The sequence below is a fragment of the Garra rufa genome, chromosome 1 (assembly GCF_049309525.1).
Source record: "Garra rufa chromosome 1, GarRuf1.0, whole genome shotgun sequence".
Taxonomy (NCBI): Eukaryota; Metazoa; Chordata; class Actinopteri; order Cypriniformes; family Cyprinidae; genus Garra; species Garra rufa.
Window position 1 is genome coordinate 42,813,145 of NC_133361.1, and position 64,990 is coordinate 42,878,134.

Here is a 64,990-nt window from a genome sequence, read left to right on the forward strand (position 1 = left end):
CAAAAATATCTTAAGTTGTGTTCTAAAGACGAACAAAGGTCTTACGGGTTTGGAACGACATGAGGGTTTGTAATTAATGACAGAATTTTCATTTTTGGGTAAACTATCCTTTTAATTCTAAATTTCCTATGGTACAAAAGTCCAGAGAGGCAGAGAAAGTGAGCGAAATCACTAGAAATGGTATGAGTATGTGACAGTTAATCATAGCATTTCCATTCAATGTGATCACGTCATTCTACAGAGAACAAAAAATCACTTACCAACAAGAGTTATATTGTTGCTTCCTGTAGTACAACGTTGAGCACATGGGTTCGATTCCCAAGGAAAACATCCTGGCAAACTGTGTACATTAAATCCCAGGTAAAAAAAAAGTGCACTAAAATGCACTTTATTTAAGTATACTTAGTACACTTTTCAGTAATGTACTAAAAGTGCTCTATTTTCGCACACTAATTTTGTACTTATTGTACTAAAAAATAGTATTAAGTATATGTTAAGATAAACTTAATACCATCTAAGTGTACTCAACTGTGCTATTTTGAGACACCATGAAATTGAACTAAAATGTGCTTTTAACATACTATATCTGTATTTAAAAATATATATTTAGTTACAACTAGAAATACACTTGAACCCTACTTTTAAACATTTATAAATATATTTATGACTAATTTAAAGTATAATAGTAATATATTAAAAGAATATTCAAAATGTGAAAAAAGTGTGCTAAAATACAATTTAAGTACACTTAGTGCACTTCCCTTAATGTACTTAAAGTGCTCTTTTTTCGGGCACTGATTTTGTACTTAATATACTAAAAGTTATTCTTAAGTACTCCTTAAGATAAACTTAAGATCATCTAAGTGTACTCAACTGTGCTATTTTGAGACACCATGAAGATGAACTAAAACGTGCTTTTAACATACTATCTCAGCATTTCCAAAAATGTATTTTGTTACCACTTATAATACATTTGAAACATATTTCATAAACCTTTAAATATACTTATTATACATAAAAAATAAACTTACTGATTATTTAAAATACAATAATAATATATAACAAATGTATACAAGGCGTATTTATAATGTATTGCCCACATGTTTTTTATTAATAAAAATACACTTATTAATTATTTAAAATACATGAATAATATATAAAAAATGTATACAAAGCGTATTTATAATGTATTGGCCACATATATTCATTAATAAAAAATACATTTGTTGATTATTTAAAATACATGAATAATATATGACAAATGTATACAAAGCGTATTTATAATGTATTGCCCAAATATTTTTATCAATAAAAAATACACTTGATGATTATTTAAAATACATGAATAATATATGACAAATTTATACAAAGCGTATTTATAATGTATTGCCCAAATATTTTTATTAATAAAAAATACACTTGATGATTATTTAAAATACATGAATAATATATGACAAATTTATACAAAGCGTATTTATAATGTATTGCCCAAATATTTTTATTAATAAAAAATACACTTGATGATTATTTAAAATACATGAATAATATATGACAAATTTATACAAAGCGTATTTATAATGTATTGCCCAAATATTTTTATTAATAAAAAATACACTTGATGATTATTTAAAATACATGAATAATATATAATAAATGTATACATAGCGTATTTATAATGTATTTTTTATTAATAAAAATATGTGGGCAAGACATTATAATTACGCTTTGAATAAATTTATTATATATAATTGATATATTTTAATTAATTAATAAGTGTATTATAATGAATAAAAATATATGGGCAATACATTATAAATACGTTGTCACGAAACGTGTAGGAAAGCAAAAAATAACGTCTTCAATAAAAAGTCTTCAATAAATCCTCAGGCAGAGTAACAATAGACAGGAATGGCGGGAGAAGACGCGCACACAACGAAGGAACATAGGTGTAACGCTTGTAGCCGGACAAAGAAACAAGGAAATCAAACAAACTTATAAAGGGGAGATAATTACAACAACAGGTGGAGGGGATCACACTAATGAGCAGGAAGACCAAAAAAGGGCATGGGAGAAACCAAACAGACAGTCCAATGGGGGAAACACTGGGAAAAACCAAGACAAACAGTCCAAGGGCGTGACATACACTTTGTATACATTTATCATATATTATTCATGTATTTTAAATAATTAAGAAGTGTATTTTTTATTATTAAACATATGTGGGCAATACATTATAAATATGCTTTGTATACATTTATTATATATTATTCATGTATTTTAAATAATCAACAAGTGTATTTTTTTTGTAATAAAAATATGTGGGAAATACATTATAAATACGCCTTGCATACATTTGTTATATATATATTTATGTATTTTAAATAATCAACAAGTGTATTTTTTATTGATAAAAATATCTGGGCAATACATTATAAATACGCTTTGTATACATTTGTTATATATTATTCATGTATTTTAAATAATCAGTAAGTTTATTTTTTATGTATAATTAGTATATTTAAAGGTTTATGAAATATGTTTCAATCCTATTAGAAGTGGTAACAAAATACATTTTTTGGAAATGCTGAGATAGTATGTAAAAAGCACATTTTAGTTCATCTTCATGGTGTCTCAAAATAGCACAGTTGAGTACACTTAGATGATCTTAAGTTTATCTTAACATATACTTAAGAATAACTTTTAGTATATAGAGTACAAAATTAGTGTGCGAAAATAGAGCACTGTAAGTACATTAGGGAAGTGCACTAAGTGTACTTAAATTGTATTTTAGCACACTTTTTTCACACTTTGTATATTCTTTTAATATATTATTGCTATACTTTAAATTAGTCATAAATATATTTATAAATGTTCAAAAATAGGGTTCAAGTGTATTTCTAGTTGTAACTAAATATATTTTTTTAAATACAGATATAGTATGTTAAAAGCACATTTTAGTTCAATTTCATGGTGTCTCAAAATAGCACAGTTGAGTACACTTAGATGGTATTAAGTTTATCTTAACATATACTTAATACTATTTTTTAGTACAATAAGTACAAAATTAGTGTGCGAAAATAGAGTACTTTTAGTACATTACTGAAAAGTGTACTAAGTATACTTAAATAAAGTGTATTTTAGTGCACTTTTTTTAACCTGGGAGAATTACCACACTCAAAATCAGTTTAAGTGTTAGTGCTAATAATGCATTCATATTAAGTGTACTTAAGTACAACTTTTGGGAAAATGTACTTCTACTACTATACATTACTAATAGATTTTTAATAAAATAAATTTAATGTAAACTTAAAATTACCACACTCAAAATCAATTTAAGTGTTAGTGATAATAATGCATTCATATTAAGTGTACTTAAGTACAACTTTTGGGAAAATGTACTTCTACTACTATACATTACTAATAGATTTTTAATAAAATAAATTTAATGTAAACTTAAAATTACCACACTCAAAATCAATTTAAGTGTTAGTGATAATAATGCATTCATATTAAGTGTACTTAAGTACAACTTTTGAGAAAATGTACTTCTACTACAGTACATTACTAATAGATTTTTAATAAAATCAATTTAATGTAAACTTAAAATTACCACACTCAAAATCAATTTAAGTGTTAGTGATAATAATGCATTCACATTAAGTGTACTTAAGTACAACTTTTGGGAAAATGTACTTCTACTACAGTACATTACTAATAGATTTTTAATAAAATCAATTTAATGTAAACTTAAAATTACCACACTCAAAATCAATTTAAGTGTTAGTGATTATAATGCATTCACATTAGGTGTACTTAAGTACAACTTTTGGGAAAATGTACTTCTACTACAGTACATTACTAATAGATTTTTAATAAAATCAATTTAATGTAAACTTAAAATTACCACACTCAAAATCAATTTAAGTGTTAGTGATTATAATGCATTCACATTAAGTGTACTTAAGTACAACTTTTGAGAAAATGTACTTCTACTACAATACATTACTAATAGATTTTTTATATATTAACTTATTTTAAACTCAAGATTAGTATGTAAACAGTGTACTAAAAATCAACTAATGTTTAAAGCATTTAAAGCACACTTTAGAAAAACACACTAATAAAACTCTTTTGGATGTTTTTTCTGTAGTGTACTTTATTGTAGTACACTAAAAAATATTTAAGTATTACTGGTATTTAGTATACTTTTGTCAAGTGTACTAAAGTCCTACTGAAGTATAAACATACTTTTAATTAGTAAATTTATAGTGTATAACCATCAAACTTTTATTTAACACAAAAAAAACCCAATGTACTAAAAATGTATTTGCGGGTATTTAAGTGTATTTTAATTGCATTTAAGTATATTTTTTTTTCACCTGGGATGCACCATGTCATTTTGGATAAAACAACCTACTAGATGCAATAATGTAAATGTATACTTAACTTGTAGGGCATACTTCATCTCTCATACCTGTCAAAAGGTAGCTGATACTGAGGCTGTTTATGCTCTGTTGAGGAATATGTGGAACGGAAAAAGAACTGTTCTGTCATGGTTCATCAGCCCTAAAAACGAAAACAGTTTAGTGATATAAACTGTAAGCTGTGTCTGAACAAAACAAAGCACTAGAACATAACACCTGAAGCCCAAATATGTTAAATATTTGGTATATAGAAATATTACAAAATATCTTGTGCTACATTAACATTCAGACAGTTAGAATATGCAGTAATTAAACTATTATCCACCTTTTTTGTGTAAGAGTGGGCACGGCCATTTATAAATTTTATAGGTCTGGCTTCTGGTCTCATCCGCATCCAGCTATAACATTTTAGCTGTACAAAACAGCTCATTTTGCTTCTTAATATTCCAAATTGGTGTGTCTTACCATGTTATTTTAATGTATTATATTAATTATGAGCACGCTGGTTTGTAGTGCAAACTGTTTTACTATTTACTGCACGTTGTTATTCTTCCCATTATTTCCCTGTAAGTTAGCGGATAATGAACCAGAAATCTCACCCATAGGCTTACCTCCGTGTTGGAAAAAAGAAAGTGGATATATCATCTGCATTTTAAATACTGAATTTAAATACAAAGAACAGGATGTAACCATAGTAGAAACTTCATTCTCAAAGTTAATTAATGTGTTTGTGTTTGTTATCTGTTCCCCAATGTCAACATAATTGAATGGCTTTTCTACCAAAACAGTATATTTATAGATTTAAACATTCAATTAAGTTATTTAAATTAGACTAAGCTAATATTAGCTAGAACTATTACCACTTAGTGCTTAAATTTTGCACAGGAGTCTTCGGTTCTTTTCCTTTTCGGTGCCACTGACTGAACACATCTAACGTTAATTATCTAATTATCTTATTCATAGTTCCTCTTTTAGTTTCTCCTTTGTAAAGTTCATGTTATAAGGGTTTTTAAACTCTGACAAGTGACATATAATGGACAGTTAACATATGAAAATACAAACTGAATGACTGCTGCCCTTAAAACTTTAACAATTAACGTTTGTACGCGACGCGTTAATAATAACTTGTAACTTACCGTTAATATTTGAATTGTACGAAGGCGCGGGCATTTCTGTGGATGTCAAGGTGTCAGGCTTGCGCGGAGGATTATGGGACAAACAGCAGGACAAGTTTTAAAAAATCGGAGAATAATTCAACTTTTAACATAACGCAATGAAAGAGGTTGGGAAATCACGAAAAACAACAGCGAGACGTCTGTCGATAGTGCTGAAGAAAAGTTTGGACACTGAAAAAATAAAGTGTATTGTTGTAATAGTGCATATTTTGACTTTATTGATCGTGAATAACTATGCCACTGTATGGAGTGAAAGAGAGAATAATGCTTTACTGCAGTGTAAAGATTAAAAAATAATCATTTGAATTTCAATGTTATAAGCATGATTCACTTTCATACCAGCTAAAACTTCAAAGGTTAAAATCAAGGCACTGAACAGTTTACCCAATGGCAAGACTGAATTTGAGCCATATAGCATGTCCAGTTTACATAAGAGATTCTGTGCAGTTATGCTGGCTATTCATCTCCCAAACCTACAAAGCCAAGAGGTTTTCAGATCTGAAGTGTACTTTAGTGTGTATCTTAAAAGATTTCTTTAGCAGTACAGGAAATATGTGGGGCACTGACTTCTTCCTTTTGAAGAAAGATGAGGCGGTGTAGAATTCCATTGACATTGGATGGATCAGTGATGTGGTCTTGAGAATGTTCTCACAAGCGCAGGATACTTTGTGTGCCACCTGTCAGAACCTCACATCAACAGTCTGCAACAGTCCAGGGTTTCTTTACTTTCTCAAGCCAGGACTTAAAGACATTTTATATATGTATCAGTTCATTTCTTTGCTCTTTATGATGGAAAAAAATTGCAACATAGACAGGATCTTATGAAAAATCTCTGATATTCTTTCACAGATGAAAAGGAAAACATTTGAACTTGAATAAAGAACATAGCCTATAAAAAGTTGATGATACCATGATACTTATTTCATATTTTATTTTACAATATGATCATACTGTCAGTGTAGCAGTAGTACATTTTCAACAAATTGCTACTACCAAAGTGATGCAGTTGAGGTCAAAAGTTTACATACACCTTAAAGTTAAACTGCCCACTGTTCTTCAGAAAAAATCCTTCAGGTCCCACAAATTCTTTGGTTTTTCAGCATTTTTGTGTATTTGAACCCTGTGACTGTATGATTTTGAGATCCACCTTTTCACAACTGAGGGACTCATTCAACTATTACGGAAGATTTAAACGCTCACTGATGCTCCAGAAGAAAAAAACAATGCATTAAGAGCCAGGGGTGTAAACTTTTGAACAGAATGAAGATGTGTAAATTCTTCTTATTTTGCCGAAATATCATATTTTTTCATTTAGTACTGCCATTCAGAAGCTAAAGGAGATACTTAAATGTTTTCCAGAAGACAAAATAAGTTCAATTAATTTACCCTGATCTTCAAATTCAAAAAGTTTTCACCCCCCAGCTGTTAATACATGGTGTTTCCTTCTGAAGCATCAGTGAGCGTTTGAGCCTTTTGTAATAGTTGCATATGAGTCCCTCGGTTGTCCTCAGTGTGAAAAGATGGACCTCAAAACCATACAGTCATTGTTGGAAAGGGTTCAAATACACAAAAAATGCTGAAAAACTAAGGAATTTGTGGCACCTGAAGGATTTTTTTCAAAGAACAGCAGGCAGTTTAACTGTTCAGGACAAACGGGACTCATGATTATAAATTCAACTATTATTTTCTCTTGTGGGCTATATGTAAACATATTTTATGTGAAATATCTTATTCAGGTCAGTACTAAATAAAAAATAAATAAAATGTGTATATAATCCCTCTTATTTTTGTAATATAATTAACATTTTGCAGATTCAGCAAGGTGTATGTAAACTTTTGACCTCAACTGTATATCTTTTTAAATTATGCTTTATATAAATGTATGCCAGTTTTAGTTGCCCATAATATTTCAAAACAAAGAAATGCTTTTCACATTAGCTGTGATGTAATGTGAGTATCATGACTACATTTAAGACTTGTTTTCCTAATGTAATAATTCATGAATGTTTCATTTGTTTCAAACTACAGAATAAAAATGCCTATATCAATAACTTCGAATTGTGCTGTCTAGTTTCTCACCAAATATTTTATTCATGTCATGAATGACCTATTTTAAACTGGCAGTGGGACTTCACATTTTTGACGTGTCTGTATGATGAACACCTGATGGAATTGATGCTTTCGTTTCATTCTGCATGTTCTCCATCTGTTTTCTCATAATGAATCATAACTAAATCTACACAAAAGATGCTTCTGTCAAAACTTGTAACGGTCAGGGTGTCTGTCCCTTTAAGGCTCGGGTTTCAGGGAATTTCCCTTGCACGGCACTCAAATGTATATGTGGGAGGAATCCTCCTCCTAATCGTTCTTTTGTTGTTTCTTCCTTTTTAATAATAACCCTTTTTGTTAATGGTGACCGGCTTCGTGTGGTTTTTAACGCACAGTAGGTTACAAGCTACAAAAGAGACTTATTTTATTAGTGAAAACAGGTTTTATTTTATATGCCAACAGCTATAGCTTGTCAATTCGCTTTAAGTACAAACCAGATTTAAGAACATGATGTTTTTAATATAGAAAGGCAGTAGAAAAAATAAACTAGTTGGAAACCTAACGGTTTGCATGTACCGCTAAAGCTCATGGCAATTTATTGTAGTTGCGCTCCCTCTAGTGGTTTAGATAGGTTTGGCATACAAATGAGAAGAGTGTAATTGAGATACTTCATACTGAGTAAGAATTACAAAGCTGGATAAGTGACCAAAATGTGGCAGAGAATCATTCAGCATTTAGGATACAACAATAGCCATATTAAAGTGATTAGTCTACTTGATTTCAATCCCTTGGATCCTGACCTCGCCTTCAAAGTGCATATATTTGTACTTCTCAGCGCCTTGACGGTTAGGAAAGTGAATCTCAGAACCATCAGGAAGAGTCACCAGGAATTCCTCATTGGTGAAAGTGATTTTTAGCTGAAGTAAGAAAAAAAGATAGCATGCTAATTAAAATCATGATATAAGAGGCCATTAAATTTCAACCACAGCTCATTTATTATCATCATCTTTAAGTTTATGCTTAAACAGCAGTTCATTAAGATATATGAGTCTTGCCTGGAACTCCTCGTTCTGATTAAACGGAAAGCTGCCTTCTCTGTGTTCCTCACACCAGCTGCCACCCTGGAATGAATTGCACACTACAGCACGCTGGTCACCATGGGCATCAAAACGAGGGTTCATGTGAAGAGCGATGTCCTCAGCGCTGCTACCAATGTTAATAGCAAAACTGCAAAAAAAAACAAAAAAAAATGGGAGATGTGAATCTAGGTACTTTTGAAGTCCTAAATTCGAGAAGTTGCGTTGCAGAGACTTACTTTGTGGAATCAGCACTGGGGACTCCTGTTAAAGTCAGAGTCTGTCCTGCCTTGAAGGACATGTTCTGCACAAGCACACCCTGTTAGAAACAGAAAGAGCTCAGGTTACTCTTTACGTAATTTGATTTTCTTTTTGTATATCTCACACATTACTGGTTTGAATAGCCAAACATGTGTATCCACTTAAATTTGACTTGTACAGCTGGGCACTGTGCCTGGATTTCCCTATAAGTCTAAATAGAGACTGTAGCTGTAATGATGGAGTGAACAGAATCAGCCTCACAAAAGCAATGTCGTCAAATTTTCCTATGCGTTGAAAGGAAAATCCTCGAGTCTGATGGTGAACGGCAGGGAGCCAGACTTGAACTTATAAAAAACTGCAGATGTGGCACAGTTGCTCTATTGGAAAACCTCTGCATAGGTTCTATGCAAAAACCCTGTGACTAGGGCGGTACCCTTGTAAAAACATAGTAGTATGTGACCCTGGACCACAAAATCAGTCTTAAGTAGTACAGGTATATTTGTAGCAATTGGCAAAAATACACTGTATGGGTTAAAATAATAGATTTTCCTTTTATGCCAAAAATCATTAGGATTTTAAGTTATTAAAGATCATAAAATATATATTTTGTAAATTTTCTACCGTAGATATATCAAAACTTAATTTTTGATTAGTAATATGCATTGCTAAGAACTTCACTTGGACAACTTTAAAGGTGATTTCTCAATATTTAGATTTTTTTGCACCCTCAGATTCCAGATTTTTCAAATAGTTAAATAGTCAAATATTGTCCTATCTTTATGACTGATTGTGTAGTCCAGTGTCACATATGTAATACTTAAAAAGTACTAATATGGGTAAATTTAGCCACAGTGACAGCTTTAGAGCCTTTTTTGAGAAGATGGATACAAGAAAAGCTATCTTTTAATCATTCAATCTTTAAAAACTATTGGCCATGCCATCTCTGAGAGATCTGATGTACATTTAGATGCCAAGTTGGGTCAGCAGCTGCAAAATCACGAGATTAATTACACAAGGCCTCTTTATGTGATTCACAGCTGCCGAGGAAAGTAGATTTTTATAGTTGTTGTAATCGTGGCAGACGAGATAGGCTACAGCTGGCTGAATAGTGGAGAGAAAGGAGGATCACAAAATTAGGAGGAACAGAAAGGAAAAAGGCGCTTAGACTGAGAATGTGATAGAACAGATGTTTAACAGAGGTGAATTCTTTCCACATTAGGTGGTGCGAGTAACAGTAAACCACTTCTCAGACAGAAGCTGCTGCAGAACGGCACTCTCAGAGTAGTGCGACATACCTCATTCTTTCTTTCTAAACTGCTATTTTAACTGCAGAAGGGAAGCTGGCCAGTGATGCTCAGTCTTTCGGTTTAGCATAGTGAAGAATGACTGAGTCATGCTGCTTTCGCTGCAGCTTTTGAGAGAACGTAAGCTAAAGGTCTGCTTTTCAATGCCCCTGGGTGCTGTATGGTTACAGACCATAGTTAGGCTTGAAATGGCCATTTTTGCTTCATCTGTAGAAATGGCAGAGGATTAAACATGTTAAGATACAGTAAGATGAATTATACTAAAATGTTGTAGGGTTACAGACTATGTGTATTGCAAACACAGTAACCAAGGCTACAAAGCTAACCTCCTGTCCTTATTCACTTTCTATGATTTGATTATGGCTGATTTGCCCCATGAAAAGGCTTATATATAAAACTAAACTTAATAAACAATCAGCATCATTACGTCAGTCTTAAGTGTCACATGATCCACCAGAAATAATTCTAATAAGCTGATTTGGTGGTCAAGAAACAGTATTTGTATGATCACAGTTGAAAATGTTTGTGCTACTTAATATTTTTGTGGAAATTCAGAATTATCTGAAGTTCAGAACAAGAACATTTATAGTTTATATCTTTATTGTATCTTTTGGTCAATTTAATGCAGTGTTGCTGAATAAAAGTATTAATTTACTTAATAAAAACATATGAACTATATACATGTCTGTCATAAGGATCTGCAGTCCTGGATTTCTTGTTACTTGATGTGGTTATGCCACACTAGAACTGGTTTGGTTTTTTAAAGTTTTTTCAAATATTAATACCTATACAAATTTGTCACACTGCTTACTTTTCAAGGAAATTATTAAAACAGATTGTTCCAGACTACTTCCAGCAAATTTTAGTCTTTTAGTGAGACTTTTGTTTCTGTCTGAAATGCAATCATTTTGTATGAATTGATGAAAACAACTATATTGTAATTGACAAGTACAACATTATGATAGAAATATATGACCCTGGATCACAAAATCACTCATAAGTAACACAGGTTTATTTGTAGCAATAACCAAAAATACACTGTATGGGTCAAAATGATACATTTTTCACTAATGCCAAAAATCTTTAGGATATTAAGTAAAGATCATGTTCCATTAAGACATTTTGCACATTTCCTACAGTAAATATATCAAAACTTAATACTTGATTAGTAATATGCAATGCTAAGATCTTCATTTGGACAACTTTAAAGGCAATTTTCTCAATATTTGGATTTTTGCACCATCACATTCTAGATTTTCAAATAATTGTATCTCTGCCAAATATTGTCCTAACAATCCATACATCATTGGAAAGCTTATTTATTCAGCTTTCAGATGATGTTTAAATCTCAATTCAAAAAACTGACCCCTATGACTGGGTTTGTGGTTCAGGGTCACATATAGCAGCATTAAAGTGAGTGCACTGAAGATATGAGGAGGACACACCCATGTACAATGCACGTGGGGGCGCTTCAGCAGATCTTCAATTCTACAGTATCTGTGCAATGCACTAAATAGCCAACATACTGTGCAGTATCAGTAGCCTTAAACACCAAATGTCAGCTGCTGCGTGCACATACTCTATTATTTATGCTAACTTAGACTTTAAAATAGAGAAGACATTCTAACATATGTTATCTTTACTATAAACAATTCTTACACACATCATTTGACATAAAACTAAAGAATAATGTGTCGACGATGTGTTTTAAAAATTACTTACGCTCATTTTGACTTCCTTTGAGACCCACTGAAGTGAAATGAAGTGAACGAAGTGTCTGGGAAAAAGTTGCGTTGTGTGGTGGGCTTCTTATGTCCACTGCGGACTAGGAGTGTTCAGATCTTCAGATGACAGATGCTTGTTTCAGCCAATTGGGTTTCTTTGCTTACTCTATCTCGACCAATCGCAAAAATGCATGTGGAGTTACAGTATGCAGTCTATTTCTAGACATATCCTTGTAATACGCTATAAATACATGTAAATTATTAAAACAAACGACCATAACCAGAATGAATGTTTGTGTACGTTGCGAACACAACATAATTAATGTAATTATACGCTTGTTGCCCATCACTGATCTACTTATTGAAGCTTTATTAAAATAATTGGCTTCAGTTTCAGCAAAGATAGCCTAATTAAAGGCGTAATACAATTGGCATGCTTATGAATTGACTGAAAAATGTCACACGTTGTAAAATATATTGATCATGTAACAATAATAAGTCATGATGAGTTGGTATCAGAGGTGATGTATTTGTGGTCTGTGTGCTGGAATACTCAGCATTTTGGAGCTGGTGACATGAGGGTGTGGTACTGCCAATTTGCGCTGCTTTGTGAAACTGACGAGCATTTTAACACGACAGTGTCCTTTGCTTAATCTCTAAACTGCAAACAAGCATTTCAGCACTTCGACAAAGGGTTAATTTTTTTTTCTACGTAAACTACGTCGTAGTCTAGCAACAAAATATTTGTATAAAGCTCAAGGCTCAGTCATAAGATACTAACCACAAACTCAGGAAATCCTTTAGAGAAGTGAGAAGGGGGGCCCCCAAAGGGCTATGCAATATGAAAGAAAAAAAATGTCAGCTTAATGCAAAGTAGATTTTACAGATACTAGATTAAACTGAAAGTAGCTTGTATACAAAATGCATTTTTTTTTTCACACACAGCAAAATTAGCCAATTAACTGGTTCTACACAAGACTTTATAGGATCTTGGTTTTGTCATCTGCTGGTCAGTCAGAGAAAATTAGGTAATTATACAGTTACGCACAGGCAGTTAAATGTTTTGGCAGCAGCAACCTCAAATTAGTAGCTGCATGTCCATCTTCATTATCATCATCATCATCATCATCAAGATGCTCAGCCAGGAGGAGAGTGGTCTCTCTGCATCCTGCAATCTTCCAAACTACGCCTACGTCAAGCCCCACCCAGGAGGCGCCGCCAAGGTTTCTGGGGCCCTGGACTCGGCCCAGTTTTTGACTCGGCCCTGTGTTAAATGCATACTTAAAATGACTAGGGCCAGTTGTATAAACTTAGCCTAATGAGCAGTTCACCAAATGATAATCAGTCTTGCTTTTCGGATTCAAATTATATCAATCTACCCAGCCGGCACATGACCGACCTTCAACGTTGAAATTTGGTTGAAATAAGGTCAGTTGTTGTTTCAACAGTGAAACAACGTTGATGTAACGTTGAATGCTCAATGGTTGAAGATCAGTCAACACATGACCGAAATTCAACGTTGGAATTTGTTTGAAATTAGGTCGGTTGTTGTTTCATTTACAACAACCGACCTAATAATAATAATAATTAACACGGTTAACAACATAAGATCGTGTCTTCAGCATACAAAGAAATGTTTGCCTTTTAAATGATTATGGACATTATGTTTTATTTTAAGATGACCTGTCTTGCAGAAAAACAAAACTAACTCAAGACTAGTTTAAGCTTCATGCAACCAGCCACAGATTTTAAAACGTTTTCTAATATTTAGATATAATGGAAGTCTTTTTCTTTAAATTAAATATGTTAAATTATAAAGTAAGTTACACTACCAGTCTTGTTTTGAACAGTAAGATTTTTAATGTTTTTAATGAAGTATTGTCAGGATTATGGACCTTATTTGTTTGTTTTTCCTAGTGTTCTTCCCCCGCTGTTATTTGTGCTTTGGTTTCTCCCAGTGTCTCCCCTGTTGTTCTGTTTGTATTGGTTTTTCCTTTTTCCCATATGTGGGCTTCCCCCTCTTCATGATTGGTATCACCTGTCTTAGTCATTACCCTCTCCTTTATAAGTTGGTTTGTTTTGCCCATTTCTTTGTCTGGCGTTGATGTTATTTCATGTATTTCATGTATTTATTCCCACCTCCCTATGTTCCTTTGTTTTCCCTGAGTTACTTTTCTTTTTTTTACAGTCTTCTTTGTTTTAAATGAAAACAATTCTACAGGATCATGTGACAGAAGACTGGAGAAATGATGCTGAAAATTGTGACAGAAGACTGGAGAAATGATGCTGAAAATTTAGCTTGATCACATAAACTACATTATAAAATATATTCAAATACAAAACAGTTATTTTAAATAGTAAAAAATATTTCAAAATTGCAGTTTTTTTTTCTGTAGGCTACTTTGGATAAATAAATGCAAATAAATGCAGGCTTGGTGAGCAGAAGAGTTTCTTTAAAAACATTACAAATCTGTTCAAGAAGTTTTGTCTGGTAGTGTACTTTTCGAATACAATAGAACATCTATTTGCTGAGATTCATGTGGGCGGGTCTTGTAGTCTTGTAGTAAGACAGTAAAGCCGCAGTCATATGATTTGACGCTGATACACAACCAACCCAGCAGGTGGCGCTACAACCACAACCTAAGCAGACTGAAACACACGAAGAAATTCACTATGGAATTCACACATGCATCTTCCTTTGTCTCTCCTCTTGGTTGTCTCTAGTAATAACAGCAGCAAGTAAGCAGACTTGTATGATATTAAAAGATGAATTGTACACATCCAATGACAGTTAAAGAAGGGGAAGGAATGGGCCATAAAACAAGAAAGGACGTCATACACAACTTTCAAGTGAAGTTCTTCGCTATGAGTCTTTTGAATACATTTCCATGGGATGTAAGTAAAACATTGCAACATATTCTTAATGCATTAATAAATGACTTAACCCATAAGAACCCGGACCAATTTCTTCTTATAGGAAAATTATGAGGCATATAATACAGACCAAATGGACCACTTATAACATGTTTCTGCCGTTGTTTTTGAAATGCAACCCTTCTTTGTGAAAGATCTGTAATGTTACATATACGTCACATTGGGCATTTATTTCAGAATTTAAAAAAGTACATTTTGTCAGTTTTATTTGCTACATAACATTTTTTTTCTTTTTATTTGCCTTTCCATAACATATTTCATAGCCACATAACTGTGACCATTACATTTTACAACAACTCTCTCGAAACATCAAAATTCTACCTTTTTTGGTATATGGTTGTTCATGTTTTTTTTTTTTTTCATAACTTGAACTAAATAAAAATAAATAACTACCTCACACTGGAGGTCAACATGTTAAACATGCACATAACATTGCAATAATTTGTATATTACGCAATAAAACTGTAACTATAAAAATAGTTTCAAAATACATTTCATTAACAATTTATTTAATGTGACATTATTTTAAATTTTCTTTTTGTTAATATATTCTTTGAAATGAGCAGTAGAAAATATATAACACTAAAAAAATGTTATCAGCTAAATTAATTGAGCAGTTCATTAGCATTTTTCTTAATGTGACAAATATGTCACATCAAAATTCCACCTATTGTTTTAAGGCTAACAGCCTGATGTGACATATGTCACCACAATATCTTCGTAACTTGTTTTATATCAGTTTGTTCAAGAAATGTATTAAAATCAGGGTAAGTGTAATCTAGGGTGTGTTATTAAAACATTAGAATAGTTGAATGGGTTGAAACATACCTTTAGTAACAAAAACAAGCATCTTTAAAAATTGCTGACACTGCAACATGTGCTCACCATACAGTCCACCATTTTGGAAATGTTGCCATGACAACAAAAAATGCACACATTTTCATGTGACTGAACCTGGATGTTACTTATGTGTCACTTTGGGATTTCCTGAGTTGAAAATGAGGGATAATGCTTTAAAAAGACCTTTCCAGATTATCACAATCGTTTGTGACACCCGCGTCACAGTGGGTCCTTATGGGTTAAGATGATTTGTACAGCTATTTACATACAGTTGAAGTCAAAAGTTTACATACACCTTGCGGAATCTACTAAATGTTAATTGTTTTACCAAATTAAGAGGGGTCATACAAATTGCATAATGCATTTTTTATTTAGTAATTACATGAATAAGATACTTAACATAAAATACGTTTATATATAGTCCACAAGAGCAAATAATAGTTTTTCGAATTTATAAAAAGTACTTTGTTCAAATGTTTACATACACTTCTTTCTTAATATTGTGTTGTTCCCTGAATGATTCACAGCTGTTTTTTTTTTTTGTTTTTTTTTAGAGATAGTTGTTCATGAGTCCCTTGTTTGTCCTGAACAGTTAAACTGCAGAAAAAATCCTTCAGGTACCACAGATTCTTTTGGTTTTCCAGCATTTTTGTGTATTTGAACCCTTTCCAACAATGACTGTATGATTTTGAGATCCATTTTTTCACACTGAGGACAACTGAGGGACTCATATGCAACTATTACAGAAGATTCAAATGCTTACTGATGCTGAGAAGAACAATGCATTTAGATCTAGGGGTGCAAACTTTTGAACAGAATGAAGATGTGTACATTTTATTATTTCATCTAAATATCTTTTTTTTTTTCATTGAGAACTGCCCTTCAGAAGCTACAGAAGACACTTACATGTTCTCCAGAAGACAAAATAAGTTAAATTTACCCTGATCTTCAAATTCAAAAGTTTTTCACCCCCCAGCTGTTAATGCATGGCGTTTCCTTCTGGAGCATCAGTGAGTGTTTGAACCTCTGTAATAGTTGCATATGAGTCCCTCAGTTGTCCTCAGTGTGAAAAGAGGGATCTCAACATCATACAGTCATTGTTGGAAAGGGTTCAAATACACAAAAATGCTGAAAAAACTAAGAATTTGTGGGACCTGAAGGATTTTTCTGAAGAACAGCAGGCTGTGAGATGCATTGTTTTTCTTCTTCTTTCCACTTTCTTTATTTAGTTTTGGTTTTTTAGGAAAGTAAAATGACAGTTGCAATGTTATGTGTACATGTTTTCTCTGTATCATAATTGAAAAATAAATAACGCAGTATGTTTTTTGCAGTCTTTAGACAGAGAAATTATGACTACAACAGCTTCAGACATCATAGTGGACATTCTTCAGAAGGTAAACAAGCTATTATAAAAAGTGAATTAATTATTTACTGGATAAAATGTAAGTAATTTTTCCAGAAATGTTTTTCTTCCTGTTTTGGCAGACATGTTTACATCCTATTTGTCTCAAGAATCCCCCCTCTTTGAAATACAGAAGGCGTTTCCTAACTGAATTGATAAAAAGGGTTAGTTAAGTTCAATCATACAGCATGTTTCACATTTTTTCCCCATATTTTGTAATACAGCTTAGTTTCATGAAAACTCATTTTTGTAGCATGAGAAGTTTGCAGCTGAACCTCTGGATGAACTGTATGAAGCACTTGGTGAGGTTGTGTGTGCACAGGAGGAGGACATGTGCTACAAAACCTACTTACTGGTGAGTCTAATCACATTAGCACTAGACTTTAATGATATTTATACCTTATATTAAAATACAATATTGGAAAGTATGAAATCTCAGCCAACAGGAGATGCTGTCAGTCTAGCAGAGAATGTGACCCTCATCTCTCAAGGCACCACAGGTCTGGTTACCTGGGATGCTGCCCTGTACCTGTCTGAATGGGCTTTGGAAAATACACACATCTTCAAAAACAAGTAAATATAACACCTCACAACTCTATACCATTTTACTTGTGATTATTGTTTGTGTGCATAAACCTATTTAGAAATATTTTACGATGCACTATTTCTCTGTCATCAAATAATTTGGACAAAATACAAAAATTCCAATAAATTATTGTGAATTCACTTGAATGATTTTTATAGTACTGTATTTTAATATATTTAATAGAATGCATTTAATAATTTAATGTATTTATTTGATTGAATCAATTGTATTTAATCAGTTATACATTGTATATAGAGGGTTTGCACTTATGTCACATGTTTTGCCATATTGGAAATATTCGAATGTAAACAATAGCATGGACTGCACAGTTTATGTACTACTGAATACATTGTTCTGATAATTTATGCTGTCTAAACCACAGGATAAACACATGTGGAAGCTCCTAAATCATATTGAGAAGGACTTAGCAAGTAGGAAAGGGTGCAATATTTTAACAAACTAAAGTTAATAGGTGGTAAAGACACTTATGAGTAGTATTACTTAAAGGTGCAGTGTGTAATATTTAAGATTATCTCTAGACAGAAATGCAATATCATATACATAACTATGTTTTCAGGGGTGAATAAAGACCTTACTTAATTAACCATTATGTTTTTATTACCTTACAATTACCAGTTTATATCTACATACACCGCGGGTCCCCCCACATGGAAGCCGCTGTTATGTTTCTACAGTAGCCCTGAACGGACAAACTACTCTACAGATCGTGTTTCATCACTGCTGTTCTTGGGAAAAAACACTGACACAATGATGAACAAGTAACTGCAATATTCACAATAACATCGTTTTATTGAATTATCAAGTAAATATAATTCTCTTATTTACGTTTTAAAAGAAACTTCATTATTCTTTGCTGTCTGAAACGACGACATCTTAATCGCGTGTCGGTTGCCATAGTTTCTGTAAAGGGAGGGGTGAGCGGTGGACGGAGCCGTTGGTTGCAATCAGGTTGCAATTCAAAACTTAACCGCTAGATGCCGCAAAAATCTACACACTGCACCTTTAAGACAATGACCAGAAAGGATACGAACATACTTGAATGTTGTCAGGATTCTTGCCATGGAAATCCTGGTTCAGTTTGGCCAACCACAAACGCCTTGTTTTCCTCAAGACAATTTTTTGCACTCTTCTACTTAATTTGTTTTTGGCAGTCTATAGTACTCCAAATGTTTTTCCTAGATGATTAGTACAGCCCAAAACATGACGACAATTGACCGTTTTCAGCAGCAATAATCAGCAAAATATGCAAGTTTAGTTCGGTTCAGTGGCATTGTTTACTTTCAGTGCTGACAATATTGCCAATTGACGACACATTGTAAAAACACACTAAAGAATAGTATGAGAAAAAATAATGCCTTCAGCTACTCACGAATAACTAATTGAAATTTTTGAATTATTACTAGCATGCAACTGTAAGTGCATCCTGTTGATTATGCAGGACAGTGCTAGAGCTGGGTAGCGGAGTTGGACTTACTGGCATTGTAGTGTGTCGATCAACCAGCCTAACCAAATACATCTTCAGCGACTGCCATCAAACTGTGCTTCAGAGGCTGAAGGAAAATATCACAAACTGCTTAACTAACTGTGACAGCAACAGTGCGTCAGTGTGCGTGGAGGAACTGGATTGGGAAAATGCATCTGATGAGCAGCTGCAAAGAATACAGGCCAATACCATCATTGCCGCAGGTGACAAAAAACCCAGGGATATTTGCAGGAATACACACACAGTATAATTTCATATGCAATTTATTTTCATTCAGTGATTCAACAGTCTCTGAACCATGTCTAATCAAATAAAAGTATGATGTTTGAGAAGTTTTGAGTAACGTTACGATGTTTGTTTAAAACAGATGTTGTGTATGATCCTGATATAATCGCTTGTTTGGTGAGACTGCTGAGCAGGCTTCTGAACTGCAAAGTTGAAGAAAAACATCCTGATGTTTACATTGCATCTACTGTACGTAACCCACAGACGTATAACTGCTTCAAGAAAGAATTAGGTAGGTTTCATATTGCTAATATTCTATTCTATCCACCTTTTTCTTTAACACAGAGGTAAGCATATGAGTGAGATTTGAGGTTCGTTAGCCGCTACAGGGAAATGATGAGAAGAATAACAACATGCAGTCAAAAGTAAAACTGTTTGCACTACAAACCAGTGTTCATAATTAAGATAATACATTAAAATAATATAGTAAGAATGGCTGTGCCCACTCTAACAGGAAGAAAAAGGTGGATTACACTGTTAAATGTAAAATGTTTTCATAATTCCTGATTCTCCATAATGACTAAAATGACTTTTATTTACAGAAATGGCTGGACTGAGACATATCGTCATGAAAGATTCTGTCACTCAAGTATTTCCCTACAACCGAGCCTCCACTATAGAAATGATCAAAATATATGTATGACAAAAACGATCTCTTTGTAATAAAGTATTTATTTACAGATTATTTACAAGGATAGTGTGCTTTTTATTCTCATATTCAAGTCTTACCCAATGGCATCGCTGGAATGCTGATTGTCCCGTTGTGGGGACAGTTAGCTTAAAAATATGTACCCTGTGCAAATACCTGACAGTAACTTTCCACTGAATGGGAGTCAAAGGATTTGAGAGAACGCTGCGTAAACCCATCACCTAGACAGTCAGTCGCAGTGCTCTTTAATAAGTGGCAGGACATTACGGTCCCAGTTCTCATCCCAGCGCTGCTGCCCGCTTTCCTTTAGATTCTTCCTGAAGATGCCTAGTTTCCCCTGATCACTAGGAAAGTCTGAAAACAGAAGCTACAGAGATAAAAGAATTAGTTGTATACCTTTAGCACATTTATATTAGCAAGATCTTTAAAGAATTGGTTCACTTCCAGAATTAAAATCACTTCCTGATTATCTACTCACCCCCATGCCATGCAAGAAGTTCATGTCTCTTTCTTTAGCTGAAAAGAAATGAAGGTTTTTGAGGAAAACATTCCAGGATTTTTCAGTGGGGATCAGTGGGTTCCAAATTGCAGTTTCAATGCAGCTTCAAAGGGCTCTACACGATCCCAGCCAAGGAATAAGGGTCTTATCTAGCGAAACGATCTGTCATTTTGTTTCAAAGAAGAGAAAAAACTATACTATTTAACCACAAATGCTTATCTTACACTAGCTCTGCAATGTGTGACTTTACGCATTAAGCAATCATGTTGGAAAGGTCACACAGTTCTTCATCTGTGCACTTCGTTTCAAAGTGGGAAGGCTATGGAGGAAAAACTCCATCTCATTTCCTCCTCCTACTTTTTTTTTGCACGTACGTTTTGTAAACGTCAAGCTGGTGCAAGACGAGCATTTGTTAACATGTATATCAAGTTTTTTTTTTTGAAAATGATGATCGTTTCACTAGATAAGCCTTTTATTCCTTGGATGGGATAGTGTACAGCCCTTTGAAGCTGCATTGAAACTGCAGTTTGGACCTTCAACCAGTTGATCTCTATTAAAGGGATAGTTCACCCAAAAATTAAAATTTGATGTTTATCTGCTTACCCCCAATGCATCCAAGATGTAGGTGACTTTGTTTCCTCAGAAAAACACAAATGAAGATTTTTAATGAAAACTGGTGCAGTCTGCCAGCCTTATCATGGACGTGGATGGGCACCAAACCTTTAAAAGTAAACAAAAACATGCACAGACAAATCCAAATTACACCCTGCGGCTCGTGATGATACATTGATGTCCTAAGACACGAAACGATCGGTTTTTGTGAGAAACTGAACAGTATTTATATCATTTTTTACCTTTGATACACAGCCACGTCCATCTCTCCTGAGCACGAGTTTGGCATCAGTCACGTCACATGTGCACGCGCTCTGTCGTAGAATACGCAAACGCCGGAAGCAATCTGTCACATGTATATGACACTCATTGTTTACACAGTGCACAGAGATTGTGGGTATAGCGGCTATTCAAAATGGTAATTACTTGTGCGTATCCTGATTGTTTAAACCGATGTAAAGCTAAAAGATTACGTTTGCTTGCACAAACTCATCCGGGACTTTTCACTGATTTCCCCTTCCGGCGTTTGCGTATTCTACGCCAGAAGCGCGTGCACATGTGACGTGACTGATGCCAAACTCGTGCTCATGACAGATGGACGTGGCTGTGTATCAAAGGTAAAAAAATGATATAAATACTGTTCAGTTTCTCGCAAAAACCGATCGTTTCGTGTCTTAGGACATCAATGTATCGTCACGAGCCGCAGGGTGTAATTTGGATTTGTCTGTGCATGTTTTTGTTTACTTTTAAAGGTTTGGTGCCCATCCACTGCCATGATAAGGCTGGCAGACTGCACCGGTTTTCATTAAAAATCTTTGTTTGTGTTTTTCTGAGGAAACAATGTCACCTACATCTTGGATGCATTGGGGGTAAGCAGATAAACATCAAATTTTCATTTTTGGGTGAACTATCCCTTTAAAAGTCCAATATATGGAGAAAAATCCTGGAATGTTTTCCTCAAAAAACTGAAGAAAGAAAGACATGAACATGTCAGATGAGCATGGGGGTGAGTAAATGATCAGGATTTTTTATTCTGGAAGTGAATATTGACAGCTAAAGGTTGAAATGGGTACCGCAGTCTAAATTCATGTTCACCGGTTGCCAGATTGAGGACACATAACAGGAACGAGCACAAGTGACAATGGAAGGCAACAAACATTACACTATAACTTGATGAGTTGATTTATATATATAGATATATAATAGCGATTTTTAGATGGATGCTGAGGATTTTTAGGTCTAACCCAGTTTGTTTGCTCACTTCCCTGGCTGCAATATGCTGTGTTTTCCACCAACTTGCCACCCGGGGTGTTGAAATACTATTGGTTAAACTGGCAGCGGGTAAAATCACACACACATTTCAAAAGCGAACAACTGGCTGTTATTTTTGAAGAAACAATTATGTGAACCTAGGATTTTTCCTAAATATCTGCAAACATATAATGGTATTTTTATGTTTTAGCACAGTTACAAAAGTTACAAACTTGCTTTTGAATCTTGAAAGAGTCACATAGAGCAGTTTTTCTATTAAAAGATGTCTTACCTTTAATTGTTGAGACAGCTCCTTGGAGTCTTTGAAAATGAGCCCGTTTTCCTCATGTTTCACCAGCTCACGCAAGCTAACAAGATACACATAATGAGCAGATGACACTTAACATAACCTACATCTACTAAGAAAGACCAGGCTCACAATCTTACCACTGAAAGTGTATGGCGCAGACTGGAAGACAACATCCAAACATGTCAACCACTTTCATTGGAAGGTCAAGACCACTGGAGGATTTGTGCAAGCAGACCCCGAGATCAGCAGAACCTGTGCCAAAAACATCACACTCATGTAAATGGGTGCATTTTAAGCCAAGACACTGAGCAATTCCTGGCTTATGAAGTTCACAATGCTGTTAAAGAAATTCTCTCACCAAGTAAAACTGGATAATCCTCTGCTTCCAGCCATGGAGTGCAAATCTTGATATGTTGATACTCTTTAGAGTCAATCAGCTTCTTGTAATACTCCTTCTGAGGACCTTTTCCTGGATTTGATAAATCACAGTGTTTGAAACAGGCATGGTCCACAGCTGATTTTATGGACATACATATTAGACATTGTGATGTGTACCTGTGATCACACAGACCAACAATGGAAGCTTGTGCCCTGTCTCAACAAACTTCTCATACTCTATTAGAGACAGAAGGAGAGAAATCAAATGTTAGAGATTACATAGTTGAATAGGTTTTAATACATAAATATGCAACCGTAAATTATAGAAACAGCTGTGAAACACTACATTTCAAACATTTGAGGTCAGTACGATTTTTTAAAAATGCTTTTATTAGTAAGAACAGCAATTGTTGTAATATAGTTGTAATATATTTTTAAAATGTAATTTATTCCTATGATGGCAAAGCTGAACTTTCAGCATCATTACTCTCGTCTTCAATGTCACATGATCCTTCAGAAATCATTCTAATATGCTGATTTACTGTTTAAGAACTGTTAAGAGTGTTAATTTCTCAAAAAAAAAAAAAAATAAATAGTACCGACCTCAATACAGTAGTGTATATAATGAGATAGAATAATAATAATAACCTTCAAGAGCTTGTAAAAGAATTGAGAAGTCTTCATCCTCTGAACATAAAAACAAAAGTAATGAAGAGTTATGACATTTCAGTTAAAGGAATGACAGATAATCTCGCTATAGCTCAGTGTAGACAGCACTGACCAGTCCAGCTGGTGCTGCTGATAAGCAGAGCAGGTCGTCCAGCAGAGCGTGCCACAGCACCTGTCTGAGTATTGCGCTCTGTGAAGGCTGTCAGCTCCATGTACTCCTTGGTGACATCAGGACTAAGAAATCACAAAGAGGAATGTGTGAAACATTTATTAAATGCCAAAGACTAAATGGCTGGAGGTTATTACTGCTATTCAAAAAACTTTTATACTTCAACACTACCAGTCAAAAGTTTTTGAACAGTAAGATTTTTTAAATGTTTTTTTTTTTTTTTTTAAAGAAGTCTCTTTTGATTACTAAGCCTGCGTTTATTTGATCCCAAGTGCAGCAAAAAGTAAAATTCTGATATATTTGTACTATTTAAAACAACTGTTTTCTATTTGAATGTATTTTAAAATGTAATTTATTTATTATTTCAAAGCTGGATTTTTAGCATCATTACTCCAGTCACACGATCCTTCAGATCATTCTATTATTCTGATTTGTTGCTCAAAAAACATTTATCATTATTATGTTGAAAACAGTGGAGTAGATTTTTGTCAGGTTTCTTTGATAAATAGAAAGTTCAGAAGTACAGCATTTATCTGGAGTAAATATTTATCATCACTTTTGATCAATTTAAAGCATCTTTGCTAAATAAAATAATCATTTCTATCATTTCTTTCTATTTCAGATAAACGCTGATCTTTGGTTCTTTATATTCATCAAATAATCCAGAAAAAAAATGACTCAACTGTTTTAAGTATTGATAAAATTTAATTAAAAAAAATCTTGAACAGCAAATCAGCATATTAGAATAATTTCTGAAGGATCATATGACACTGAAGACTAAAGTAACGATGCTGAAAATTTAGCTTTGAACACAAAAATAAATTACATTTTAAAATATATTCAAATAGAAAGCAGTTATTTTAAATAGTAAATATATTTTACAATATTACTGATTTTGCTGTATTTTGGATCAAATAAACTTGAGCTTTAAAAAAAAAAAGCATAAAAAAAATCTTACTCTTCAAAAACTTTTGACTGCTAGTGTATATAACTGCAAGGAATGGGAGAAAATGATTTTAAAGGAAAATACTTACCTAGGCCTAAATGGTAAATAAGTACTGCCCATTCTGACAAACAGCTCATGTTGAAGTTTTAGAGGCGTTTCTCGAAATATCGAGGGCGGCTTGTCATATAATGTGGTTGCCCTACAATTGCAAAATTGATTAACTTGCTTGTCTTAAAATAAATGGTTTCACTATTATCATTTAAATGTTTATCTAATGATTCAAAATGAACACTAAACATACTCAATATTCCAGTTTTTATGAAGATCTTCTCTCATTGCGTTGGTGACGCATAAGTTATGATCCGAGAGACATCCAAAGAGCTTCTCGTACCTGCCAACAACACAATGCACAGTTCAGACAATTCCCAAATATGGCTCCAGGATATTTTTCAAAAGCATTACCTACCATTTTGCCACCTTAACAATGAAATGATTCTCTCCATGAGTAAGAGCCATTATAGTGTATCCATAGTTGTGCCAGTCTATGATGAACTGGTTTCCTCTTAAGCGACTTGCCAGCCATGTCACTGCTATCGCTGGCAATCCAGGAGGATTCTACAAAACGCACACTTGACTTAGAATTTCACTTTAATACATCACTATATATATATATAGAAATTACTTCAATAATTTGCTTACTGCGAGAGAGAGATACCTGCATAAGGATATAACCCTGGTCCTCAATCTTCATCAACACATAGAACAGCTGGAAACACTGGAATATCACCTTTGAAGCATACCTGAAAATTCTGGGGCCAACTGAAAGGCAAAATACAGTTCACATTCTTTATATCTAAATTACTGCGCATGGTCGTTTATACTTGTAAGTTTTCTTTCTATATACACGTTAAGTTTGTATTACCTGTGAGACCCTTCAGTTCTGAAATGGCAAGTATGTCTATCCTGTCATCCTCAAGTATGTCCTGATGAGGTTTAGTACCTATGTGAGCAACATGCCAGTGTTAGTGACTTGTATATGTAATGCATATCAAAGTGATCCAGTTTATTAGCATGCCTTCCATTCAAACAAGGGGGAGAAATCGACATCATGCATACAAGCAAATAGTGATGCAGTGTGAAGTGCATGCGTTAAAATGTATATACCAAGGAAGCCAATTATGGTGACATTGTATCCATGTCTGCTGAGAGAGAGCGCATGATACTGCATGCGAGGACTGCGCCCTATGTCTCCCAGCACCAAGACGCAAACGTTCAAATGTGCAAGTTCATCTCGTCCCTTTAGTCCACTGGCTAGTACAAAAATAAGCACCACTACAGCGACAGGCAGAAGAGCCCACGATACACTTAACCCCGATAAAAGTCCTAAAAGAACCAATGAAACTGTCACTACAGCTACTGCCGCATTGGCATCCGCCATTGTGTTTTGCTGATTATGACGTGGCTAAATGTAGGGCAGGAAATTTAAAGAGACACGAACCACTTGCGAATACAGAATATTGTCAGTTCGTACATTTTAAAAATAATTTTGATGTAAATAATGTCGTATTTCTAATTACAACAGATATTTTGATTGTCAATAGAGAACTCTATTAGCAGCCAGACGACCCTTCTGAAATACAAACAAAACAACAGAAAACATCTCAGAATTTGTAATGTTTAACTAGTTATGATAGGAATTGTATTTGTTTTAATGTAAACTGTAATGGTCCCTGTGAGTCTCTACTGGTGCTCTTTTGGTGGCTTGGTAAAACCACTAAATCCTAATTGAAGATGTCCCAAAACACAACACAAGAAATCATTTTTAATAGTTTTAATGGTTAATAGTTGATGGTTTCTAATGTGTGTAATGCTATTACATGTAGAAACCATTAGAACTGCTGTGTTTCCATTGTTTTTTTCAGCGGAGGATGTAGTTACAATACCAGAGAAGATTTCAGAGAACTTTTTAGAACGGAAGAAAGTGTTACAAAGAACGTGAGTAGTAAAGTAACTAGTAAAGTAACACATTACTTTTTAATTTAGCCTACAAGACAATATCTGAGTTACTTTTTGAAATACTAACTAATGACAGGTTAGTGTTTTACCACTGACTGAGAGCTAGGAGTAAGTGTAAAGGCGATCAAATACACCACAAACCTGCAATAATTAAATATGTTAGATAACACATGTATCCTTTATGTATTTAATGCCATTATTAACTAGGCTAATGTTTTTGCTGCTGAACTTCAATGATCCAATTCAACCATACTAATAAGCAAAAAATATTTTAGACTAAACTAACATTTTACACTGTCATTTTAAACTAACATTTGTGCTTCATTTTTTTTTTTGGTATTGAACTGTTGAACTTTCTTTTGCCAAAAACATAGCTTTTTATATTAAAAACAAATAAGAAAGAAGCAAGCCCAGGCAGCCCAGATTTCAAAAGTAACGTCCCAGCTAACAATTTTTGGTTACCAGAACGTTCTGAGAACGTTAGCTTTTGGTTCCCAGAACGTTCCCTATTGGTTAGCCAGGAAAGTTTTCTTAACGTAAATAGAACGCATTAATTTACATAAAAATTCACCAAGTAGCGTAATTATTTTTTAAAGGAGTAACGCAATTTGGTAATGCATTACTTTTAAAAGTAGCCTAACTTTCCCCAACATTGCCTGGAAACTGTTAAACTGTCCAGCAAGGAGGAATGAGGAGAAGTCCCACTCAAAACGGAATATTTTACAGCAAAAGCAAAAATATTCGAACTATGTGGTACCCCAGGGTTTACTAGCCTTACATCTCAGCGGACCTGAGCCACGTGATGGCTTTGCTATGACAAACAGCTTCGCCTTCAAAATAAGGGAAAAAAGCTACTGGATAGACCACTCGTCCATTAACCATTTCGCCTGTTTATTTAGTATTCTCAAAGCTCTTAAAATGTGGTATCCTTTTCTTATGCTTCTTGTTCTCTCGTCTACAGCTGATTTATCAAACCAGGATGTAATTGATAACATACTTTTGAGTTTATCCAAGGGAATCACATACTTTGACATGCAGGGCAGAAACATCAACCTGGACGGTGTCGTTGGATACCTAATACTTCAAGGTAAGCCATTTTACAGACTAAATATTTAAAAATATCCTGAATTATGAACACTGGTTTAACTTTATACCGATCATATATTACCAGTGTGTGATATTTATTTCTGTTATTTAACTTTTCAAAAGACCTTTCATTTCAATGGACCAACATTGGACTTAGTTGTAAAATCAACATACGCATTATGGCTTTTAAATAGAATTTCCGACCGTATTTTTCGTTGCGCAGTTTGTTGAGGTTCTTTTGGCGGCTCTTGCACTGTTAGCTAACCATCATTTACCTTAAAGACAATTGTTTTTGTGATTACATTTGTGATATGCAAATTCAATAAAAGAAATAACGACATTTTTGTCGTTTTACCGTCCGATAATGAACTGCAAGCGCTCAAGCGGCGCACTGTTCTAGTTATTTCACCATTTATAAAATGATTCTGTTAATAAAGTTGTTTAAAGATAAGTTTAAACAAACAAAAGTATCAAAACGAACACATTTTTGGACCACAGCGCTTCATAATGACTTCCTTTCGGAGGGTTAAATACTTCATTTAGGGGCTCAAACCCCCAAAAAATCCACTGAGCTGAATGAACATCTGAAGTGAACAGTCCATCAATGGTTCACCATTAGGCATCTTTCTGCTTATATAATTCAGCGCAGCTGCAGGAGGCAACACGAACTTGGCCGCATTCAGATTTTCTGAGTCTCTCTCAGCGCAGTGCTGCCGTTTCTATGTTGAAGAGACTGAACAAGAGCCTTTCTACCGCCGTCAGCGCTCTTCAGGAGACAGACCCCAAGTACTTCAAAGGTATGCTCTTCGGCGGAAACAAGCTATTCTAAACAATCTAATAGCACGGAAAACACAAACTGTTTCTCCTACAGAGTTTGAGCCTATTTTGGACAGCTCCTTCTGGTCCCTGCCTGCAGAATGGAGCTCCACCGATCCCTCACTCGTTTATACCTCAGTTCGGTCTATGGAGTGCTATGATGAGCAGTTGAGTGATAAGTGCATGACTCTCCTTCTAGGAACATGGTAAGAAGATTGTAACATGAAACAGAACGGCATCAAAAAGTTGTAAAAAATCACTATCAGTACTGCAACTGTTATTTTATTGCAAGGAAAGACAATGGAACCCCATGTATTGTGACTAAGTCTTGTAGAGACACGATGACACAGTTTGGATGTCCACACTATTCCCTGTCCCACCAGCTACTGTACTTCATGATAGGAACGATGGTAACGCTTCTATTAATCTTCACTGTAGTGTTAGCCAATGATTGTTTACCTGCTTCTGATGTCAATCTGTGTGCTTTCAGTCTGTGGTTTAAGTCTGACACTTGTGTCCTCAGAAAGGGTGCTCCAGAATGCTCAAGGGGGACCTGAGATTGTCTCGCATCAACATAACTGTGGAACATTACAAGAGAATCTTCTGCTCCAACATGATGAAAAGCAACCAGGATATTTTCAAGAAACCTATTACTGGCCAAATGCAGGACATCTTTATAGAAAACAGTTAGTATATGCTATAAGGTTATGAACAAATGATTGGAGAAACATTTGTGACCACAAAACCAGTTTTAAGTAGCACACATTTTTTATGCCAAAAATCATTAGAATATTAAGATCATGTTCTATTAAGATATTTTGTAAATGTCCTATTGTAAATATACCAAAGCTTAATTTGATTAGTAATGTGCATTGCTAAGAACTTCATTTGGACAACTTTAAAGGCGATTTTCTCAACATTTTGATTCATTTTAGATTCCAGATTTTCAAATAGTTGTATCTCGGCCAAACATTATCCTCTCTTAACCAACCATGCATCAATGCAAAGCTTATTTATTCTATAGCTATATTTATTAATCAAACATTGACCCTTATGACTGGTTTTGTGGTCCAGGGTCACATTTATCACATCTTATAAAATAACATCCATCTCCACTGTATCTTTTTTTGATTCAATTATTTATTTTGCAGTTCTTTTATGTGGTTTAGTGGGATTCTCAGACTTCTATAAATTGGACTGGTTGCAGTCTATTCTAACATGGCAAGATCATGAAGCAGGGTGTTTTGGAAAAGAAGGTGAGTTAAATGCATTTTAAATATGTACAGTTATATCCTAATGTTTAACAACTGTATATTAAATAAAATCCTTAAGACATACAGGTGTAAATCACATTTTAAACTGTATGTTGCATATTGTTTTTCCTCCTCAGAGGACATCTCCCAGATCTTTGAGGAATTCTTGGACGCACCCCACAAACGAGTGAAAAGAAGAGAAAAAACACTGACAGGTGTTTGTTTGCTCTTAAAGCAAATGTCACTCACCCTCAAGCCATCCATGAGTTTGTTTCTTCAGAAATACAGCATCACTTGTTCACCAATGGACTGCAGTGAATGGGTGCCGTAAGAATGAGAGCTGATAAAAACATCATAATAATCAAAGTAATTTACACAACTTAAGTCAAAATGGCTACAGGTTTAATATGTATGTGTAACAAACAAATTCATCAAGAATAACTTTAACTTAAAAGAACTCATATAATTCAAATCAGGAGAGAAATATGCACAGATCAAGCACTGTTTACAATCGAAAACTGTCCAATATAATCCCTGTGATGTTTTTATCAGCTGTTTGGACTCTCATTCTGACGGCACCCATTCACTGCAGAGGATCCATTGGTGGTCAAATAAAGTAATGCTCAATATCGCCACTGTTTTTTCGATGAAGAAACTCATTTACATTTTGGATTGTCTGAGGCTAAGTAAATTTTAAGCAAATGTTTATTTTTGGGTTAACTATTCCTTTAATGTTGCAGTTGCTGAAAGACAAAATTATTATTTAGTTAATGTCACATGATTATAGTGTTTCAAACTAACACATGTTTTTTTTTTCATAGATGGCTGCTCAAGTCATATGACAGGAGTTGCAGTGAGTGCATTAGGAGGTTTTCTCAACCATTACCTTTCAGAGCAGGACATCACGAAGAGACCCTTCATTTAAGGGCCATGCTTCATGAAATAATGCTTACAGAACTCATTTTCCTTTTTTATCAGGATTTATAGATACATTTGTGACCCTGGACCACAAAACCAGTCATAAGGGTCAATTTTTTTTAAATTGAGTTTTATACATCAGCTTTCTATTGATGTATGGTGTGTTAGGATAGGACAATTTTTGGCTGAGATACAACTATTTGAGAATCTGAAATCAGAGGGTTTCTTAAATATTAAGAAAATCACCTTTAAAGTTGTTACAAATAAAGTTCTTAGCAATGCATATTGGTAATCAAAAATTAAGTTTTGATATATTTATGGCAGGCGATTTACATAATATCTTCATGGAACATGATCTTTACCTAATATCCTAATGATTTTTGGCATAAAAGAAAAATAGATCATTTTGACCCATACAATGTATTTTTGGCTATTGCTACAAATATACCCACTTAAGACTGGTTTTGTGGTCCAGGGTCACATTTGGTATTTATTATTTCCTCTATGGTCAGTTTTCTGTAAATGTGTGGTAGATGATTCAAAGAAAGGCAAACAGAAAGGCATCTTTTCTTGGAAAACCAAGAAAATGTATACTTTATATCAAATAAAGAAAATGAAAAGAAAATGAACAGTATTATGATACTTATTCTGAAGAAAAATAACCAAACTATACACTGTCAATGCCTTCCATCATAATGAAATGTGCATGTTTTATTATTTTAATGCAAACAGAAGTTGGTTTAAATGAATAAAATGCCCTTCATTTATGAATATTTTTCTTAGCTTTCATGTTTGGAGGGAGTGGACCCCTGTGGGTTCAATTTTACAGAGAATGCATGCATAAAAATGCATGTTTGACTTCAGTCCAGAAACAGCATGATCTCTTCAAAGCTGCTTAGAAAGTAGCCACGTTGAAATCACTTAGACTTTAAAACTCCATTCTTGTGGTCTGTGGTGAATATTTGGATTCTTGTTCTAATATAGCTATATGATGTATGATGATTACTCATTCCATCCTGTGACTTCATAGAAGAGAGCTTTTATCAGACGTGATTCATACGTGACGGTGTTCTTGCCGATGTGTATTCGGTCCTCCTCCAGTGGCTGCTCTATGATGGCAGGCACATCTTTTCCGTACACTAGAGGGGAGGGTAAAAAAAAGTAATTAGTCCCGTGGAGAATCTCAGGATTGAAAATTAATTAGTGGCTCAGCTTTCAAAAACCAGCATTTCATCCCCACTGAATTAAACAATCAGGACAACAGTGAACTAGTAATCACTGGATTAGATTTTGATACTCGGCGTATTACTGGAGGATTAAAGCTCCGCATTGACACAGTCCCGCTACATATGAAACAGGACACTATCTGTGGGATCAAACCATCTTTAGAGGATATACTTACATTCACAGTGCTCAAGGAACTGAATGCACTCTTGCACCACTGAATCTCTGAGCATGATCATGTGCTTGGCCATGTTTTCCAGCAGTGAGAGAAAACATCTCTTAGCGTAGAACCACGTGTCTGTTCCAAGCTGAAATCATAGGATGTCAGTGTCATGTCAAGTGCAATGACTACATAATATCACATGAAGATCACATCAGTAAAACCATCAAACATGCAAACAAGATGAACTTGACAGTAAAAGGAGTGCAGTAGCAATCCAGTGCTGTTCTCTGCTACAGTATCATGAGATCAAGAATGCTGAGGTTCTTGAGTAACATTGTTTGTGCAGCTGGAAACAGCAAAGACCTCTTCAGTGGATATTTGTGACCCTGGACCACAAAACCGGTTTTAAGTCGCACGGGTAAATTTGTAGCAATAGCCAAAAATACACTGTATAGGTTGGGTCAAAATTGACGATTTTTCTTTTATGCCAAAAATCATTCAGATAAGTAAAGATCATGTACCATGAAGACATTTTGTAAGTTATTCAGCTTTCAGATGATGTATAACTCTCAATTTCAAAATATTGACCCTTATGACTGGTTTTGTGGTCCAAGGTCACATTTAAATAACATGTTAAGGATGGTAACTGAGCAGGCCTTAGGGAAATACAGCGAGTAAGAAACATGAAAACTTGTGTACTGTCTGCACTCAACTAAAATGGCTATTCAAAACATGAAATGAAATATTGATTACCTTTTTGTTGTATGGCTCAAGACTCTTAATGACACGAGAAATGCCAAAGTCATAGTTCCCTTTAGCACAATACAAAGTCCTGGAAAAAATTATGTGCTGTAAATATTAAACATAATTCAAATTGAGAATAGATGTCTTTAAATGAAAGGTATGGATGATCTCATTTTCTTTTGACATGTATACGATTCGAAAGTTTAGGGTCAGTAAGATTTTTGAGAAGTTTCATCCCAGAAAACCCATAAAAGATTTACGTAATTTTAAAAATCCACATCGTTTTATACATATTTTGAACTATGGGGCGCCATTATTTTGATGACGTGAAATAGTTGCACTCGGTGAGTTTCTGGTCGCTACCTGTTGCTTTTTTTTACCACAACTCAGAACATAGAATACTGATACGATGACCACAGGTAGTGAAAGAGCTTACAGGTGCCTATGGATATAAGTGTAGGCTTAAAGCAAACGCTGTACCACTGATTGTTCCCCACAAGGAGTCCAAACACCCCTGGATATCAAGTGAAATCTGTGCTGAGAAACTCCTTCAGTGGCTGCGGCGTCATTACAAGCTTTGGCATGTTTACATCCTGCCAGGATGGAATCTAGCATTTCTTGTCTCTGCTATTTGTAAGCTCTTTAGTTGCTGTGTTCTACTAAAAACCTCAAAGGCATCAAGGCTAAAGTGGAGAGAACAAAGATGCAGAAAGTTTTATTCGTCCACATGCATCTTCTCATTCTTTTCTCCTCTACTTACAGCTGGGAAAAGCAATGAAGACTTACATTGCTACTCGTGCTGCCCTTTGACTGTAAATTACAATCAGTATTTTATTTTCCAAGTTGTGTATTCTGAGTTGTCTTGCGGTAAAAATAGCAAGAGGTAGCATCAGTAGCTCACAGAGTGCAAACATTTCACATCATTGAAATAATAGCCCACCCCTAAGTCCAAAATATGTATAAAACGATGTTAAATAACATAAATCTTTATTGGGTTTTCTACTACATATTTCAGTAAGAGACATCATTAACATGATATATGTGACCCTGGACCACAAAACCAGTCATAAGTAGCACAAGTATATTTGTAGCAATAGCCAACAATACATAGTATGGATCAAAATTATTTTTTTCATAAGGATCACATTCGATGAAGATATTTTGTAAATGTCCTACTGTAAATATATAAAAACTTAATTTTTGATTAGTAATACACATTGCTAAGAACTTCATTTGGACATCTTTAAAAGTGATTTTCTCAACATTCTGATTTTTTTGCACCTTCAGATTCCAAATTTTCAAATATGTTGTATTTCGGCCAAATATGGTCATATCCAAACCATACATCAATGGAAAGCTTATTTATTAAGCTTTCAGTGATGTCAAAATCTCAATTTCAGAAAATTTACCCTTATGACTGGTTTTGTGGTCCAGGGTCACATTTAGCCATAGCCATAAAGTCTTATTACCCAGGGTTCCCTTTAATGGTTGATTTAATACAATAATGTGAAAATATTGTAAGTACCCTATTACAAGGTTGACAATACACAGATGAAAGATTTTTTTGTCTGGATCATCATATGAGATCTGCTCCTCTTCTTTTTCTATCTTCCTCATCAGTTCCTCTGCCTGTATATGCACAGACAGACCCGAGGGGTAAAAACACAGAAAAGAAAACTATGATTAAGCAAAGCTGCTCTAATTGTATTAATTATAATGAAGTAAGATTTTAAGTTTTACCTCTTCATTTTGACTGGTCATGATGTATGACACGCACAGGTTAGCCAGAACAATTGCACTGACGTTGAGGATCTGCAGGACAAAATGTGACTGTTAATTCATTGCAAGGATGCTAATAACAGTAGACACTCTTCAGAATAATAATTAAAAAAAAAAAATTAAACATCATGCCGCAAACTCCATGCAGTCACACAGTACGACTCCATGAGTCACAGATCATTTTACCGAGGGTTTTGTTTTGCAGGGACACTCTTGAATGTTACACTGTTCCAGCTAGCAAGCAGAGGAGTAAAGAACATGTTTTCATTTGAAATTTTTAGATTTGTTATATAATCGTCTGCCATGTACTGCCAAATGTCATCCACCATCACAGAAGACAAACAAAATATAAATATATATTTACAATATAATTTATATATATGTATATTATAAAATAAAGCAAATTGTAAATAAAAGTATTAGCAAAAAAATAAATGGGTAACACTTTGCAAAAAGGTGCATTAGTTACCATTAGTTAACTATTTTAGTTAACATGAACTAAGAATGAACAATACTTCTACAGCATTTATTAATCTTAGTTGTAATGGAAACAGGCTTCTTCTCCTTCAGGAATATATCCATGAGTCAAAAATAAACTACTTATCTTATTTTACTGTTTTTGAAAAACACATCTGGATTCCACTGTTTATGTAAAACACTACTGGTCGACTGATTTAGGTTAGTTTCATCTATTTTAAAAATGGATATTTATTAACTCTACTAGCCACTGAGGACTCAGTTTTCTGTCATTTGTATTTCATAAGTTATCATTCTTATTTTAATTTAAATATGGACTTGGCTTTCATGAAAAGGCATTGGTCTTCCAAGTGCCTCCAAATACATTACAAGTGGCCAGAAAAGCACATTCAGTAACAATAAACTTACATTCTCATAATGCTTCTTAACGATGGGCTCATAGAAGCCAATGGCTTCTTTATATTTGTTATCTTGCATGAAGAGCACATGAGCAACATTAAGTTTCCAAGTGTCATGCTCATTGCAGAACTCCAGTGACTTATGGAAGATCTTTTCCACCATGCTGTAGTTCTCACGGTTCCAGTAGATTTTGGCCTGTGCCATTAGTACAGGGATGTACCTTAAAAAATAAAATAAAATAAAAAAAATCAAGAAAATACAAGTAAATTAAAAGTATTTATATGTGACCATGCACCACAAAACAGTCATAAGGGTCAGTTTAAAAAAAAAAAAGCTTTCCATTGATGCATGGTTTGTAGGATAGGCCAATATTTGGCCGAGTACAACTATTTGAAAATTCTGAGGGTGCAAAAAAATCTAAATATTGAGAAAAGTTGCCTTTAAAGTTGTCCAAATAAAGTTCTTAGCAATGCATATTATTAATCAAAAATTAGGGTTTGATTCATTTACGGTAATATCCTAATGATTTTTGGCATAAAAGAAAAACCTATAATTTTGACCCATACAATGTATTTTTAGCTATTGCTACAAATATACCCATGCTACTTATGACTGGTTTTGTGGTCCAGGGTCACATCTATAGCGAACGCTTCACATGAATTTACATAAAGAACAGAAATCACCTCTTTTGTAAGTCACTTTAGATAAAGCGTCTGCTAAATACATAAATGTATTCAGTGTAAAAACGAATCTTTAAATTTACCTCTCAAGAACCTCATCATAATCTTGGACATATTTTTTTAGGGATTCATCATCCCGGTTGTGCCTTGCTTCCTGCACCTTTGAGGAAAGAGATTTAGAGTTTTAGAGGACTTTAATTAGCCATTTTAGTGTCAGACATCATCTATTGATATCATAATGGTGATTCAGAGAGCAATATTTGACACAAGCAAGCATAAGTGCTGTAAATTCTTGAAAGGCAAAATGCCAAGCCATAACCTGTTTTGTAACCTTGCGCAGTTGCTCGGTCAGTTTCCCAGCAATTTCGTCAAATTTTCGGAAAGCCTATGACAGATGAAAAGTCAATTAATAAAAAAAAAAATACTCACTAGATACTTGCCAAGACTCAAAATATCACTTACTTCCTCAGGTGCTGTTTGACATGTTATCATGGCATCCAGGAACTCATAGAGGTACTATAAACAGAAGAACAGAATATTAGCCCTACTGCCTTGATACGAGTTAGGACTGATATGTCAATATGCATGAGGCAACTCTGCAATTATCACCTGGTGTGTTATTACTTGCAAATGCCTTATGGCCAGAGGAATCAATCAGTGTGGACAATATTACTGGAACGACTATCTAGGCTAATAAAAAGTGGGAGTCTTGTATATACATGATTGCATTTTCATAAAACTAACAGTGCAAACACTACAACAAGGCTAATGGGAAATAAAACATGAAATTGCTACAAAATAACTGCCTTACCGGTGTGAGAAACTTGTAAGTGAGATGAGCATTTTCAGCCAAGACATCTGCAGCAAGGTCAAAGTACTATAGAAAACAAAAGCAAAGAACACTTCATACACCTCTTAAAGCAAAATGTAAGTTTCTATAAAGGAATAGTTCAACCAAAATGAAATTCTGTCATTAATTACCCTCATGTCGTTTCAAACCTTTGATGAAATCCGAGACCTTTCTGACCATGTATTGACAGCAACGCAACTGACGCGTTCAAGGCCCAGAAAGGTAGTAAAGACATCATTAAAATAGTCCATGTGACATCAGTGGTTCAATCTTAATGTCACGAAGCTACAGGAATACTTTTTGTGTGCAAACTAAACAAAAATAACGACTTTATTCTACAATTTCTTCTCTTCCAACAGTTCCACTGATGTCATATGAACTATTTTAACAATGTACTTACTACCTTTCGGGCCTTGAATGTGTCAGTTGCGATGCTGTCTATACAAAGTCAGAAAGCTGGGTTTGGAACGACATGAGGGTGAGTAATTAATGACAGATTTTTCATTTTTAGGTGATCTCTTTAAATATACTATAAAAGCTAAAGTGCATAATTTCTAGTATGCCACTGCCAAACAATTTCCTGAACACTAAAAACTGTTATCAATAAAGCACACTAACCTCATATTTACAGTAAAGCAATAGTAAGTTGCCAAAAGTGACAGGGGGAAAGGGGTTTTGCTGAAGGAGAAAAGCAAGTTTCTCAAAACCCTCTGTGGGCTTGGTGTCCATGTTCATTAGGGCCTGGTTGTGAAGAGTGACTGGATCTAGCTCCTAAGTGTGAAAAAAAAGCAAAAAACAAAGAGAAACTTACAATGGACATAATAATCAATTCTTTAAACGATCAGAATATGAGCCAACTTTGAAATGTTAAAGCATTTCTTATATGTAGAAAGAGATTAAAAAAGCTAAATATGCTAATAAACTAATTTTTCACAAATAAATTATCCACCTTTTTCCCGCCATTTGTAACATTTATGAGTTTGGCTTCCGGTCTCATCCACGTCCACCTATTTTTAGCTGTACAAAACAGCTAGTTTTGCTCCTTGATATTGCAAATTGGTGTGTCTTATCATCAGTGTTGGGCAGTAGCGTCGCTACAAGTAGTGACGCTACTAGCTTAACTACATTTCTCAGTAGCGTGGTGGTAGCGTCGCTGTTTTCTGAATCAAATAGCTTTTCAGTAGCTAAGCTATTATTTTGATCAAGTAACGCGGTAGCGTCAACAAAAGCTACAAGCTATATATTGTTCTATACTTTAAGCTCAAATCGGAAATATAACTGCTACGGATCACTGATCCTGGGTCAGTAAGCGACGCCACCGCCACTAAACCTCGTGATGCCATTGGCTCATTAAACTGTCAGTCAAACCGTATTATTCCTCCCGCCTCTCTCGTGAATGAAGTGCGGCACGCAGTTTGAAGCATCTCAGCGTGTTTGCAGACTTGAGGTAAATAAAGAAGTGTTGATTGAAAGTACATTTATAAAGGCTAATGTTTTTTTTTTTTTTTTTTTGCATTCGAAGATATGAGAAAAGTGTGTCTTAGTCTAGCACTGGTTGTCGAGACTTTTGTTGTCGATATTTTAGCTAAATGTCAGAAAAAAACTGAGCGCCCACATAGCAACAGAAAACTGTATAATCTGCAATGCTAGTGATGGGCGCCTTGATTTTAGTATTTGAAGCAGGCTAGTGCTCTGGGAAGATCTCAAACTCAGAAGTACAAGATGGGCAGAGAGTGGGTGTCAAATTCATGGCGAAAGGCAAAATATTTCGGTTCGTTAGTAAAAACAAACAAACAAAAAACGACCAGGTTCCATAGCAAAATAAGAATGAAACCGTGTTCTAGTCTAAACGAATTATAATAATCTTTGCTAATATTCTGAATACTTCAAACTGCTTTGGACTTTGCAGTAGCAAATTATGCCTTTACTATGACCAACATGACAGAATATGATATTCAGCTGTTTGGTCGCGCTGGTGTCTTACGTGTCTTACGCGCACACTATGTTCATTTGAAAAATAAAACACAGTCACCCAAAAGTTACACTAGTCAATTTAAATAGTGTGTATAACATGCAGTTCAGCATGACCACCGGTCCTGTGGCACATTTTTGCTCATCATGATATTTTCCGTCGACGTGCATGAAGTACAAAGCTTACCCAATGCATAATAATTTTGCTTCAAATACATTGCAGATATGGAAACATTTGTATTTGTGGCAAGATAGTCTACATAAGCCCATCTTTACTTTCACATTTAATTTGTTTTGGATTGTTTAGGCAAATTTATTTATTTATTTATTTCATCATTGTTCTGTTCTGAATAAGATTAAAGTTAAAGGATTTGTTGTGGAGTGAGGGAAATAATGTCATAACATTATGCTGTAGGCCTGTTTATTTCAGAATATAATAAAATGTGACCCTGGACCACAAAACCAGTCTTAAGTCGCTGGGGTATATTTGTAGCAATAGCCAAAAATACATTGTATGGGTCAAAATTATTGATTTTTCTTTTATGTCAAAAATCATTAGGAAATTAAGTAAAGATCAAGTTACATTAAGATTTTTTGTAAAATTCCTACTGTAAACCTATCAAAATGTAATTTTTGATTAGTAATATGCATTTTTAAGAACTTAATTTGGGCAACTTTAAAGGTGATTTTCTCAGTATTTTGATTTTTTTGCACCCTTAGATTCCAGATTTTCAAATAGATGTATCTCGGCCAAATATTGTCCTATCCTAACAAACTATACATCAATAGAAAGCTTATTTATTGAGCTGTATGTATATATGTATATATCTCAGTTTTGTAAAATTTAACCTTATGACTGGTTTTGTGGTCCAGGGTCACAAATGTGACTTATAGGCCTAGCCGCTGTGACCTGTCGGTTAAATTTTTACGTTAATGCATTTTACCTTCTGCAAACGAAAATAGCCGCTTGATTCGGTTATATATTCTTACTGTCAGTTAACAAATTTACAATAGAATTTAGCTTTGCTTCCCAGATAGTAACAGAGTCTGGGCCAAATCTGGCTTAGATTCCACACTTGTCTTTTATTCACAGTCTTGACTGCAAAAGTTTGTGATTTGTTTTTATTTTTGTATTTGTTATGTACTATAGATTCTGACAATTAAAAAAATCAGGCTCCTGTATTCATGAAATCAATCACTATCTTTGTTCAAACACGGCAGTAAATTAAAGTGCTGTTTTTGTGCGGTCTGTCATATTTTAGTAGCTATATACAACAAATCTACAGCGCTTCCTTTAGGCTATTTATTACGAAGCTGTCAACACTGTAAACTCTGACGACATGCAATCAGTTGACGAACACCCATCCATATATAGACTATGTTATTCAATAATATGTATAAAATTATTTTATTTACAAATTTTGTGTTTTCCCTGTTTTATTCGTTTAATATTGTGAGACTGGTGCCATTGCTTTTTTGTTTTTATTTTTTTCAAGAAAGAATTCAACCCCCCAGAATATGAGATAAATCCAGCCCTGTACATGATACAGATTTTTGTTGCCAAATTGGTTTGGAAGAGTGGTTGAATAAACAATTAAACTGAACTTGCATGCCTGTATGACTGACAATTTAATTGATCACTGAGAGAGCACTGACTTTGTATGATGTTGGTTCAATAGAAAAATGAAATTTTAAAAAATAGCTTAGATGTAGTGAACTACTTTTGCCATGATGCTGTAGCTTAGCTTGCTACATTACCAAAGGCTGTAGCTTTAGTGTAGTTAAGCTTCATTTAATGAAGAGTAACTGTTAGCTTAGCTCACTACATTTTCCAAGTAGCTTGCCCATCACTGCTTATCATATTATTTTAATGTGTTACTTTAATTATGAGCAAACTGGTTTGTAGTGCAAACAGGTTTACAGTTAACTGCATGTTGTTGTTCTCGTTTTTTTCCCTACAGCGGCTAATGAACTGGAAGTCTCACCCATAGGCTACTTCCAAGAAAAAGGTCGATAAACTGTCAAATGTCTATATGGTAAATAATAACTGACATTCTGTTCCACTAGAGGGCAGCAGATGGCTATGTTTGTCCATTTCTTCAAAACAGATATGAAGAATTCCATCTATGCATGAACTAAAGACTAAAGCGTACACTGGAGGTTTATCTATCTGTAAACTAACATCAAAATAGAATTGTATAACTGTTAGTTAAATCAGATTAATAAGCACTTTTAGTTTATACATAGGCCCTCTTTAAGGAAATGATATAACCCTGTAAATACGTTTTTGCGCAGTACCCTGAATTCTTATTAATATCTGGTACATTCCTTGCGCTAGTCCTAGCTACAGATTCTGTGTTTAAAAATACCTGTCCTGCGGGAAGAAACAGAGTATTTAATAAGCGCTTATGTAAGATGGATCACTATTTGGACTCATTAACTTCTAGGTGCCAGCGCGAACTAGCACACAAACATGTCCCTGCAGCCCGCCATCATTCCAGCCAGCAGGTGTGGGCTTACCAGCTCTCACAATACAAACCCCTGCAGAAAAGGATTAAACCTCCACCGGAATCTTAAAAACAGCTAATTCCCAGTGCATAATTAGAGACAATCTGGCAAGGATTTGAGAAAATTAAACTTGTATTATACTATAAAAAGCCAGTTAAACTGACTAGGTCATTTTCTTTCTTCTGAAATGAATGACACACTGTCTGTCAATACAGGATAAAAGTTCCTCAAGTGTGCATGTGAACTGGCATGCCTATGACATTGATTCATAAGAAGCTATCCTGCAAGAGTGAGCACACTCAGATCAAAAAGCATAACTAATGAGGAAAATATTCTCTTGACAGGCATCCGATCTTATCCGGCAGCCTTTGTTTGCTGCATTGCTATAGAAATGAAAAAACAGAACTGAGAAAAGGTTTTTTAGAGCAAAAGCACTCGGAAGTATACTGGAATAAGATGGTAATGTGATATAAACACATTAACAGGTGCTTTTAGTGATCAAATTACAATCGGACAGCACTTGAATACATTAAAAGCCAAATGTAAATGCACCTAATGTGATAAGATTGCCATTCGATCACTGAAAATACTTTCGAAGGTAGTTAGAGATGGTTTCTGATTTCATTTCATCAAGTATAAATGCGACAAGGTGTAAATGCTAATGCATTTTAATTAAGCAATATATAATTATTACGCTGATTAAGTATATATAATGAGGTTGTGCTACAAATAATGATTATCCGTCACTTTGATGGACTAGGTTGTAAATTTTCTATCGTGCTCTATTTTTATCAGTGTTTAAAGAGCTTTTGCAGCTTCCTCTCTTTTTATTCTACTTGCACAATGTGAATATGTTAACAGACACTGAAGTCTTACAATCTGCTTGGCAATTTAATGAACAATATCCCATGTATTACTTCACTGAACTACACTAACAATCTCTCACATCTATCCCCAATTCCTCAATCACATCTCCCTCCTGGTGTCTTTTTGTAGGGGCATTTTAAAATTTTATTTTCTCCTTTTTTTTCTTTATATCTAATTCCTATTAGAATTCTTTACTTTTAAGCAATCTAACACAATAGACCAGTTAGCTAATTTGAAATGCATTATGAATTATCCATTAATGTTATTTATGGTTAAAGCAATCTCTGATGCAGTGCCTCTGATGTCATTTCGAATGGATAAGTGAGATACTTTGAATGCAATCCTACTACAGTTGGGGTCAAAAGTTTACATACACCTTGCAGAATCTGCAAAAAGGTTAATTATTTTACCGAAATAAGAGGGATCGTACAAAATGCATGTTATTTTTTATTTAGTACTGACCTGAAGAAGATATTTCACACAAAAGATGTTTTCATCCACCAAAAAAAATTGTTGAATTTATAAGAATGACTAATGAAGAATGACTCAAAAACGTGCATACACTTGATTCTTAATACTGTGTTGTTACCTGAATGATCCACAGCTGTGTGTTTTTTGGTGATAGTTGTTTAAGAGTTCCTTGTTTGTTCTGAACAGTTAAACTGCCCGCTGTTCTTCAGAAAAATCCTTAAGGTCCCACAAATTCTTTGGTTTTTCAGCATTTTTGTGTATTTAAACCCTTTGTAACAACAACTATATGATTGTGAGATCCATCTTTTCACACTGGGGACAACTGAGGGACTCGTATGCAACTATTACAGAAGGTTCAAACGCTCACTGAAGCTTCAGAAGGAAAAAAACATTAAAATTTGAAGATCAGGGTAAATTGAACTTATTTTGTCTTCTAGAGAACATGTAAGAACCTTCTGTTGCTTCTGAAAGGCAGTACTAAATGCAAAAAAAAAAGATATTTGTACACATCCTTGTTCCGTTCAAAAGTTTTCACCCTCCTGGCTCTTAATGCATCGTTTTTTCTTCTGGAGCATCAGTGAGTGTTTGAACCTTCTGTAATAGTTGCATATGAGTTCCTCAGTTGTCCTCAGTGTGAAAAGACAGATCTCAAAAATCATACAGTTATTGTTGAAAAGAGTTCAAACACACAAAAATGCTGAAAAACCAAAGAAATTGGGCAGGGACAGCTGTTCAGGACAACTATCTTTAAACAACAACAACAAAAAAAACAGCTGCGGATTATTCATGTGACAACACAGTATTAAGAATCAAGAATTCAACAAAATACATGAATGCCAAGTGTCAAGGGGAATAAAGTGTCACCACAGAGGTGAAATTTTTTAGTACCTCTTCTGATCTGGGGGGCATGTCAGTTAGTGCTTCCTGTGCTGCAGCATCTGCAAAATAATTTAGATATATGAGGCCATAATCACTGAATTACATTAACTTAAGTTCAGTAGTAGCCGCTACAGTAGGCAGTCAAAACAGTGCAGTGTATCAGCCCAGGCTAAATTATGCAGAAATCTACTGAGCAAAACAGTCTGTGCTGCAGACTTCATGTTTAATGCAATGCCACTAAGAATTCTGGAAGGCCACATATTCTGCTAATGGATTTGCAGTTTATTATACACTATGAATAAATAGAGTGCACATCAAAAAGTACATGATAGGAAGGGCGCATAAGTGCGGTTTATCTATACTTACAGTTCTTCAACTGGTATTCAATAGCTGCTTTCAGATTAAAGGCTTCAATCAAAGCTGTTTCGTGCAGGACGAGGGTGTTGCCGACACTTCTTACATCAATGCCTTCTGTTGTCATTCCAATACTGAGCTCTGTAGACATAAGTATCACTCATTGAAAATCACTCTATAGCACAGCAAATCTTGCAACAACAAGGATTTTCTGTTACAAATACCTGGATGCTCTCTGATTCCACGTTCAATAATTTCTGCAATATATTTGAGTGCTGAAGCGTACTGCTTTAAACTGTAGTAACAAAGTGCTATATTGTAGGCCAGATCTGTAACAAAGAAATAAAAAAAAAAACAATCAGTCCAGCAAAGCTAGTTTTAGAAAACATCACAGCGTGTCAAAAGGTCTCCATACCACATTCACTTCCATAAAAAAAAAACTAAATTGCTACCCTTGCGAAGTGTGGTCAACCAGTCAATGTTATGTTTGTAACTCTTGGCAGAACAATTACTGGGAGACACCAGTGTGTGTGTTTGTCTGTTTTGTCTATTAAGCTCCTGCGTGTAGACACCACAAACACACACAGTTATAATTCAACGGAAACAGTGCTAAAGAAGCTTATCCTCACCTGGCTGGTAGCCCAGCACATTCATCGAAGACATAAACTTTTTGCAAGCTTCTTCATACTCGCCCTCCTTATAAAGCAAACACCCGAGATCCACATCATAGTCTGGATCATCCTGAGGCAACTGCTCAACCAGAGTCTGGAGAAGCAAAACCAAATATTCCAACAAAATAAACAGTCGCTCCAGCCACATTCTGTGGTCAGATGGTGATTCATTTTCCACATGTGCCATAGCCCAGAGTTCTTACGGGATATTTCATGTATACTGTGGCCATAAAAAGAATTTGGACACTTAAAGGGACAGTTCATCCAAAAATGAAAATTCTGTCATTAATTAGTCACCCCCCATGTCATTCCAAACTCGTAGGACCTTCGTTTATCGTTCATCAGAACACAAATTAAGATGTTTTTGATGAAATCCGAGAGCTTTCTGAAACCGCAGCAACTCAACTGACAGATTCAAGGCCCAGAAAGGTAATAAGGACATTGTTAAAATACTCCATGTGATATCAGTTTTTCAACCGTAAGGTTCTGGAGCTACAAGAATACTTTTTGTGTACAAAGAAAACAAAAATAACGACTTTATTCAACAATTTTAGAACACCAGCTTCTGCGTCAGCAGCACCACAGGCATGCACTGTGGTACTCTAGTGAATGCGTGTCAAAGACTGACACAGAAGAGAAGATTTTAATCAAAACTATCTGTCTTACGGGTTTGGAACAATATTAGGAGGTGAATAATTAATAATAGAACTATCCCTTTTAAGGTCCTTTTTTTAATTCCCTTTTTTGTCATTATTTACTCGCCCTTATGCCAAAACCAGTATGACGTTCCTGTTTGTTTATGGAACACAAAAATTAATTATTTTATAAAGAAAAATAAATAATATTAGACTTAAGAACTTCTTTTCAAGATTTGTACTTATTTTTTTTTTATTGTACCTTGAACCATTACATTCTTAAACAATTGTCCTAATGTGTTCCATAGAAGAAAGTAAAGTCATAAATTGTTGAATGGGTGAATAAATTACATCAGAAAGAAAAATCTTACTTTAGCACCTGAAAAGTCCTCCTCTCCATATTTGATGGCAGCTTGCAGTTTAATCATCTGTTTAGAAATGGGATAAATAATAATATTTATTTTTAAAATCAGCATCAATAAAATAAAAGGAATGCAATGTGACGTGTTAGGATCAACATTGCAATAAAGTTGCAATAACTGTTCTTTTATCTGATGCACACTGCCAATTATAATTACAATGTACAATAAATGGTTTCTATTTTAACACAATGTAATATAAATATTAAATATACAAATTTATTTTATTTGTTGACAAAGCTTAAAGGATAACTGTTGCCAAAATGCAACCTGGGCTGTTTTTTTTTTTTTACTGTAAACGAGACAAGCTTATATCTAAAAGCATAATTACGGCAAACAAGCCGTTTTTGAGATTGACCGTGATTTAGTTTTGTGGTCAGTGGCCGGTGAATGGGAATACTAGGGGCATAACTTTGAGCGCATCAAAACCAATATTTTTACAACACTAAGAAGGCTCGACACACCATGACACTTTGCTCGAAGTATCGCCTGGGTCTCTACACATGAACTCTAGCATTGAGAACATTGTGTACACAGAGTTTACTAAAAAGAACGTTTTTGAACAACTCACTTACACTGTTTGGGTTTCTGCTCGCAGCCATCTTGCCAGTCAAGAGGTGTCGATCTCCGAATGCGAATGAATGGACTCCATAGGACGAAATATTAGGCTTATATAAGGCTCTTTTTACAACTAGAAGTTTAATATTGTTTTTCACTTGTGACAAACCAAAGAATTAGCCGTGCATTTATATGGGAATATGCTTTAGGAGCTATCCATCCTCACACTCGGTGATCGACACCTCTTGACTGGCAAGACGGCCGCGAGCGGAAACTCAAACAGTGAAAGTGAGTTGTTCAAAACCTTTCTTTTTAGTAAACTGTGTGTACACGAACAATGTTCTCAATGCTCGAGTTCATGTGTAGAGACCCAGGCGATACTTCGAGCAAAGTGTCATGGTGTGTCGAGCCTTCTTAGTGTTATAAAAATATCGATTTTGATGCGCTCAAATGTATGCCCCTAGTACTCCCATTCACCGGCCACTGACCACAAAACTAAATCACGGTCAATCTCAAAAATGGCTCGTTTGTCGTAATTATGCTTTTAGATATACGTTTGTCTCGTTTACAGTAAAAAAAAAAACAGCCCAGGTTGCATTTTGGCAACAGTTATCCTTTAACTTTTAGCAGGCATTATTCCAGTCTTCAGTGTCACATGAGTGTCACCAGCAGTATGCTGTTTAAATATGCAAAGGCACATGTCCTATTCATCATGTTTATGTTTTTGTCTGCTTGACAGGACCATACAAAGTTGTGTATCTTGTATTAGAGCAATTCAAATTTGGTGCTTTAAGTACAATTCTCTCATACTGACCACTGGATGTTCAACATGGCATCTCATGGCAAAGAACTCTCTGAGGATTTGAGAATTAGAATTGTTGCTCTCCACAAAGATGGCCAAAGTTATTAGAGGTTCAGTAACACCCTGAAACCGAGTTACACTACAGTGGTCAGGGTCATACAGATGATTTCCAAGATGGGTTCTATTTGGAACTAGGCTTGCAAGGGTCGATCAACGAAGTTGAGCACTCATTCTGTGCGTCAGGTGCAGAACCTGGTTCTGGAAGAGTGGAAGAGTAGAAGAGTGCAGAAGTAGAAGGTCAGCTTGTCAGTGCTCAGACCATACGCCACACACTGCAACAAGTCGGTTTGCATAGGCGCCATCCCAGAAGGAAGCCTCATCTGAAGCTGGCTTACAAGAAAGCCCGCAAACAGTTTGCTGAAGACAACCTGTCCAAGAGCATGAATTACTGGAACCATGTCCTGTGGTCTGATGAGACTATAAGATAAACTTGTTTGGCTAAGATGGTGTTCAGCATGTGTGGAGATGCCCTGGTGAGGAGTACCAAGAAAATAAGTGCCTTGCCTACAGTCAAGCATGGTGGTGGTAGCATCATGGTCTGGGGCTGCATGAGTGCTTCTGGTTCTGGGGAGCTGCAGTTCATTGAGGGAAACATGGATTCCATTATGTACTGTAGATTCTGAAGCAGAACCATGTGTCCAACATCCAGCAGCTCCGTGATGAGTGGAAGAGGATCCCAGCAACAACTCATGCAGCTCTGATCAATTCCATGCCCAGGATGATTACGGCAGTGCTAGATAACAATACATTGACACTTTGGACAAGTTCACTTAGGGCGTACTCACTTTTGTTGCCAGCTATTTTGTATGTTGACTAATTTTCAGGGGACAGTAAATCTATACTGCTAAACAAGCGGCACATTGACTAGTCTAAAATATATCCAAGTTTTGTTTCTATAGTATTGTCCCTTGAGAACATATACTAAAATGGTTGCTGAAATGTGAGACATACTGTACATATATAAACACACTGCCATTCAGTAAGATTTTAATGTTTGACATTTATGCTCATCAATGCTGCATTTATTTGAATTAAAAATACAGAAAAAATTTAAAATTGTGTTTTTCTATTTTTATATGCATTAAAATAGAATTTATTCCTGTGATGCGAAGCTGAATTTTCAGCATCATCACTTCAGTTTTCAGTGTCACACGATCCTTTAGATATCATTTTAATATGCTGTTTTATTATCAATGCTGGAAACAGTCGTGCTGCTTATTTTATTTTTTATTTTTTTGGAACCTTTTTTCAGAATTCTTTGATTAATAAAATATTTAAAAGAACAGGATTTTTTTAAAAATAGAAATCTTTTGTAACAATATACACTACTACTTCAAAGTTTGGGGCCAATAATTTTTTTGTTTGAAAGAAATTAATACTTTTATTCAGTAAAGATGTGTTAACTTCATAAAAAGTGATAGTAATTGATAGTAATTGTTAGAAAAGATTTCTATTTTAAATGCTGTTCTTTTAAAATTTTTATTCATCAAAGAATGACAGGCTCTGTTTCCAACATTGATAATAAATCAGCATAATAGAATGATTTCTGAAGGGTCGTGTGACACTGAAGACCAGAGTAATGGATGATGAAAATTCAGCTTTGCATGCTTCGTATCACAGAAATAAATTATTTTGAAGTATAATATTAATATTATTACTTTTTTGTATTTTTTATCAAATAAATGGTACTTTATTGAGCATAAGGGACTTCTTAAAAAATATATATATATGTTTTAAGGCCAGTGCATTTTCTTAATTCACAATTTTTTACAGATGTGACAAAATGTAACGTGTATCCACCTTAGTATGACTGGTTGTGCTATCCAAGAGAAAAGTAGCTTTCATGGCGTCTGGAAAGGCACACGCTCCATACAGAGACTGGGCATAGTAAAGTTTGTAGTCCTCGACCTCTGGATGAAGCTGTGTCAGCTGTTCATAACATTCAGCTGCATTAGTGAAGTCCTGCATGTGGTAGTAGCAGTAGCCTAGGAGAGACAGAGCAGCCCTGGACTGGACATATAGAAACAGTATGTCACATAAAATAAAAAATTATATATTATTATCTCCAAGATGCTTTAAGAGACCTACCTGCAAACTGCAAAGCTACCGGAAAAACTATGCACAAGTTCACCTAGGGCAAAAGCTACGCTTTTTACGCAAGTATACTATACTTTTAACAGTATAGTAACTTTACAGATAGGTATCTTGAAGCATCTTGGAGACATTGCCACAGTTTTAGTCTGTCACAGTTTGTTCTGTTTCTTCATGTCATTCCAAACAGACTGGATGATGAAGAGATCAGATCTCTGTGTGAAGCACTGGCTGTTGTGCAAACAAAATGTGAAACGAATGAATACTCTAAATAATTACACTAACAGTCTGCTTTTAAATGAGAGGTCTGCTCCTTCACTAGCCGGTTTTAAATTGATTCTTAAATCTTATTTGTTCCCTCAGCCTTTTGATTAAGGTTAGTCTTATGTGATATTTAATATGAAAGTTTTCTGATTGTATTTTATTTAATGTGTTTGTATTTTTAATATGCCTAATGTGTCTTCTGTACAGCACTTTGGTGCAACTATGTTCCTTTTAAACGTCCTATAGTAATACATTTTGACTTGACTTTTATATATATATTTATATTTTTAATGGTTTAAACAATGGCTACTTTCGGGGGGTTTCAGGACGTTTATTGATTCAGTCAATGTAAAGAATGAGTTTAGTATGACAGCTGTAACGTACTTTAGTGTGTTTCTGATGTTCCTTGCTTAGAATATGAATAGCGTCTCCATATCGCCCTTCTTTGATCTAACAAAGAAAGAAATAAGGATTAGTAAATAGCCAATCACTTCGGGAGGAAAGAGAAAAAGAAAATCGTTTTGCTAAAAGTGCGAATGCAAGCAAACAGCATATGAGACCAGTGGTAACTAAGCTAGCCTGTTAGCTTGTGCAGCTAATAACTCACCATTTTGTACGCGGTGGCCGTGTATTCGCCGTCTTTTATCGTTGTTAGCGGCATTATCGAACCCAAACACTACATGTAGCTTTATCCCATAAACAAAAACGTCAAATTTGAGAAAGTTGACGATGCAGCCCTCTGTTTTTTCACAGACACGACGCAGACATCCTGTCTCTTAGCAACCGTCCCAGAAACGGATGTGACATAATCGTTATATTATTACTCCAGTGGGTCTCTGGTCTCTGCAGAAGCTGAAAGAGAACTCAGTTCTGCTTTAGAAATTTAGAAATTGTAATACATAAGATACATTATTGGAATATATTCATATAGTCATTTTTTTTTCCTTTTATAAATAGATAAAATCTATTACTAAATACTAAAATCCTACTAAAGCCGTATCTTTTTAAGCATTACACCAGCATTACAGAGTCATAAATGAGCAAATAAATTCTTACAGAACTCTTTGGACCTCAAGGAAGAGTTTTGAAATTCAAACCATAGTGGCTTGCTCATACAAGCCAAGGGTTTGGAAAAGATGTGTGTGATGGGGGAATGTTTTAAAACAGGAGGGAGTGTTCTTCAGTGTTGGGACAGACTGGTGGAGCAACCAATACACAGAACTCCAGGAGCACTTTAAAGAGCACACATCTTCCCAAACTCTCTGACTGGTATGTAAACATGGATATTTAAATCTACATACTACTATAACTAAATTTGGTACAAAGTGTTTTGACTGATTTTGTATCAGTGTAAAGATTTCATGCATTCTATAAATGTCTGTACTTTAAAAAATATATATACATATATTTACAAAAGTTAAGTTTAAACATAAATGTTTACTTCTCATTTTTAATTCTATTTTCACATGCACATTCTTTTAAAAAATGTAGCTTTCTTACAGACCATGAAGAAAATGTCATGCACAGCTATCAGGCAAGTCGGCACAGATTGTGCCCTGAAACCAAATATGGTCTTTATGCACCAATATTATTTTTAGGATTAGGATTAATAGTGAGTTTAGTAGCACAGGGTTTGATTTATCTCTCAGTAAACATATATCATCTGCTTAGAGGAGAGGAAAAGACCAAGGCAGTCATTTGAACATTTTCAAGGGGAGGAAATAGACTTTCAGTAGTTAGTTTCAGCAACTACACATGTAATCTAAGTTTCTGGGTGTACTCGTGCAGGAAACATAAAGAACCAGGATGAGTTTCAGAGTGAGTCTATTGTTCCTGGCCATAACTGTGGTTGTTGTCTGTGGTCAGAAGAGACGCCTTGCAAAAGAAGAATGGAACTATCGTGATGGTTGTAAGTGGATGTCTTTTTGTTTAATAAAACACACACCTGTTGATTTATGTGTGCTATTAAGGATTGTTGCATTTGATAAAACCTCAATGATATTGCTTTTGTGCTCCTCAGCTGAGAGAGTAAGCATGCGAGGAGTTGCAAATCTGACTCAAGTGCTTGATGACTGGAGGTTTGACATCCTCAACCAAGTAAAAGGACTCCTGCAGAACGACCATCAGTCCTTGCTGCCTGACTACTCCAGGTACGCTTTCATGAGGTTCAGTGAGTTACATCAAACTCTCAGATTCAGGCATGCTTTTTTTCCGCAGAGTGAAAACAGCAGGAACGCAACATTGTTATTTTGGTATCTGCAGCTATGTCAAAATGCGGACTGCGTTCTTTCAGAGCAGAACATTTCATTATGCTGGAAACCTTGCAAATATTTTATGTGCTTAATGGGGAACTTCCTGGCTCCTTATGGTTTGGAGTCTAGTCATGTTCATATTCCTCAAAGCTCAAAGCCAACCAGTGACTGCGCTATACCGTCCTGCTCTCATATTTCTTCCTCTCTTTAACTCTTTAGGATCCAGCCTCTCTCTGAGGCCCTAGATGACCTGTTCAAAGAGTTCAATGCCCTGAAAACTCATCTTGGTGAGCTGACCGAGAAGTTTGGACCTTTGGAAACCTTCATAGATGAACTGAAGACCGAGAAAGCCAGTGCGAGCGCAGCACCTGCTAACCCGGTGCGCAGACGGGTCATTAAGAAGACGCCTGTTGCCTCCTAAGCGACCATGTTTGAGTAGAGCTGGACCTCTTCTAACATTAAACCACTATAGATTTCTTTAGTAGCCTTTTCTTTGAGCTTCTCGCCCTTTTGGCATCTTGTTGCTGTATGTTGCTGGGAAACAGGTAATAAACAATATGCTGAACATTGTGAATGTCCCTCTATGTGGTTTGGGTTGTATCTAAAAGCAGCAATTTAGCTGTGACAGCCCGCTCATAATCAACATTGGACACAGCTGTAACCGCAGGACTTTATTTTTTTTAGAATACCTTCCATTGCTGGTAATCAAAACGAAACAAACAGGCATTTGTTATTCAGTACAAGAGTATTACATTTAGCTGTCTTTAATCCTGCATGAGTATATTCAAATATGCATGACTGTCAGTGAATTGATATGTGGTATTTGCAGCTCTCAAAATGATCAATGGCTCGTGCAGGTATAAACTGATTATGTACAAGCTAAGAACATTTCAGGAACACAATAAATTGTGTTTTTCATTGTGTATTTATGCTTTTAATCGGATGAGCATGGTAATTAGATGCTTAATATCTCTTGGCTCATATTAGCCATCTCATGTAAGCTATAATAAATTCAAACTGTTGCATTCACTAAGTTTCAGTGTGTTAGCTAACTTTTGACATAATTAGCTTTGTGCATAATAGTTTGGTGTTTGATTTGTGTAATAGTCAGCCAGCTTTCATTATATCTGTGTTTGTCTCATCCCATTTTCTCACAAACTTACGAGAAGCTCTATCTATCTGTCTGTCTGTCTGTCTGTCTGTCTGTCTGTCTGTCTATCTGTCTTTCTGTCTGTCTATCTGTCTATCTATCTATCTATCTATCTATCTATCTATCTATCTATCTATCTATCTATCTATCTATCTATCTATCTATCTATCTATCTATCTATCTATCTATCTATCTATCTATCTATCTATCTATCTATCTATCTATCTATCTTTCCTGCAAGCAAAATTCAAGAACACCAGGCAGCAGTAGAAGAGGTCCATTTTTTTCTTTGAACACTGTTTATACCATACTTTATGGCCAGTCATTTGGTAATATAGGGTCTTCTGTAGCACTTTATTACTATAATTCAAAATGTTCCCCCTCATTAAAACACATATAAACATAAGAGGCAGCACTATTATTTATTGGGTCATTCCTGGAATTCGGTAGCATTTCAACTTGGAATATACATTTTTTTAAACTACATATGATTAATTTTCTAAACATCCCACATAATTATGCACATGTCAAACCTCCAAAAATATAACAATTTCCCACCTCAGGCATTAACAACCTTTTATTATTTTCATTTTTTTTTTTCAGACTTTTTTCAGACACTTTTTTTTCTCAACCCCGTAACGGACCAAGGATTTTACACATAACTTGTTATAAAACAAACATCTACTGCTCATGTGTCCCAGAAAACAATTTAATGATAACAAATGTAACATTTATCATATGTTTCACATTTTTACAGGGCTCAAGCTAAAAATACACACATGTATGTGTGTCTATGGTCTCTTTATTTTTGTAAAAAAAATAATAATAATAATTTAGAAGTTTAACTAAAACCACAATTTTATTGTTTTACTCCTTAACATGTCAGATAGTAATCAGCAAAAAATGCTTTAATGCTTAATTGTCTTCCCTATATTTTTCCAAAAATATTAAGGTGTGACGGGGTTGAAGTCTGTAACACATTTGAAGGGATACATTGCCTTCAATTTCTGGATCAACATATCTGCATGCCCAACACTGTCTTTCTGCTGCAAATGTGGGTGCAATTTCTGATATAGGATGCTTGTCAACGTTTAATTGGACATATTACATCAAAAAATATATTTGTAACAAAAATATGAGTTGTCATGATTTTGGAAAGTATATATTTGCTGAAACCATGGCTATTTTATAATTTTTCTTTAATATTATAAGTATTAATGAATGAAGTAAATAATTTAACCCCGTAACAATGAGAAATACATGTATTTCTAGTTAATTTCTAGTTAATAATGTCACATATGAGCAGAGTATAAATTATTACGGGTGTAGAATGGTTAGTGTGACGGGGTTGAATTCAGACTGAGGGACATAAGAAAGTAAGACAAGAAAATGCTAACATTATTGCTAAAAATCATAGACACTAAGCACATTGTGTAATTCATTTTCTAAGTATAAACTTAGTGAAGTGCCTCAGGGACATGACAAGATGCTTGGTTTAAGACATTATTTCATTAAAAAAAAATTAAACTGCAATAATTATTTTATTCATTATAATGAGCATACCAAAGTACTGTGAAAAGCTTCTAACGATTAATGTTGGTGAACCACCACTTTCTCTGAAAGGGAAAACTCTGGGGGATTATTACTGAATCCCAGGAATGACATCAATTAATACATTTTAATGAATGCATTTCATGTTTTTTAACTGTATAAATCAAAAATCAAATACAAGTTTTATAGTTTGTTATATATTGAAAATACATTATTTAATTCGTAATTGACCCCTCGCTAAGAACCGCCCCCTTCGTTACTGTTGCTTAAGTTCTCATGCAGTGAGTAAAAAGGACACTTTTGGTATGAAACAAAGTCTTAGCTGTCAAATTTTGTCATTTTGTAAGAAATTCAAACAATAAATACTGCATGTGGCTCTTTAATGGGTCGTGACAGATCGCTGTATAGCCCCTCAGTTCAAGCAGCACGTGAACCGATCATCTCTTCCTGTAGTTTTAGCATGAAGTAAACATGAATGAACATTAGGAGGTATCTTCTGTCAATGTTTCAAGATCAAGGTCACCGACAGATCGCCTGTCTATGAAACTCCCTGCAAAGGGTCATTTGTGTCTAAAGTGTTCAAATTTGATGCTATACATATATTGTACACACACACATGGCCTTATTTATGAAACTGTTTTTATATATAAACTGTTCATAAACCTTTCTTACATAAATTGCTGCAGTCAATTAAATTAATTCGTGTATATTTTCATTCAATAATTTATGTAGCTAAGCATAGTTACACAATTGTTTTACAGACTAATTCTATTTGTGTTTCACAATGAGGCCCACAGACCACAGACTGTGATGCATAAATGTGACCACCAGGAGGAAATACAATGTTGTGTCTCTCTGTGGGTGTATATTAAAAAGCGGTTAGGACACTGTGGTCATGACGTCATGTGCAGCCAAATAATCCAAGTAATTTCAGAGTTGCCATACCACATCTTTTTATGTCTGTTATATCATCTGGGTCCTAGAGGAAGCAAAATATATTAAAATAACTATGTTCACAATGTACACTCGATGACGGAGACATATCATAAATCATAAATCTCAGAAGGAAGTCTTACATCTTTGAAGATTTATGAAGCATCACACTCAAAGGAGGGCAGCAAAATGTGTTACACAGCCCTACATTGTATAATCATCTCCTATTCCCATAAGTATCTTGAGCTGTAAATTCATTTTCATGACTGTAATCCGTCACTGGTGCTTTGGAATTTGAAAGTTATTGAAAGACTTGCGTGACAGTATCAAGTATCTTCCTTTGTTGCTCATCCACATTAAAGCACATTCAATCATTTACTTGCCCTCATGTTGTTCCAAAAATCTTTCTTTCTTCCATGGAACACAAATGGAATGTTCACGCTGCTGTTCAGTGCACTGAAAAGGGGCATTGCTGGTTCTATGAAGAACCTTAAACATCCATGGAACCTTTCAAATGCAAAAAAGTTTCTTTATAGTCAAAAAGACTTTTTAGATTTTCTTAAAAATGGTTCTTTTAAGAACTGTTCACTGAAAGGTTCTTTGGGGAACCGAAAAAGGTTCTTCTATGGCATCACTGCAAAAACACCCTTTTGGAACCTTTATTTTAAAGAGTGATGAGGACTGGTGCTTTCACGCACCAACAATGACAAAAATGAACCACAATAAAAGTAGTCCATCTGTGTTCCACTGAAGCAAGTCATACAGGTTTGGAACAACATGAGGGTGAGTAAATTATGATATTTTAATTTTTGGGTGCACTATCTGTATAAGAATGACTCAGTAATAAAAAGTCTGGCTATTGATAGTCTGTCTTCATCAGATAGCATGTCAGTATTAGCTGTAGACAATGAAGAACAAGATGTGTAAGACAAATTAATGTGGAAATAACTATTCTTTCGGGAGTTGTGGCCTGGTCTTCAATGCACCTCAAAAAACCTGAGGTTTTTGTCTTTTCAGAATCATTTCACTTACTCTTATAATTGCTTTTGGTAGATCAAATGCTCTTTTATTCTTATCTGATGTACATTTTAATTGAGTTCCAATTTTTTTTGTCATGTTAGACCTCAAATCTTTATATTAAAGATGCTGATATGATTTGGACATAGTATTACATTAAAGGGATAGTTCAGCCAAAAATTAAAATTCTGTCATTAATTACTCACAAAATAGAAGAAACACGGAAGAGAAGAAATTGTTGAATAAAGTTGTTATTTTTGTCTCCATGCGCATAAAAGGTATTCTTATAGCTTCATAACATTACAGTTGAACCACTGATGTCACATGGACTATTTTAATGATGTCCTTACTGCCTTTCTGGGCCTTGAACGTGTCAGTGTTGCTGTCTTTGCAAGGTCAGACAGTTCTTGGATTTCATCAAAAATATCTTAATTTGTGTTCCGAAGATGAACAAAGGTCTTACAGGTTTGGAACAACATGAGTAATTAATGACACAATTTTCATTTTTGGGTTAACTATCCCTTTAAACACATATAGTGAACTGATTGTATGAACAAACAATTAAATGTATAAATAAGTATAAAAATATTAAATAATATTAAAACAATATTTAAGTCAGTCTTAATGATTTAAGACCTTTCTAACCAGGGTCAGAGCGAGGCATTTTGACCATTTTAAACATTTATGACTTATGTGGCTTGAACACTTGGTATGACTTTAACCTTGAGTCATGGACCACTTACGTCATGCGAATCTCATAGTTCTGGGAAAATGGTCATAAGGGGCATCTTTTATTAATTTCTCTGTCATTTACAGAGTGTAATCAAACGCTCAATTGTAAAATTGAGATGGCGATTTTAAAAAGTTGGGAAGGACAGTGACTGCACTGGAATGATGAAGTTCCACATTTATTAGTTTCTGTTGAGCTATCTGCTTTGATTCAAGGCCAGTGCCCAGACAATGTCAGCACTAAAAAAAAGGGGAAAAAAACATCTCCTACTGCAAGCTAAGTGAACTGCAGCGTATGCTTGAGAAATCTCTGGGCACTGACTCCGAGGACGTTTGGTATTGCTGTCATAAATCCATAACAGATCCATATTGGATATTCTGCAGCAATGTAGTAATGATTTCAACAAGCTATTATTTAGATGAGAGATCAATACATGTGTAATATCATACATTATTAATATCAAAATCATGAACAAAAAGTATTCTCGTAGCTGCATAAATTTAAGGTTGAACCACTGATGTCACATGGAGTGTTTTAATGATGTCCTTACTACCTTTCTAGACCTTGAACGTGGTTCGAGAACAATTTCATCAAATATATCTTAATTTGTGTTCTGAAGATGAACGAAGGTCTTACGGGTTTGGAATGACATGAGGGTGAGTAATTAATGACAGAATTAAATTTTTTGGGTCAACTAACCCTTTACTATTGCATATGAGTTTTAATCAATATAGTTTGGCATTGGAATTCTGGTGGCCTAAAAAGGGTTGGAGACGCTTATCATAAGGTAATTAAAACTCTATGTACTTCACTCTGTTTACCTCTTGAAGATGCAAGCTGTTCTTGGAAAATCCTAATGTAGTCCATATTTTTTCCAAGTATGTGTAGTCCAGATTTTTTCTTAGTATGCTTTTTATAAATGCTAATTAATTCTTGCCTGTCTTTCTTGGATATCTTTATGTAACATGGTGTGTACTGAGGTCAACCCCGGCGAAAGAGTGCACGTCAGTAAAATGCAACGACAGACACGCTTTAAGTCTTGACTGAGTTCCAATCAAAGTGCACAATCTTGACCAAAGACTTAACAAGCTCTTGGAGCCTTGAGAAGTTAATCCAAAGATATTGGAGGTCTTACAACTGTGGTCGCTGCCAAGATGATACAATCTCAAGAATTATGTTAACTCATTTCTCCATCCGGGTTCAACACCAAAGCAACAAACTGCAATAACCTTGACCGAAAAGGCCAAATCAACAGCGTTATTAGATTTTAACAAATCCATTTGAATGAGGAAAAGAGATTATTTAAAGAAATGCCAGGATGGACATTCAGCATCTCAGGCATCTGGGTTTGTGACTATTTTAAATGTAATAAATTAGAGCTGTGCTTCTAGTGCATTATTCTTGGTATCTGTGCCAGGCGGACTTACTGTGACCCCACAGAAGCTAAGAACGGTCCATTTACTGTTCGATGAAAGACTGGCAGAGCGTGCAGCTGAAGCTGAATAAGTAGAAATAGAGATAAATGGAAAAAAATATGCATGGATCTAGGAGCTTTTCCTGTTTAAGTCTGTTCAACATCCTTCAAAAATATTGAGTCTGCTTAACTCATCTTTCCCATTTTGGAGAGCAAACAAAACAAACAGTAAACAGTAGAACAAGGGAATTCAAAGAGCAAGAAAATACGTTCAATCATTGACCTAGCCTATACTGAACTCAGAGCCATTAAAATGATGGCAAGGACAATTCTATAAGCTTGATCTATTACACAGTTTCCTTTACATAACTGTAAGCTTCTAAAAATAGTCCAAATGCATATGGGATTTGATATACAATAGCTCAGGAGTTCATTGTCCTGGCTGTAATAAAACAAATCTCTTTGCATTTGAGATATTTATTTAATATGTGACAGTACAGATGTGTTGAATAGAACTTAAAATTGCACCAAATGCTTTTAATATGAAAAAAAAAAAAAAAAACGTATGGTATAGACAGACATGACAGATCAGTAAAAATGCAAGAGATATAGGAGATATGTAAGAGTTAAAAGAGATTTCAATTTTTTTAAAATAGCCGCTAGTCGATTGCATAGATTAAAATGTGAAATGTAAGTACAAAACCAATCTTAAGTAGCACGGGTATATGTCAGAAATCATCACGATATTAAGTAAAGATTATGTTTTATGAAGTTATTTTGTAAATTTCCAAACCGTAAAAACCTTAATTTTTGATTAGCAATATGCATTTCTATGAAGAAAAATTGAACAAAAGCACGCACATCAGTCTCAAATGGGTGCTCGACTAAAAAGCAACAAGTACAAAATAAAGTGTAAAGTCGACAACACCAAAGCTCCAAAAATATCAAAAATATTTATTTTTAAAACAACTTTCGCATAGCGTATGTGACGTTTCGAGCACGCAGGCTCTTCATCAGTCTTTATTTTGTACTAATATGCATTTCTAAGAATTTCATTTGGACAACTTTAGAGGCGATTTTCTCAATATTTCAATTTTTTTGCACCCTCAGATTCCAGATTTTCAAATAGTTGTATCTCGGCTAAATACTGTTCTATCCTAACAAACCATACATCAATGGAAAGCTTATTATTTAGCTGTCAGATTATGTATATATCTCAATTTTAAAAAATGTACCCTTTTAACTGGTTTTGTGATCCAGGCTCACAAATGAACTCTTTTGTCTTGAAGTGTTTCAACAGGACATACCACACTTGACATAAATTCAGGTTTAAAGAAGTGTTCTGGTTGACTTGACTGAGAGAGATCATCATTTTCAATTATGGCATAGGGTGGGAAGGGACACATATTACACAATCTTACAGTGTCTCAAACAGCTGTGCCGGGGATTAATCGAATAAAAGGGAGATGGAAAGGAGATTAAGTGGTCCCCTTCTTTCACAGCTCTCAACTTCAAGAACGTCTTTGCAGTGTTGTCAAAAGATTATAACCGTTTGACATGATGGTGATGGTGACGGAGGCTCAGCCTGCTGTCATGTGCTTTGGAAAAAAACAAAACTGAGATGGGGACAGAGAATAATTATCTCATTTTAGATGAACCTGACAAAGATAAGAACATCTATATGTGTAGCAAAACCATACATTTAATTGTGCCATCTGGCCTACTCTCACATTGTGACATGTCAAATGCCAAATGCTTGGAGGTTGTTAGAGTTCTCAGCAAGTTTTGCTCCTTTTGGAGCTTTTGACTTTGCGTTTCCACAGAAGTGACATACACCTTTGGAAAACATCTTGGAGAAATGCCAGGTGACGAAGAAATGCCGGGACGCTGTGCTGTTGAACTGTCTGATTCCTGTTCGCGCACTATGGATCTGAAGGCCTCAGACATTTATGGATGACGTGGCAATTAAATCAGAGAAGCGACCTGCCAGCGGGGTCAAGAAACTGGAGGATTCACTCTGCAAACTGCAGCAATTAAAGAAATGTGGTACTTTATAGTATTTGATTATCATATGACAGTGCAGATCATTAAAATTACTGCCTGTGATTTATAAAGACCTTTTTTAATGGCTGCCAGACATTGTGTTGCTATCAAAGTTTTAATGTGTTTAGAGTGTTCAGCAATATTATTTACAAGAACATAATAAAGGATAAGGCAATACTGAGCAAAACACAAGGCTGTAACCATGTCTTTAAAATATATATACTGTATGTATATATATATATATATATATATATACATACATATATATATATAAAGAAATATAATTCTAGGAAAAAGGAAATAGAGGGGAAATAATTTTGAACTATTGGCAAATAAATACATAAATACCAAAAATTATATTTCACCTTTTTATTCTGGTCCTCGAATCTGATTACTTCAGTTTTAAGTGTCACATGATCCTTCAGAAATCATTCTAATATACTGATTTATTATTGGAATGATCTATACTGGATCTATATTGGATTATATATTGCAACAGTTGCCCTTCAAAGTATTTATTTAGAAATTGTGATATTTTTAATGAATAAAAAGCTCAAAAGAACAGCATTTATTCAAAATATAAATATTTTCTAACAATGTAAGTATTTGCTATCACTTTTTATCAATTTAACACACCCTTGGTGAATAAAAGTATTAATTTCTTTAAAAAAAAAAAGACGAAGAAGAAAATTTGCTGACCCCAAACTTTTGACCGGTAGTGTACTTGTTTACTTTGTTAATATAGAAATTTTGCTTTCATGTTTTCGGAGATATAAGCTCCAGGGCGTCTGCTCTCATGTTTTTGCTGTATATCAGAGCACTGCCTTTGTACTTTTGACTGAATTGCCTAGCAACTTTTATGATGGCTCTTGTTGTATATTAAATATAATTATTCAAAAAAATAACATTTTATATAAACAATGGTGGTATTTAAAATTCTATTTAGTATTGGGAAATGGTGTGTTTATTCGTGATGGCGATTAATTTCAATGTTTGAGTGTTCAAATGTTTTTATGAGTGAGTCAGCAGTAAAGACTTTTATATTGAAAGAGACTGAATCAGAGTTGTAAACAAAGAAGTTGTTTTACTATCAACAGGCAGCAAACAAATGCACTGAGCAGCGATGTCATGTCACATTTCATGTCTGTTTTGGTCATTTGGTTTCTCCCAGTGTTTCCCCCCGTCGATCTGTCCATCTTGGTTTAGTCCTTGTTAATCGTTATCTGATTCACCTGTCTGTCATTATTAGTTAAGCTTTATAAGTCTGTCTTTGAATTTAGTACACTGTCGGTCTTTGTTGTTATTCTCTGTTGTGTGTGGGTGTGTCCCAAGTTCCTGATTGTTCCTGACCTGTTTGCTCCTTGGATTTATATTAAAGACTTTATTTGTTTGTAGATCGTGTTGTGTCTCGTCCATCCAGCACAAGCGTGACATGTCATTGGAAATCACCCTTAACAGTTGAAAGGGTAGTACGACAAAGATAACGCTTTCCTCAGCGGACATTCAAACTAATGTTTTTTTTTGTTAATATGAGATTGAGCTGAAGAATGAATGCTGTACCAGATGCAGGTAATCACACTTGCTCAGTCCATCTCTCCCATAATACTTTACATAATACAGTGAGCTTTTTATACAGTAATACAAAAAGCTTTCTATGAAGCAACTCAATGTTTTTTCATTACTAGTTATAAAGTGATGTTTTTGAATTAGTAACAGAGGCTTGGCCTCAACTGCTAAACAATCACACTGAGTTATGTTGTTACAGGATTTTTACCCAAGGATTCTGCATCCTAAGTCCAATTCCGTGCCGGCTAAGCTCCCAAGCAAGCTTGTTATGTCTGGAAAGCGAAACATATGGAGCTGTAATAATAACTGTGTACGAAAAAATTACAAGTACTCTGTGATTTACCGCCTCTAGTGGACTTTCTGTTGGAAACTGCAGTGATATGTACCTATTGGTACGTATTTCACATCTTGTGAAAATGTTCCCACATTTTTGTCATGAGATCAGGTAGTTCTACAAAAAAGAGGGTTTTTAAAGACAATCCGTTGTTGTTGCTATATGAAAATATATTATACATCTCATTTATAGATCGGTAGATTTGTTGTAGCATCAAAACAGAATTGTAATACTGTACATAAAGTTCATTTACAAGGGTATAAAACCCACACAATTTGGTTGAAATGATTTCTTTAGGTGCCCTGTGTTACCCCTCAGACTTTGCAGCTCCCTGCGGCTTCCTTCAGGCTGTCTATTCCCTGTTTAGGATTCTGGCCTGCTTTGGGCTGCAACTCACTGGATGTCATATTACTCACCTCCCCAATTGCTGATGCAAACAGGTCTGCCATGAGCAATGCCTGAAAAATGCCAACCAAGATTGCATTATTCCCTGGAATAGTATTTATTTATTTTCCAGGTATGATGATTCAAGAAAAATCCTTTTGTGGTGTACTAAACGTATTTATTGGGAAAAAAGAGTGGACTGAGGGAAAATTTCAGGCCTTGACTGACAAGGGCACAAGGCCAATGTGACGGGTTGATTGGGAGGCTAAAATAGCATCAGGTTACTGAATGGCACTATTAAATTAAATGAGGTGGCACATTTTATAGGGTGGACAAATTCCATTTGCTGTTTTAGCCACACGTGAAATGAGTTTTGAGGAAACAGTCCCTTCCCGAGCAAGATGCTCCGCCATGCTCTCTTCTCATAAGAAGATTTAAGGAGGCTGAGGATTGGATTACAAACTGCAGCCAAGTCACTCCTGCTGACTGAGAGCTAAGGAACAAATTACTTTGCTTTATCAATTTGTTTGGAACATTAAATTAGAGCTTGTATGACACATTGCATTTGAATGCACTGTGTGAGATTATATTGTTGAAATAATAATGAGGATAAAACTGTTAATGACCCTGCAACAATATCCTGTCCTAAGCAGGTGAAAATGTTCTTAAATGTACACATGAATCTCAGATTATTTTCCATTAAAACTAATTATAGATACTGAATATGAAATTACCAGACGTTCAGTAGCTATGGTTATGAGTCCTTTAAAATCCATTAGGTTCTGACAAAAAATACTTTGTATTCAATTATGTGATCAGAAATGTGCAATCTGAATTGGTGCAAGGTAAAGCTGAGACACACAGCCAAGCAACTCGTATTAACCTTTCCAAATGTAATAGCAAATTAGGAACAATCTGGCATACTCTATTATGCATGAGAAGTCCCTAATTTTCAGTTCTACCAAATTTTCTGTCAACCCTTTTGTTTAAAGATTTCCATTTTAAAACAGCTTTAAATCCCATCTCCCTGTGGTGCTGTAATTAATGACTGAGAAAGGACAGAGAAGAGATGTGCAAATTGACTTTTCAGGTATTTCATTAAAATGCCAGTTGCCCTCAGAAGCATCCAACGATCCAATGAGAACAGCCACACTCCCAGACAGATCTGACACACCGGTAATAGATTCATGGGGCTGGGACTCACAGGGACAGCAGCAAGTCTCTGCTTGAGCCGTTTTCAATTTTAGAGAAGCTCCCATATCTTGCTCCCCTCTCAAAGGGACTATGCAAAAGGTTTCGCTACAGTTTCTGTAAGGAATAGCTGTTAATTATGGCACTGTGGTTCCCTACTGTTTCCAAGAACATGGCAGAACTTGGTGTATCATTGTCATTCAAAAAGCATTATATGTACAAATCCCATTTTGTTGTGACAACCATCAGGTAAACCAAAATCTAAAGTAAAGTAAACCTAGCAAGAAAAGTGAAATTGCTTGTTAGAAACAAACCCATGTGTTGGGTTACTTTGACCCAACATGCTGGGTTATTTTGTTTAAAGGGTTAGTTCACATTTCAATTCAAGTGCATTAAACCGTTCTCTGGTCTTAAAGTCCCCAT

The 64,990-nt window shown here is 34.9% G+C and overlaps 6 protein-coding genes across 10 annotated transcripts; 3 read left to right on the forward strand and 3 right to left on the reverse strand.

Annotated features, from left to right (window-relative positions):
• Positions 1–6,513: 6,513 nt before the first annotated feature.
• LOC141314739 (beta-galactoside-binding lectin-like) lies at positions 6,514–12,134 on the reverse strand. Its single transcript, XM_073832669.1, has 4 exons — positions 12,012–12,134; positions 8,964–9,043; positions 8,704–8,875; positions 6,514–8,565 (listed from the first exon to the last, which is right to left on the reverse strand). The coding sequence occupies exons 1-4, from the start codon at positions 12,015–12,017 to the stop codon at positions 8,419–8,421; spliced, it is 405 nt and encodes a 134-aa protein (XP_073688770.1). The 5' UTR covers positions 12,018–12,134; the 3' UTR covers positions 6,514–8,418.
• A 2,548-nt stretch (positions 12,135–14,682) lies between these two features.
• eef2kmt (eukaryotic elongation factor 2 lysine methyltransferase) lies at positions 14,683–20,249 on the forward strand. The gene is made up of 8 exons (XM_073840955.1): positions 14,683–14,908; positions 17,119–17,181; positions 17,273–17,353; positions 17,443–17,544; positions 17,629–17,762; positions 19,235–19,482; positions 19,647–19,796; positions 20,107–20,249. Exons 1-8 carry the CDS (start codon positions 14,780–14,782, stop codon positions 20,205–20,207), a joined length of 1,008 nt encoding a protein of 335 aa, XP_073697056.1. The 5' UTR covers positions 14,683–14,779; the 3' UTR covers positions 20,208–20,249.
• On the reverse strand, positions 20,221–26,489 carry alg1 (ALG1 chitobiosyldiphosphodolichol beta-mannosyltransferase). Its single transcript, XM_073840944.1, has 13 exons — positions 26,212–26,489; positions 25,970–26,047; positions 25,763–25,866; positions 25,514–25,662; positions 25,349–25,438; positions 25,136–25,246; positions 24,045–24,166; positions 23,912–23,950; positions 23,441–23,500; positions 23,244–23,354; positions 23,023–23,137; positions 22,868–22,943; positions 20,221–20,580 (listed from the first exon to the last, which is right to left on the reverse strand). The coding sequence occupies exons 1-13, from the start codon at positions 26,483–26,485 to the stop codon at positions 20,443–20,445; spliced, it is 1,467 nt and encodes a 488-aa protein (XP_073697045.1). The 5' UTR covers positions 26,486–26,489; the 3' UTR covers positions 20,221–20,442.
• Positions 26,490–27,853: 1,364 nt separating this feature from the next.
• c1h16orf89 (chromosome 1 C16orf89 homolog) lies at positions 27,854–31,176 on the forward strand. 2 transcript variants are annotated; one of them, XM_073841011.1, is made up of 8 exons: positions 27,854–28,150; positions 28,794–28,946; positions 29,021–29,171; positions 29,258–29,375; positions 29,489–29,651; positions 30,117–30,221; positions 30,356–30,433; positions 31,040–31,176. In XM_073841011.1, the coding sequence occupies exons 1-8, from the start codon at positions 27,877–27,879 to the stop codon at positions 31,141–31,143; spliced, it is 1,146 nt and encodes a 381-aa protein (XP_073697112.1). In that variant the 5' UTR covers positions 27,854–27,876; the 3' UTR covers positions 31,144–31,176. The 2 variants fall into 2 exon arrangements, with proteins under 2 accessions (XP_073697112.1, XP_073697104.1); XM_073841003.1 differs by lacking the exon at positions 31,040–31,176 and having other exon boundaries at positions 30,356–30,554.
• Positions 31,177–32,132: 956 nt separating this feature from the next.
• ift70 (intraflagellar transport 70) lies at positions 32,133–50,786 on the reverse strand. 4 transcript variants are annotated; one of them, XM_073840975.1, is made up of 20 exons: positions 50,610–50,786; positions 50,387–50,452; positions 49,448–49,657; positions 46,180–46,236; positions 45,132–45,267; positions 44,727–44,831; positions 44,515–44,643; positions 44,158–44,207; positions 38,071–38,223; positions 37,414–37,479; positions 37,065–37,118; positions 36,934–36,987; positions 36,686–36,762; positions 35,932–36,142; positions 35,233–35,280; positions 35,008–35,079; positions 34,793–34,896; positions 33,277–33,355; positions 32,539–32,668; positions 32,133–32,275 (listed from the first exon to the last, which is right to left on the reverse strand). In XM_073840975.1, the coding sequence occupies exons 1-20, from the start codon at positions 50,661–50,663 to the stop codon at positions 32,139–32,141; spliced, it is 1,992 nt and encodes a 663-aa protein (XP_073697076.1). In that variant the 5' UTR covers positions 50,664–50,786; the 3' UTR covers positions 32,133–32,138. The 4 variants fall into 4 exon arrangements, with proteins under 4 accessions (XP_073697076.1, XP_073697068.1, XP_073697094.1 ...); XM_073840967.1 differs by having other exon boundaries at positions 36,922–36,987; XM_073840993.1 differs by lacking the exon at positions 35,233–35,280.
• A 344-nt stretch (positions 50,787–51,130) lies between these two features.
• On the forward strand, positions 51,131–53,283 carry LOC141335525 (uncharacterized). Its single transcript, XM_073841024.1, has 4 exons — positions 51,131–51,271; positions 51,791–51,911; positions 52,023–52,152; positions 52,474–53,283. The coding sequence occupies exons 2-4, from the start codon at positions 51,809–51,811 to the stop codon at positions 52,673–52,675; spliced, it is 435 nt and encodes a 144-aa protein (XP_073697125.1). The 5' UTR covers positions 51,131–51,271; positions 51,791–51,808; the 3' UTR covers positions 52,676–53,283.
• Positions 53,284–64,990: the final 11,707 nt, after the last annotated feature.

Coding starts and splice junctions, on each gene's coding strand:
- LOC141314739 (XM_073832669.1), bottom strand. Junction 8,876..8,963: donor CCCAGTGCTGATTCCACAAA/GTAAGTCTCTGC, acceptor TTTTTTTTGCAG/TTTTGCTATTAACATTGGTA. Junction 8,566..8,703: donor ATCAGAACGAGGAGTTCCAG/GCAAGACTCATA, acceptor TTCTTACTTCAG/CTAAAAATCACTTTCACCAA.
- eef2kmt (XM_073840955.1), top strand. CDS start 14,780: ATGAATTGTACACATCCAATGACAGTTAAAGAAGGGGAAGGAATGGGC. Junction 19,483..19,646: donor CAATACCATCATTGCCGCAG/GTGACAAAAAAC, acceptor TGTTTAAAACAG/ATGTTGTGTATGATCCTGAT. Junction 19,797..20,106: donor CTGCTTCAAGAAAGAATTAG/GTAGGTTTCATA, acceptor TTTTATTTACAG/AAATGGCTGGACTGAGACAT.
- alg1 (XM_073840944.1), bottom strand. CDS start 26,485: ATGGCGGATGCCAATGCGGCAGTAGCTGTAGTGACAGTTTCATTGGTT. Junction 25,247..25,348: donor CATAAAAACTGGAATATTGA/GTATGTTTAGTG, acceptor TTGCAATTGTAG/GGCAACCACATTATATGACA. Junction 24,167..25,135: donor TATTTACCATTTAGGCCTAG/GTAAGTATTTTC, acceptor GTGATTTCTTAG/TCCTGATGTCACCAAGGAGT.
- c1h16orf89 (XM_073841003.1), top strand. CDS start 27,877: ATGACAAACAGCTTCGCCTTCAAAATAAGGGAAAAAAGCTACTGGATA. Junction 29,376..29,488: donor ACTTCATGATAGGAACGATG/GTAACGCTTCTA, acceptor TTGTGTCCTCAG/AAAGGGTGCTCCAGAATGCT. Junction 29,652..30,116: donor GGACATCTTTATAGAAAACA/GTTAGTATATGC, acceptor TTTATTTTGCAG/TTCTTTTATGTGGTTTAGTG.
- ift70 (XM_073840967.1), bottom strand. CDS start 50,663: ATGCCGCTAACAACGATAAAAGACGGCGAATACACGGCCACCGCGTAC. Junction 36,763..36,921: donor TGCGCAAGGTTACAAAACAG/GTTATGGCTTGG, acceptor CTTTCCTCAAAG/GTGCAGGAAGCAAGGCACAA. Junction 33,356..34,792: donor ATTGTCAACCTTGTAATAGG/GTACTTACAATA, acceptor AATTTTTTCCAG/GACTTTGTATTGTGCTAAAG.
- LOC141335525 (XM_073841024.1), top strand. CDS start 51,809: ATGAGTTTCAGAGTGAGTCTATTGTTCCTGGCCATAACTGTGGTTGTT. Junction 51,912..52,022: donor ATGGAACTATCGTGATGGTT/GTAAGTGGATGT, acceptor TGTGCTCCTCAG/CTGAGAGAGTAAGCATGCGA. Junction 52,153..52,473: donor TTGCTGCCTGACTACTCCAG/GTACGCTTTCAT, acceptor TTAACTCTTTAG/GATCCAGCCTCTCTCTGAGG.